We start from the raw sequence: 72,089 nt of genomic DNA on the forward strand, positions 1-72,089 counted from the left end.
ACCTCGCACAGCCATTGAAGTGGAGTGGACCAACATTCCACAGGCCACAATTGACAATCTGATAGGCTCCATGCGACGATGTGTTGCACTGCATGAGGCAAATGGTGGTCACACCAGATACTGATCTGGGTCCCCAGACCCCCAATAGCGCAAAAAACTGCACATTCCAGGGTGGCCTTTTGTTGTGGGCAGTCTGAGGTACACCTGTGCACTACTCATGATGTCAGATCAGCATCCTGATGTGGCACACCTGTGAGGTGGGATGGATTATCTCAATATAGCAGATGTGCCCACTACCACACATTTGGACTGATTTGTGACCACTGTTTGGGAGGGATGGTTATATTGTGTATCTGGAATGAATTTTAGGTCTCTACGTCCATCCCATGGGGAATGGGAGCAGTAACAAAGGTGTTGCGTTTATATTTTTGTTGAGTGTATTTAAAATTTGGAATTATTTTGATTGGAGTATCCAAATAACTTTCAAATACAAAATACAATGATCAGTGACATAAAACAAATTGATTATTATGAGGGGAGTAGATGAGCCAAGCAGGTAGTAATAAGACTAATAGTGCTAATGTAAAATATCACAGCATAATAGTAACAGGAGTTAGTGTATGAAACACTTGTACAGATGACATTAGGTAAAGTACATGATTACAAAAATTCACATGATTGTTTAAAAATAATAAATTGCATAAATATAAGAAACCTTCCTCTCAGTGAGTGAGTGGTCTCATTGTGATCTGCGTATATGTATATACAGTACGTACATGCGATCGCATTTCTTAAATTTCTGTATTCTTTTTAACAGGATGAGCTGGATGAAACTGCACAGGTTTGGAATACACACTCCATCAGGCCATCAACAAACATCAATATCCCCAGTGGTCAACCTAATGTAATGTATACATTACCTGAGCTCTACGGGACAAGAGACTTCCTTTGCCCCACTGAAGAAGAACATGTTGAAATGTGTAAAACTGAGTGTGTTTTTCGACTGACCAAACCATGTGACCCCGATGTATATGAACTGTGCAATATCATCATGACTGAGTCCCATCTGACTCCACCAACAGACCCATATCAGGCTGTGAACTTGTACATGCATTTAAGAGAGAACATCATGGCATTAGTGTAAATTGCATACACTGCAGCAGAGAACATTTCTCAAAATTGACCTGTGCTATATGTGAGAAAGCTAACTTCTGGATATTAAACAGACTGTAAACTGTATGCTTTCTAGTACACAGTCATTTATGAGAATATCTTATATAGAAATATTTATTGTTGTGTTCCAGGAGGGTCAGTGAACTAAAGTATAAAGGGGAGTCTCTGCCTGTTAATGATATTCTGAGTGTTCTTTAGCACAAAAACATTGTAATGTTCTGTCAAATGTTATCAAGTTCTATGTCTATGTGTATTACTTCGAATTACTTTAACTGTCTATTTGGCTTGATACATGGATCAAAACATAAGACAAGTCTTAATTTAATGTGTTAGGAGTTTTAATGTACAGTGTTTACTCAGATAGTGGTGATTTATGTTGAGTATTTTGTAATAATTTTTAAATGGTGAGTTGGTATTTATCTACACCATTTCTATTTGTTAATGATGGGAATGTTTAGTTGTTGATGTTGGCTAGAATACAGTTTAAAATCGAAGAGATATTCTATTATGCCTTGTTGCTTTATATATATTATAACTCCAACTGTCACACTGGCAGTTTACATGAAATGGTACTAAGGGGCATCATAATCTGAGGGGGGAGCACCTTGGCATTTTTCTAAACTCAAGTTTCTCTGTTTAAAAATATAATTATTTCATGTCATTTTTGCTTTTTTTTTTAACTATTTATTCTGATTCCAGACGAGCTTTAGTTTTCTAATGTTGGTTAAACATAACTGAAAAAATAAAGAACTAAATCGAGACCTTTTGAACTCTTAGAATTTCAAATAGATATAAACATTCCTTTTTGGTCACTGAATTTATCTGAAGCTTATTTTATCAGCTGAATAACAAATTCTTTGCACCCACCTGTCCTGTTGATGAACAGCAATTTCATTCGAATGCTATTTTTGCAAAACTCACCACTTCTGAAAGGATGATATGTGTTGTTGAACTACCAGACAAATAAACTGAAATCTAATCAATTTCTAATTTTTTTTTTGGACTATGTAGTAGGGGAGACCGGGGATAGTTGTAACGTGGGTCAGTTGTAACACTTCCAATTTCTCCAGTCAGGGCTAAGTTTCAAATGATGTGATTCATCCTGTGCATGCCCAATTCAGTTCTGCTATCACATGTGAAAAGTCAGCACATTTTGTCAAACACAGACAATTTAACACGAAAAAAAGTAATTTGTATACCAAAAAGTAAGTTTTTCTACTTTATTTCAATTTCTAATAGCATTATCTGCTTTGCAGTTAAACTCATCAAACTTAAATTGTGTTATTTGTATGTCTATGGGGATATATTCTGTGTAAGTCTTTAGTGCTAATGTTTTAGCCATTGGCTGTAATGTTAGCTAGTTCATGGCTATAGGAGTCTGGGTCAGTTGTAACAGCAACAGTCTGGGTTAGTTGTAACAATAATGTATGTTACAACTTACCACACTATTACTTTAACTTATATTAAACAAGTTGGGGCAATGACATCAGCAGAGAGAGGTTCACTGGTCGCTTTTGTATATGCGGTTAATGCCATTGGCAACACAATTCCTCCACTGTTTGTGTTCCCACACATATATTATGCAGACCACTGTGTCAGAGACGGACCAGTAGGAAGTACTGGTAGTGGAAATAAATCAGGATGGGTGCAAGAAACAGATTTCCTCATCTTTCTGAAGCACTTTGCAAACCACACCAAGGTAAGCCATGATAAAAAGTAATGGAATTGCGATGCTGGTGAACAACTACATTTTTTCAGCTTCATTGTTATGTTCAAAATTGGTGCAAGAGTTGTAGGTTATAATGCCCACTGAGCCAATGAGGCCAAACTCAAGGAAGACCAACCAAAATTAATGAAATATTCAGTTGCAGAAAATTCCATAATTTGTCTTTTTTGGGGGGTTGGAATATGTTCAAAAGCTGGATTTCTGCATTCTGTCACACACACACACATAGCTACATAAATGGCTCTAAGTGCATTCATGTGTTGAATAAACAAAGATTACATGTTAATGTTTTGTTAGTACCCTAATTTCATTGTGTTACATTTCACCCCAGGATATGTTACAACTAACCCAGACTATGGGGTTAATTGTAACATTTCACTCTTTGTGTTTGAGGCCATACCATGCAATGGGTAATTGTGCTGCAGAGAAAATAGCTGCACTATTTAATAGCCGAGACATGTAAATACTTTGCATTACATTTTGAATCCACTACCTTAAAAGAGCTCCAATTTACAGACAGAAATGTCAAAAATGTTACAACTGTCCCCGGTCTCCCCTACAGACAATTAAAAAATTGCAAATGACAAAAGCATATCGACAACATCTGTGTATTGACTGCCTGTGTTCCCAGGCACTTTAATTTCAGAGAAGGGTAGACAGAAGTGCATAATCTGTCAAAAATGTAGCAATATTTTATAATTAACTATATATACTATTTAATCTAATTAGAAATCCTGGCCTACAATCTTGTTTATCCAAGAAACTGTTAAATCTGATAATCATTGCTTGGTAATTTGTAATTATATAAGACAGTGTAAAGAATTGTGGATCATCTGTATGTCACATTATGCCAAAGTCCTTTCAAAAAAGATAACTTGTGATGGCAATATGCTTTTTAACAAAACAACTAGTAAACATTTTGGAAGCTAATCAAGGGGAATAGGACTTATTGTTACAAGATGATGTTTATAGGCCACATCAGCTTTAAGAATTTGTAAACAGGATCTTATCATTAACTTTCAATAACTTTTTTCACAACCATAGTGACATTCTTTACTAGTATTAATGGACCTTTCACCCTAAAATCAAATTTACACATTTTTTTGTTCGCTACTTGTGTTATTCGTTAATCCACATTGTTTTAGTGTGAGTTGCCCAATTTTAGAGATATTGACTGTACAAGCCTACCTTTCTCTTGTTTCACATGGTACTTAATGCTTAGTAGCAATGTCTTTATGTAGACTATATGTAGCTTCATGTAGTTTTTCAACAAGGACGAGATCTCTACAGCTAATATCTCCCAAAACTAGGCAACTCATGACAAAACATTCTAGATGGATAAACAGCAGGCCAATGTGTGTCACTGCGGGGTATGCAGGTTTGTTGAGAGAACGTACCCAAAAGCAGAGAGAGAGAGGACACTGAACTTAAAACAAAAGCGAGCCGTTATTCTGGCTGATGGCAGGAGTAAAAGAAAACAATGACAATGTGTACAGCGGATTTTGATGTGATCTGTCCCTCTAACGCTAAACACAAACCTTGTTTTCAACAGAAGTTAAAGATGCGGTCATTTTCAAATAATTTTAAACAATAAAGAGTCCTTGTGAAATCTGAGCTAACATACAACTAAACCATCAGAAAATTAAATTTGTGACTGCTTATTCAGCCGTATAATAAGCAGTCACAAATTTAATTTTCAATGCTTCAATGACAAATTAAAAAAGACAGAATTTATGAACTCAAGGATAATCATACATATAACAATTACAGCTGTAACCATTAGTACACTCATGAAGTTCAAATGATGTTCATTTCAAAGTAATTGCTGGAAAGGACATTGTCGAACGCGGTGCGAAATTCAGGATAAGAACTGTAAGTGCATGGCACTTCAAGGGTAGCTCCACAGGTGTGAGCAACAGGCCTTCTGTTGAGCCCAGTTTCAGCATTAAAGCGCACCAAAATTTTGTCAACACATATCACAGAAGATCCTGTGCAGAAGTGCAGGATTTTTTCAGCTTTGGTTTCATCAGCGTTTTTAACATAACGCTGAAGATGGTTAAAGATAAGATAAGATAAGATAACTCTTTATTGTCATTGCACAGTCATACATAGTACAGTAGTACAATGAAATTGGAAAAAAGGTTGTCTATTCTCCGTGAAACAGCGTTAATTTTGTTGTTTCAAAAAGCTGCACTAGTCTTTTGCCTGTGGCCTTCTTTGTCTCATACAGAGATAACACACTTTCCTTGTATTAACCCTGATTCTTTTGTCCCCGTGATAGAACAGAGAAAACCGACTCACAGTGTGTTAAAACATTTATATTTCTTTTTATTCTTATGAGCCATTGTTTCACTGGCAGGCTGCATGTTGTTCTTAGGTGGTAGAAAGTGGGAACCCATCCTTGTAAAAAGGTCAAGCAGGTCCTCTTCATCATTTTCATCTATTGTGCCTTGGAGAGCCTTCTCAACAGCTGATCTCTCAACAGGAGGGAGATTGTTGAGAAACGATGCAATCAGAATGTCTACATCAAATGAGTCCATTCCGTGGATGCAGGCTAAAATGAAAGCCTTTGACAGCCTCACTGGAAAGACACCATGGTCTAGTAAGCCTTTCACCCATATCTGCCCAACTGCTTGCCATTCAGCCTCACTAAAGTCTGGCCTCAGCCTTGGAACTTGTTCATTTTCACCTTCACACTGTTCCAAAAATTGCTCCCAAAATGCAGTGTAAACCTCCCTTGACACCCCAGCATCATCAACAGCCTTTTCATTTACAAAGTTCATCTTTAAAGTCTCATTCATAATGCTACTGTCCATAAATACAGCCAAAAGATCATCAACAACTTTTATCCTGTGAATTGATACATGTAGGGGGCTCTGTGGGTCTCCTGAATTTGATGGGGAAAGTTGGTTGCTTGAATCTAAAAGGCAAACCTTTTGCGATGAAATTCAGTCCATGGTCCTGAGTAAAAGACAAAACATGCACATTCCATAAGAAATGCAAATGAATTGTACAGATTACACAGTATCAATGTTCTGAAAAAGTTTGAAATTTGTCTAATTTTAGACAATTAGACAAATTGGGCTCTACATTCCCAAACCATGGTTGCACTGACAATTTATATATAACATTAACATTTTGGCCTGATGGATCTCCTTGTATGCCTCACAGAAAATTATACATATATATTCTTTACATGCTCATACATGTATGAGAAGACTCACTTCTGTGCAAAAAAGGTAGAGAACACAATAGTGACACCAAAACAACGTGTCACTGCTGTGTTATGTAAATAATTTGATTTCAAGACTAAATTTCCTGTTTAATCTTATCTTAATGTTAAACACTGGAATTGTCTCTCAACTGACAATATCCTTTTAATTCAAATGGACCCACAAACTGCCATATCCTCAGAAAATAGCATGCAATTTTGGCATCTCTACAGTATGTAAAGATAGGTGTTTATGGTTGCTTGAATTGATCCATCTTACCTGTGCAATCTGGGGTGCTTCCTCCTGTATTGACTGCATATGGGGTGTGGGCAAGCCATTAGCTGAAGACAATGGGAGCAGGAAACCATCCATAGGTAATCCATTTGTGTCGGCATTCTGAGAAGGAAGTATCGCATTAATTGACAACAGACACCTTGCGTTAGTGCGACGCCTCGGGGATCCAGCTCCTTCAACACCAAGCGCACATCCTCTTTCCTCACGTGTAGTCCATGTTCCCTGCATTTAGTGTACATCCATCGGTATCCGTGAAGCTGCCCAGAGTACTGCAATTGGTTGTCAATAAATTCAACCAAGACGGCCAGGTCAGAGTACGCTTTGTGACGAGTGTGTCCCCTTGCGCTAAGAACTCTCTTCAGATGTCTTTCGCTTATAACTTTTGCGAGATCTCGCAAAAGTCCGTCTTAATTTTTTTTTCCTCCCATGTCCCCTGCGGGGCTCCGTAGTTACATGATTAAAATACTTCAGTGTATTTCAAAGTATGTGTGTGTGTGTGTGTGTGTGTGTGTGTGAAACATTCCATTTCTCTTAGTCAATCAATTTAAGACAAATTGATTCCTCTTCATTTGCAAATCATACTACACAGTATCCTTAACAGAATACTCAAGAAACTTAAAACCAGCCTAATTACAGGAAAATGAAAGTAAGGCATAAAACACATCAGCAGAGACACATAATACATACACGGTTTACACAATACCATATGTGTCATTAAAAATAATACAATTAAACAATTAATTCCCAATTTTGGATTTCATCTTGGTCAGGTGCTGCTTCTTTTTCTGAACAACTTCTCATTGTGGGCTTTGAAATGTCCAAGAAAAGTCTCTCTTGGTACTTCTTGACTGCTGGATCTTGCATAACTTTTAAGAATACTCGAGATGTCTTGGCCCTACTCTTGATTAAAGTCAGGGTCGGCGATGGGTAGTAGTTGATCTTGCACATCCATCATTCGGAAGCTGGTTTGGGCACTGTACAGCTCCACTTGGGCTGTAGGCTCTGCAGCAGATTCAACGGCTACTGGATGGGTCATAGTTCAGCTGTCTGGAGCAGCCTGTTTCACTCCGTTGTCCCCTTGCACTTGTGATCAGATCGCCAGCACGTGCTCCAGGAACTCTGCATCTCCACCTGCAGAAAGATAGCTTTGCAGACTGCATTAGTTGTGTTCACAGTTACCTCTACAGGCCCTTTATAAGGACTTATCTATGGATCTTTGTGAGTATGCCATGCAATGTTAGTTGTTTTAGTCTTGTTAGTTCACAACTGCATGCACTTTAGTACTAAAGTTAATATTTGTACCCAGTTAACCTTTTCCTTAGCAAATTCCAATTCATTGCTTTATTTTGTGAAGCACTTTGGAATGTTTGTCCTAAATGCTGTTATAAAGAGAAAGCTTTATTTATCTTTATCTAGCTATCAATTCAGAAAGTGCATAGTAAAGCTGCCACAAGCGTACCTAGAGTTAGCTCATCTACCAGGTTGTTTCATTTAGCCATTAATAGGGATGGGTATTGATAAGATTTTCACGATTCCGATTCCATTTTCGATTCTGTTTAACGATTCGATTCTTTATCGATTCTCTTATCGATTCTTTTTTTTAAAAAGGAGAACACTAAGGTCGATTAGCTTAGAACTTTGTTTTATATCTTCTCTTTGAACACGATAGAAATTTAGGAGTAGCATGGCCTTACAAACCCAACAGTGAGATCTGAAGAGATCCTTAAGAGATCCAGCCTATGGCTCTTCCATGGGGTGTCACAAGGTCCCTGGGGAAAAAAGTTGTAAATGTAAAATAATAAAATAAATATTCTTCTGTAGCAATAAGAAAGTATAACAAATTATTCTGTAGCAATTACACAAGAATATCCAGTAATGTCCCTGCCTAAAATTAAACACATTCACTTACCGAAAATTGGGGGCATCTGCTGTGGCAAATGGGTGCAAACCTTTGACCACAAACTTAGTCACTGCTCGGTGACATTCGTCTATCCTGGCCTGAAAGGAGACGCTACCGGTAGACAGCAGCGAGAACTGCCAGCGAACGCCAGCCAGACTCTGTCTGTCTCTCTCATCATGGCCACCTAAATGCACAGTAATGGCAGTGTTAGGTATTTTAGTACCATGGTAGCATTTACTGGATATTGTTTTATAGTGACATTATGCAGGAAAACTCTGTCATTCAATAAGGCCCCCTTTGTTTTAGTTATTTTTCTCTTTGACCCAAGAATTGATGTGTGAGAATCACAGGCTGGTACAAGGTTGAAATACCACAGAGATCACTCCCTCAGCTACATTAGTTTCTTAATCTTTTAGACGCCTGTTGAAGGCCAAATGGTTTGTTTCAGATTTCACTAATGTAAGAACTCTTCGTTTTGTGCCTTGAAAATATGTCGCTGAGATAATCACAATTGTAGCTGAACTAATAAACTACACAAAGGATGCTTCTTCACCCAAGGGCAGGAAGACGCTGCCTTATCTTGGTCTGTACTGGTTTAAACTGATAATCTGCTGTCTCATGAATTTTACCCTCTATATAAACTGTTGTACTTGTGAATAAAGCTGAGTCACTTTGGGAAGACAATCTAAAGCAGTCTCTGTTTTCTTGTTCTCCCAAGCTGCTCCCGAGCTGCTCGTACTAACACGCTGAATGGCATGCTTGAATATTACTTGAGAATATATTTGACTGTGTTACAGACTAAGGGACATTCTCTGCTGATAGGTGAAGGTACATTCTCTGCTGATAGACGTCCACGCCTCGGAGGAAGCCGATCCACGGAGTAGGCCCTGGAAACAGTTTCCTTCAATTTTGGTGTCAGAAGTGGGATCCTGACGAAGGTAGGCACTTGTCTTTTTATTTTATAAGACTGTGTTATGCCTTTCTCAGTGATCCACATAGAAACGGGATACGCTGACGAGGCCTTCTTCAGTGGCCCACATAGTAACAAGTGGGATACACTGAGGAGCCTTATTTAGTGGCCCACATAGAAACACAGGAAGTTGCCTGTTGTTTTGTAAATAAAAGCAGAAAGGACACAGGAAGTTGCCTGCTGTCATAAACTAAGAAGTTGCTCACCAGCAGAAAGGACACAGGAAGTTGCCTGGGGTCATAAAACGAGAAGTTGCTCGTTAAAAAGTGAGAAGTTGCTCACTAAAAACATAAAATTGCTAGCAAAAAATCAAGTAACCTCAGGTGTGCCACAGCAAAAATAAAAACTAACTTAAATCCTTCAAAGCGTCTAAACCCCTCTGGAAATCACTGACCATGGGTCAGAATAATTCAAAGACCTTAGACGGGTCCGATAAAAAATCAAAATTAACTGTAAAACCGAAAAAAATAAAATATAAAATCACAAATAGCGGCTCAGTACGACTCCCACTTCCGGTTACGTTTAACCCACGCTCGCGAATCAATGAAGACTTCCATGATTACGTATCCAGAACATGCGGAAGTGCTTACGTGACTGATTTCGTCTCGAACTTAAGAACTATAACTTTAATGCATCCTAATGTATTTCCGGAGCCCTATCCCGAACGATTATCGCCAGAAAACAGGTCAGTAGAAATGTTAAATACTATTTGTGATAAGAAAAGTAGGCTGATTAAAAAGTCCTGTAAAAAATATATGATAGAATGTCGTGATGTGACCAATCGCATGCTACCACTATGGAAAAAAGGACCCGAGCCAGACGTAAATGCTTTAAATCAAGCCAGTGTAGGCTCTAGTAAATCCACTGCAGAAAAAACTAGCCTTATATGCCCATCCGTTCAACCTACGGCTCCGCCGCCTTATGATGAAAAAACAGAATTAATAGCTGCTGCGGCGGCTGCACGTCATCAGCGCGTATATCCTGATTTAACAGCAGAATCCCAAAGGAGTGAGGAAGGCACTGAAATGACACCTAAATTAGAAGAAGATGACTGGTTTAACCTAGATCAAAGACAGGAACGAGAATACACTGAACGAGAAAGAGAGTTACAGGAACATAAAAAGCAAACAAAACAGTTAATGACAGAGTGTGAGGAAATCATGAAAGATCCTTTAACTGAACGTACGGAAGCTGAACTGCAGGAAGCCGTTTCCGTCATAGATAATCATGTTCAGCGCCACACTAGAGTAGCGAATGGTTTAACTGTGCCAAAAGCAATAACTAACACCAGAAATTTAATAAGGAACTACTTAAAGCAGAAAAAAGAGGAAAAAACTCAAGAGGGCCCCCACAAAAACACCCGTTATAAAGAAAAGCAGGGATCACAATTTAATGACGTCAGCACCTCCCTCCCGTTCATGATAATAGGGGACATGTGTTGCATTCAACCCCCTAAAATTTCAGAGTTAGCAGCAACCATTAAAGAACTTCCCGATCCTCTAAAAAATCCTACAGCCTTTGTTTCTGCATTACAGAGAAGTACCAGATACCACCACTTGGGTGGGCCTGACTATAGATATATATTATGTCAACGAATCCCAGGTGTGACTGAATCTCAGCTTATTGAAGAAGTAGAGGAACTAGACCCTAAAAATGACCAAGCAGCCAACACCACCTCGTTTTTGTGGATAAATGATGACAAAATCACAGCCTTTTTTCAAAATCTAAAGAGATTTCTGCTCACAATGTCTAGAGATAAAATTGATTTAAATGCAGTAACCATGTGTAAGCAAAAGCCAGATGAATCCATTCTAGTTTTTATGAAACGTTTCACACACTGCTGGACTAATGAGGCATGCATGCCTGAAGGAGGAAATGATCAGATTTTCATAACAACATTCTTAAACAATATTCATCCAGAATGTTCACAACTATTGAAGCTGACTGCCACTGATAATCTCTATGACATGAAAATAAAGAACTTTATCACACTTGTCAAAACAAAAGCTGGTGCAGATCTTTTCCCCAACAGCACGAAGGCTAAAAGTGTTAAGATGATGTTGAACTTTGATGTTGAAGGCTCAGAGGAAAGTGAAAAAATGATGTATGCAGGGGCCCCGTCCCCTCAACAAGCGCAGCAGGGAGATTTCAGAAGGAGAGATAGGAGTGGAGACGTATGTTTTTATTGTGGAATAATAGGACACTGGAGGAGGGAATGCAAATCAGCGGCACATAGGTCTCAACCACAAAACACAGGACCAGCTCCTGCCACTAGGCGTAAGCAGAGCTCTTACAGACAAGGTAACTGGCAACGCAGACAGGAATCACATCAAAATAATGGCCCCTTTGCACTTAGGCAGCAACCTTATAATCCACATTTTAATCCCCACCCATATGATAACGAAAGACTGGACCAACCATAGGGAGGCCCAGGTGATGATGAGGGACAGTGTGAAGCACTACACACGATGCTGCATTTGCAATTGTCCCGTAACACAGAAAGCTTGCCCATGTTAGATATAGAAATAGGTGAAAAGATTTATTCTTTTTTAGTTGACAGTGGAGCCACTAAAAGTTCACTGTCTGGAAAATTCTATAGTGGGCCTGTTTCCTCTGTGTGCATCAACACCATGGGAATAAACGGAACTCTAGTGCAATGCCCCAAAACTCATTCTCTAAAAACACGCTGGGGCCCAAAACCAGATGAAATTACATATCATCCATTCATAATTATTCCAAACTCGCCTGTGAATCTATTAGGCAGAGATTTAATGGCAAAAATGAACTTGTGTATTTCATTTAACACAAAGGGTGAAATGTTTGCAGATACTGATAACAGCTATGTTTTCTCTGCCCTATGCACCGACACCATGGAGAAGGAACATCCTCTGTGTCAGCTGGACGCCTCAGCGGAGAATGAACTCAATATCCATCTGACTGGTATCCCACGTCACACTCTGTGTCAAAAACATGTGCAAACACCGTTACCAGGTAGCCCCATGCCTGGAAGCCACATATTTGTTTCTCTCACACTGTTCAACAACATGATAACTGCTCACACCAGTGAAGGCCAAACAGTGGTTTTGTCACATAACTCAGACATAGGCTATGACATCACTGCACCATGTCAACACATAGATCTAACCTACCCCATACACTGTACTATCTCTGCTGTCACATTGCCAGCTGAATATCAAAACATGACATTATGGTCAAGAGGTGAGAATGATGTAGGATTTATTGACTGTACACCTTATCATGCTCAGCTGAAAAACAACAAGCCGGTATATGTCAAGCAATATCCCATTTCCGCTGAAAAAGCCGCAGCCTTAGACATCATCATAGGAGATTTATTGACAGCTGGAGTAATAAAGCCCACAGTATCTCCATATAACACTCCTGTCAATCCTGTGCCAAAGCCTAACAAACCTGGCGTATGGCGTTTCACACAAGACTTAAGGCAAGTTAATGCAGTCATTATGCCTCTGCCACCTATTGTCCCAGATGTTCCCAGCATACTGACATCTATTCCAGCAACAGCTACACATTTTACTGTGGTGGATTTGTGCTCCGCCTTTTTCTCAGTACCTGTGCATGAAGACACACAGCCGATATTTGCTTTTACACATAGAGATAAGCAGTACACATGGACTCGCTTACCCCAAGGCATGGTAGACAGCCCTGCGGCTTTCTCAATGGTGGTACGTGCTACCCTGGACAGCTTTACTCCTCCAGGGCTGCACCCTGATCCACACGTGGATGACCTCCTCCTCTGTGCTCCGAGTGAAAAACTATGTCAAACTGCTACACACATGCTTCTCCAGCACCTCCAAAAGACTGGCCACAAAGCATCAGCAAAGAAAATGCAGTACTGTCAGACTTCTGTTCAATATTTGGGATTCACACTGTCTCACGGAAAACGTTCTATGACTACAGACAGGGTCAAAGCTGTGACCTCTGTCCCTAAGCCCACTACACAGAAAGAAATGCTGTCTTTCCTAGGCATGGTGAACTATTGCAGACAGTGGATACCAGACTGTTCTTTTCATGACCACATTCTGCGTGAATGCTGCAAAAAAGACAAGCCTCCTCGAATACTGTGGTCCACAGAAATGACTGCCTCTTTCAATGCATTACAGGGAGCGCTGACCTCCGCCCCTTGTTTGGGTCTGCCTGACTACCACTTACCGTTCCACCTGTACGTCACAGAGAACGGCACAACCTGTGCAGGTGTATTGGCCCAAGAGCATGGCTGTGGCTACCGTCCAGTAGCCTTCTACTCAAAGGTGCTGCCAGCAGTAGTTCAGGGGATGCCGGCCTGCCTGAGAGCAGTAGCAGCTTGCTCTATCATGATAAGGGACTGCGAGAAGCTCACACTCTCACATGACACTATTCTACACACCAATCACCAGGTCACGACCATTCTAGCAAACATAACTACACAACACATGACCGCACAACGTCGCTCAGGTTATGAAGCTACACTGACTTCAACAGCAAATCTCACTATAAAAGCAAGCAGCACACCCAATTCGCCAGCACACTTACTCATTCGTATGCTGTGTTCCTCTGACCGACAGGATGGTTCAGACGACCCTGACGTTCATGATTGTATGACACGTATACAGGAATCCACAGCACCACGCCCAGACTTAGAGCAGACACCAATCCCAGACTCAGTCATTGTTTATGTGGACGGGTCCTGTTCAAAACCAAATGACAACTTATTTCTTTGTGGCTATTCGGTGGTGACATTGCCTGACATCATACTAGAGGCTCACTCATTACCATTTCACTCAGCACAAAAAGCAGAGCTCATGGCTTTAATACGCGCCTGTGAGTTACATGTGGATAAGCGGGTAACAATTTACACTGATAGCCGTTATGCATTCGGTGTGGTGCATGACTTTGGCACATTGTGGAGACAAAGAGGATTTAGATCTGCTGATGGAAAATCGATCGCTAATTCTGACCTTGTTCAAAGACTTTTGCAGGCTATACAGCTGCCATCGGCAATTGCAGTTGTTAAAACGAAGGGGCACAGCACGGCTGACACAGACGAAGCAGTGGGAAATGCTCTTGCAGACGTAACCGCGAAAGCAGCTGCTGCCTCACAGCAACCACCCAGAAGGGAAGTATTATCTTTGCCTTTACAGCTGCCACTTGTCACGCTCCCAGACTATTTAGAAACAAATGTTGACCTAAAATTCATACAAGAGCAAGCCTCTGCCTTAGATTACACTTACTGGGAAAGTAATGATTGTACCTTAGATAACAGAGACGGCTTATACAAAAACCTTGAGGGTTTGATTGCCCTCCCATCTTCACTACTGCCAATCCTTGTCCGCCATTTTCACGGTGTGAGTCATGTCGGACAAAGAGGGGTAATAGGAGCAATAAAATCAAGATTTGTAATCAAGAAAACATCACACGCAGTAAAACGCATATTAGCAACCTGTCTAACATGTGCACGAACTAATGTAGGAAAACCAAAAGCAAAACATCAGCATTTACCACAACCAGATTTCCCATTTCATACATTACAAATTGATTTTACACACATGCCAGCACAAGGAAGCATCAAGTACTTACTGGTAATAGTGGACCAATTTAGTAAATGGGTAGAAGCTTATCCAACCTCAAAAGAAACTGCAGAAGTAGTCTGTCAAAAGTTGTGCAATGAAATAATACCCAGATTTGGAATACCTCACCAAATTAACAGTGATAGAGGACCTTCATTTACATCAGAAGTAATTCAAAAGTGTGCTAAAACTCTAGCAATAGACTGGAAATATCATGTGCCATACCATCCTCAGAGTTCAGGAGTTGTAGAAAGAATGAATAGGACCATAAAAAATCGCCTGACTAAAGCAATGATAGAAACAGGAATGACCTGGATCAAACTACTTCCTCAAATCCTCTGCGAGATTAGAATGACTCCATCCGCAGCAACCAAATTATCTCCATTTGAAATAATCATGGGAAGACCGTTTCCAACACCATGGTCAGCCTCCAGAGGGGCACCGCTATTGGAAGGGGACATAGACACTGCATTGTCTGACTATGTTCATAACCTGGTAGAAACACTGAATAATAACTATCAGAAAGTTTGTCTCTCTCAGCCTCTCCCTTCCATAGATCCAACCCATCCGTGGAAACCAGGAGATGCGGTATTGGTAAAGTCGCTAAAACCAAGGGCACTCGGGGAGGCCGCGTGTTCCAGCCCCCAGACTGTACTTGCAGTGACAAGAACCAGCATCCTAACAGACGGACAACCTCAGTGGATTCATGCCAGCAGGGTTAAGACCAGCCCCACCAAACCACCTAAGGCGTCGGATCAAGTAGATGACGTCTCCGGCGAGCCAGCGCCCGGATTCAATACACCTATAGATGACGACTCAGGCGAGCCAGCGCCCGGATCCAATCCACCTACACACACACAATCACTGATTAACACACAACGCCGGAAAGAGCCAAGACTCAGAAAGCCCTTTGATCCCCCACCTGAACAACAACAAGGTACTCGAACATCCAGCAGGAACAGAAAGCCTAGAGTACCACACAATGTCTAACCTGATAAAGATAGACTCGTTTCATCCTGATAATGGAGAAAATGAAATGCCCATTGTCATCACACGACGCTTATACGGTGTCTCTCGAACCTGGGACCAGGCCAGGAGACGACTAAAGAACTGTCTTTTTTATATATTTAGGTTATTAATCATATCTACTGCATTAATCTTAGGATTTTTATTTACTATTTCGTATTGTAAACTGCAACCCTGTTCACATTTCTGCAAGCCACATTTTGCTGACAATACCTCATGCTCCACTTGGCAAGACACCCACCTAGTACACTCATCACGTTCTCTAAAATCAGTAGAAAGCAACACAGACACCACCAATAAACCATGATACCCTGTGTACGCTCAATGATAACCCATATAGCTACTAGTACAGCTACTTCAATGTATTTGCAATTAGCACAAATTGATCCTGAGGATGTGCCAGATGTTACCAATGATGTTCCTGATGTGTATATTGAACATTAGGTTGTGAACCATTACATTTTATGATTTGCTTTTTATATTATGTTATTACATTTGTGATTTTTCCTTTCTATTTGAGTTATTATTTTAAAAAATAATAAAAGAGGGGAACTGTTAGGTATTTTAGTACCATGGTAGCATTTACTGGATATTGTTTTATAGTGACATTATGCAGGAAAACTCTGTCATTCAATAAGGCCCCCTTTGTTTTAGTTATTTTTCTCTTTGACCCAAGAATTGATGTGTGAGAATCACAGGCTGGTACAAGGTTGAAATACCACAGAGATCACTCCCTCAGCTACATTAGTTTCTTAATCTTTTAGACGCCTGTTGAAGGCCAAATGGTTTGTTTCAGATTTCACTAATGTAAGAACTCTTCGTTTTGTGCCTTGAAAATATGTCGCTGAGATAATCACAATTGTAGCTGAACTAATAAACTACACAAAGGATGCTTCTTCACCCAAGGGCAGGAAGACGCTGCCTTATCTTGGTCTGTACTGGTTTAAACTGATAATCTGCTGTCTCATGAATTTTACCCTCTATATAAACTGTTGTACTTGTGAATAAAGTTGAGTCACTTTGGGAAGACAATCTAAAGCAGTCTCTGTTTTCTTGTTCTCCCAAGCTGCTCCCGAGCTGCTCGTACTAACACGCTGAATGGCATGCTTGAATATTACTTGAGAATATATTTGACTGTGTTACAGACTAAGGGACATTCTCTGCTGATAGGTGAAGGTACATTCTCTGCTGATAGACGTCCACGCCTCGGAGGAAGCCGATCCACGGAGTAGGCCCTGGAAACAGTTTCCTTCAGGCAGGTTTTGTAATAAGGCAGATCGCACAAACATAATATGCGCTGTTAGTTGATTATTTACCTGCCACATTAACGGGAGAGGACGTGTAAACTATTGTCACCCGTTCTCGTAATGTATGACCAAACTTTTGAGCGTTTAAGCCACTTAGGCGCCATGTTCCCTGCCAGGTAAATGACGCTCCACAACGCGGTGATGTCATTCGGGGCGACTGGTATTGATAAGGGAATCGTTTGCAAAAATGGCAAACAATTCCAAGGAATTGATACAGTGGGAACCGGTTTTCAACAAGAACCGGTTTTCGATACCCATCCCTAGCCATTAATGTGTCTGTCTACTGGTGATCAAGACATCTAATCACAGCCACAGCACCAGAGCGCTTTAGGGCGACTACTAGGTGGGTTACTGCCTCTTCATACAGTTCACTATTGGGGCTCTGTTGGCTTCTCTTGAGATCCTCTTTGTTCTTAAACACTATTTGAGGCAGATTTCACATTTATATGCTGTGGATTGATCTCTATGTTCGATACTGTTGACCATAAATGTTATTCGAAGAATCCTCCCACACACACAAGACTAACCATTGAGTTTCACATGGTTTTATTTCTGTTTACATAACACATGCCTCCTTCAGGTAATACCACAAAAGACACAACATACCTCTGCCATGCTGATGAAATCCTCTCTCTCATCCATCCATGAAGCCACACAACACACACCTGTCAGTCAACCTAAAGGAATGCTTTGAATGGCATTACCTTGGTCTCCATTAACACTGAGGTTTCTTGGCCCAATATGCTCTAATATGCACTTTTTAAGGACTGCTTTCTTCGATTTCTGCAATATTTCTAAAGTCCTATCCCAGAGTGTTGCTGGAAGACAAGTTCATGCATTCATTACTTCTAGGCTGGCCCACTGTAATTTGTTATTATCAGGTAAGTTGTTATGTTGTTATGTTATTGACATTGTAACTCCTTAAAAAGCATCCAACTACATCAAAATGTTGCAACATGAATACTGAAAGGGACTAGAATGACAGAGTATATTTCTCCTATTGACTTCTCTTCATAGGCTCCTTGTTAAATCTGTTTTTTTAATTACCATCCTGCTCCTATAGTACTGTATCTCCCCACTTCACTCTCAAACTTTAAGCTTACTAGAATATGTAAAAGTAGAATGGGAAGCTGGCCCTCCATGTTTTTAGGTCTCTCTTTGGAGTTATTATTAGTTATTATCAATCTCTGGCTCTCCTCCACAGCATGTTTTTAGCCCTGTCTCTTTCTCCTCGTCCCAGCTGGCCACAGCAGATGACCACTCCCCCTGTGCCCAGTTTTACTGGGAATGTATTCCTGTTAAAAAGGGAGTTCCTCCTTTCCAAAATTCTTGCTAAAAGGGGGTCAGATAAATAATTGTTTTGTATTTATGTTTTTATTTTTGCAGTTGAATACTATACAGCATGACAGCCTTTGTTTGTACAGAAAAGTAGCCATTGAAAAGCTAAAACAGCTGTATTAGACTAATAAAAAAAACTTTTCTCAGTGGTGTTGGAGGAAAGGAGGACCCAAAATGCAGGCGGTGACTGATGATATGAGTGACGTTTATTTACAAGTCATGGAGTCTCAAAACAGGCAGTGAGGGAAGATAATTAACAGAACAAACCTAAACTGGGAAAACTAAAAAACAAACTGGAGATCATACGAAACGGGGAGAGAAGCAGAGAGATGCAGACGAGGAACAGGACACCGTAGGACACCGTAGGACACCGTGGGACACCGACAAACCAGCAACAAGCAGGGGAACACAAAGGGCTTAAATACACACACCAGTAATCAGGGGATGAGAGACAGGAGGGCAACACACCTGGGAGAAATCAGAGCTGACGGGACAGGGGAAACGTAAATTGAACACACTCACATGAGACGGGGACCTTCAGAATAAAACAGGAAACTCAGACGCAGAACCAGACAAGACACTGAACTAAACAGACAGATTCACAAGCAGACAGTGTGACACTATAGACAGACAGAAGACAGAAGTGGGACCAGGGGTCCGTTCTTCGTACCTCGCTAAGTAAGTTAGCTGGATTTGATTGTTGACGATTTCGCGTGATCCTGGATCGTTCGGTTCCCCGAAGCTCATCCGGGACTTGCTGTCATAGCAACAGAGCCGTAAGCGTAAACCTGCTCGGGAGCAGGTTTACTTTATGTAAACAGGATTAGATCGCGGCCACGCAGGTATGTCCGCTTCATTTATACGAAAGCAACAGCGATATTCCACCACTGTTTCACCATAAATAAATAACATCAATGTAACTAAAGATAATGCAGTACTTGATCCTTTTATTGATTTCACACAGATACATACAGGTCATTTCCTAAAAAAGGGAAATGTACTATTAACATTCTATTACATGTATGTGATTATTCCAGATGTAATTCATATTTCAGAGTAGTAATAGTAAATTACTTCATGTAAGCAAGATGAGAGACCACGGCTATAAAAGCGAAGGTGGATTTGGGAAGTCTGTCGCAGCCATGTCCTGTCCGTTTACGCGAGCCACCCATTGCGGAAGGTGCAAGATTGATAAGGAGAGTTTTCAGAATTCAGCGTATATTGCGGGATAGACAGGATCCTTTAGCTCAGCGCGACAGTGTGCTCATTGAGAGATATCGATATTCCCGTGAGGGTATTATTCACTTAACCAGCTTGTTGACAAGGGGGTGCAGGACCACCACCTGTCTTTTTTTGCTCTGCCGTTTTCTTGGTTGCTGTTATAAACAAACAGATTATTCCAGGGTCTCTTTCCAAGAGACGAAAAGCAATATAAGTGATAAATATTACCATTCTGTAGAATATTCTTATATTTCACTTTTACTTGTTCCCATGTTCTAGTGGGTCCTGTTGTAGCTCTAATGTGAAAGGGGATATAATATAACATATTATAATATAATATAATGTAATATAATATTGGATAATATAGTGTAATATAATAAATTTACCCTACCGCCTACTGGTGTTGGCCAGAGGGGCCGATGGCGCGATATGGCAGCCTGGCTTCTGTCAGTCTGCCCCAGGGCAGCTGTGGCTACAACCGTAGCTGCCTCCACCAGTGTGTGAATGTGAGAGTGAATGAATAGTGGCATTGTCATGCGCTTTGGGTGCCTTGAAAAGCGCTATATAAATCCACTCCATTATTATTGTTATTATTAAATTACTTACGAGTTTAATTTGTCAGCAACTTTCTGCCAGCCCTCTCTCCTTGCTTTTGCAGCCTTTGCAGTGTTCCCTTGCGTTCTGATTAAACTCTGAAACTCCTGAAATCCCTCACTCAAGAGTTCTTGCTCTGCTGCCGAAAAATACCGAGCGCGCTCCTTCGACATTTTCGCCGACCAATCAAAGGGTTGCCGATCAATGTTTCTACTATCGATGCATAGCCCCTGTTGGGCCACCCAGTGATCTCACATTACTTCATTCAGCTATACTAATCGTCAACAACAGGTGTGTTCGGGGAACCGGAATAGCGAGCTCAGAGTTAGCGCGATGATTTGGTCTTGGATGTGTCATTTGATCTTGGATGTAGTAAGCGAGGTACGAAGAACGGACCCCAGGGCAAGCACAGAACAGAAACCTAACAAATGACAATTCATAACAGAATACATACTCAAAATGAACAAAAGCATAAATAAACATAAAACACTGAGTCGGCAGACTCAGGCCCATGACACTCAGCCATGCATGGATTTTCAGTTCATAGACAGTAATCATAAAAAAAAATCCCTAATTGTACCCTGTTACATATCCGGGCAGTGGACTCTGAGGCAGACAATTACTTCACACCCCATTTTCCTTAACTTGAGTGATAGTAAATTTTGGACTGTAAGTAATACATGTAATTGGTATTATGTTTACAATACACCTGGATGGCCATGATGAACACTGAGACCTCCTGAAAAACAAACAGTTCTAACTGCAGGGTAAAAGGTCTACTTCAACAGTTTGTAAATTTGGTTTAGTTCTTCATATTTAGTTGCTCCCCTATAGAGGTTTAATCATGCTGCATTAACACTGCCTTACCTTAATCTTCCCAGTTTGTCCCATACCAATGAAATGTTCTTCTCTTTCCTTTTGGTTGCCAAGTACCTGGTCAGACTGTATGTCCCTCCTCAGTGCTTCAAACTCTACCTCTGCACTCTGTAACTAGAATAGAACTAGGATAGAGTCATTTAGTTCTGCAGTTTTTCCTAGAGTATGCATTTGAGTAATTTAAATATGTCAATCCACAGACAACTGGACCCTGTGTCCCGAATTCCAAATATTGAGGATGAGTACAAAGCAACAATGGTCCAAAAGAGTTTGGTCAAACAATGATTTTATTGAACACACGCGTGGGGAGAGTTACACTGCAACACACTCAGCATAGGTCTCCGCCCAAAAATACACTTCAGAATGCTTTTAATATATCAGGGTTCCGCCCCTTCAAGCGTCAGATAAGAATATGACATGCATCAGTTACAGTTAATGATTACTAGAAAGCTAAAAACAGACAGAGAAGTTCCTCTTTTCATCACATTCTTCCATACATGGCAGTTTGTTTCACCCTTCAGATGGTCCCTGGGGACTTACAATTTTCTTGACTCTTCTTCTGTCACTTGTTACTAGGCAAACTCAAATGCAGTTAAAAGCTAGGTGAACTCCAGGCCTTCGGCCTGGCCTATCTTTAAAATCATTTGTGTTTGTAAGCGTATATGCCTTTTAACCTTCTGCTGCTCCAAGTCACCTACACAATAGATCGTCGGGGCATCACGCCAAACGAAGCTTAAGACCTTCAATAGACTGAGCATCAACTCTTCATGAGCACAATCTGCAATGTGTGTATAAAATAATTATAGCCGCACCTTTAATAAAAGTTTTAGTCTAATACCAGTAGCTTTAATAAACATTTTGATGCAATGCTATTAATGAAAGCTATATGTAGCACTAAAATATTTTCTTTATTCCCACACCTGCCACACACAGGAAAGATAATTTATGCCCCATTTTTCTAATTTGAGGTTTGCTCATTTTTTTTTTTATAGGGGATCAGGCTTTAGCCTCTTTCCCTCCAAAATATCTGATAATTTAGATTTTCTCCTAAGTTGTTTTTTTCTTTTTTTTGGTTCATTCTTTGGGAGAGTTAACAATCTAGCTCTGCTAAGCTATTTGTTACCCCCCTTTGCCAATGCATTTAAGATTATGACAGAATTTTTCGCTGCTTTCTCCTCCACACTGCATTCATCTGTATTTTTCTTCCTTTTGAAAGGAACTACAATTGCTCACACACTGAATTATAGCACTGTGGATAGTTTAGTGCTGCACGTTTAGAGTTAGCATCTTACTATTAACTTCAATACAGGAACCGAGGTAGCTGCCACTGGTCTATATGTAGCCGCACTGAAAAAGATAAGACAGATTATTTATCATATCTGCATACAGATTCACACATATGTACAAATTTGCACCCACACAGGTACATACATGTCAGGAGGATACCCAAGAGCAGTGTACCAGGGTCAGAAACAGCAGATGTTTCAATTTCTCATTTCGTGCTACCAGGGATCCTGATTTTCATCAGTACCCCAGCTTTTAGTAAATCCCCATGTATAGGTCTCATTCCTTCAATAATGCAATTCTCATAAGGTGTCATTCCTGGATTAATAACTTCTCTAAGTTTACTTATCTGTCCCATGCCCTACTGGGGTTCTAATAATCTTTGTGTATCTGTTCTAGTGTCATTGAGAGTCATGTCTGCACCCTTTATGTATTAAACTTTCCTAACCTTCATTAATATTCTAATGTAAGAGTGTTAGTAATGAATATATTTTTATCTACTATCTAATGCCTTCATGTGGTCTTTTCCTACTGGGATAGTAACACAAGGAGTGGAGCCCAGGGCTTTAAACTTATTAGTTTGTTGGGAGAATTACTGATGCAGCTTCTTCATGTTGTTCACTGCAGATATCATGGATAGTTAGGTACTCTGGTATCAGTCACAGTCCATGTACTGAAGATTTCTCTTGGCAGTAAATTCTTTGTTGTTATGGTGCTGCCCACATTCCTCTTGGAGTTCTCCAGGAACATCCACACAGAGAACATCCCTGATGAATATGTCAGCTGACTAAAAGTGGGATTTAATACACTTTTCCAGCCCTCTGCAGATGCAGTCTTTCATTGGACTCGAGGACACTCAGTTTCATGAGTTGTGGATCTTCCCTTGGACGCTCCTCTCTGGAGTTCCTGGGTTTTTATGCATGTCAAGCAATATATGTCGTCATCTGGCTGACTCCTCCTCTCCACCTTTGTGCAGGCCTGATCAGTGACATAGGCCTTCGCAGTGCAAGTGTTGCTCTTCTCCACAGGCTCTTGGCCTGCTCCCCTTTCACTGGTGATCTTCCCTTCAGTTGGTGAGCTCCTTCATCTGTAAGGAGTTAGCTCTGTTTTTTTTTCATGGCAGGAGAGTTGTTGTTTCGAGTATGTGCATCCTCTTACTCACAGCTTTCTTTGTCTCACCTGTCTAATCACTCTTCAGCTTCTACATCTCAGACTTTCTCATGTTTACTTCTCCTCTTCTAAGTCTTTCTAAATACAAAGGATCAACTTTTGATTTTTACAGTAAGATGTTCTGGCTTTGCAGAGGACTTTTTTATAAAGCAGCAAACTATTTCTCCAGGCTAAATGATGATCCTATAAATTTGTGACACGCCATTTCCTCTCCAGCTTACGAGTCATCTGCTTTAGGCTACGTGTTTGAGAATTATACCATGGAGTCAGGTGCTTCTGATTTGAGGCCTTAATTTTCACAGGAGCTACAGTATCCAGAGTCGTACGCAGTGAGGAGGTAAAATTATTAACAAGATAATCGACCTCTGTTGGAGTAGCGTTCAGGTAGCTGCTCTGCTCTATGTTGGTACAGTGCATTGAAGATGATAACAGTTTGTGGATTATATTCTTAAACTTAGTTACAGCACTTTCAGAAAGACATCTACTGTGACAAAGTCTACTCCCCACTGCTGTGTAATCAATTATTGTAAATGTAAATGTCATCAGGAAATGATCAGACAGGAGAGGGTTTTCAGGAAACACTGTTAAATGTTCAGTTTCTATTCCATATGTTAAAACAAGATCTGAAGTGTGATTAAAGTGGTGGGTGGGTCCTTTTACATTTTGAGAGAAGCCAATTGAGTCTAATAACAGATTACAGTGGGGCAAAAAAAGTATTTAGTCAGCCACCGATTGTGCAAGTTCCCCCACTTAAAATGATGACAGAGGTCAGTAATTTGCACCGGAGGTACACATCAACTGTGAGAGACAGAATGTGAAAAAAAAAATCCATGAATTCACATGGTAGGATTTGTAAAGAATTTATTCGTAAATCAGGGTGGCAAATAAGTATTTGGTCAATAACAAAAATACAACTCAATACTTTGTAACATAACCTTTGTTGGCAATAACAGAGGTCAAACGTTTACTATAGGTCTTTACCAGGTTTGCACACACAGTAGCTGGTATTTTGGCCCATTCCTCCATGCAGATCTTCTCGAGAGCAGTGATGTTTTGGGGCTGTCGCCGAGCAACACGGACTTTCAACTCCCGCCACAGATTTTCTATGGGGTTGAGGTCTGGAGACTGGCTAGGCCACTTCAGGACTTTCAAATGCTTCTTACGGAGCCACTCCTTTGTTGCCCGGGCGGTGTGTTTTGGATCATTGTCATGTTGGAAGACCCAGCTGCGTTTCATCTTCAAAGTTCTCACTGATGGAAGGAGGTTTTGGCTGAAAATCTCACGATACATGGCCCCATTCATTCTGTCCTTAACACGGATCAGTCGTCCTGTCCCCTTGGCAGAAAAACAGCCCCATAGCATGATGTTTCCACCCCCATGCTTCACAGTAGGTATGGTGTTCTTGGGATGCAACTCAGTATTCTTCGTCCTCCAAACACGACGAGTTGAGTTTATACCAAAAAGTTCTACTTTGGTTTCATCTGACCACATGACATTCTCCCAATCCTCTGCTGTATCATCCATGTGCTCTCTGGCAAACTTCAGACGGGCCTGGACATGCACTGGCTTCAGCAGCGGAACACGTCTGGCACTGCGGGATTTGATTCCCTGCCGTTTTAGTGTGTTACTGATGGTGACCTTTGTTACTTTGGTCCCAGCTCTCTGCAGGTCATTCACCAGGTCCCCCCGTGTGGTTCTGGGATCTTTGCTCACCGTTCTCATGATCATTTTGACCCCACGGGATGAGATCTTGCGTGGAGCCCCAGATCGTGGGAGATTATCAGTGGTCTTGTATGTCTTCCATTTTCTGATGATTGCTCCCACAGTTGATTTCTTCACACCAAGCTGCTTGCCTATTGTAGATTCACTCTTCCCAGTCTGGTGCAGGTCTACAATACTTTTCCTGGTGTCCTTCGAGAGCTCGTTGGTCTTGGCCATGGCGGAGTTTGGAGTCTGACTGTTTGAGGCTGTGGACAGGTGTCTTTTATACAGATGATGAGTTCAAACAGGTGCCATTCATACAGGTAACGAGTGGGGGACAGAAAACCGTCTTACAGAAGACGTTACAGGTCTGTGAGAGCCAGAGATTTTCCATGTTTGAGGTGACCAAATACTTATTTGCCACCCTGATTTACGAATAAATTCTTTACAAATCCTACCATGTGGATTCATGGATTTTTTTTTCACATTCTGTCTCTCACAGTTGACGTGTACCTCTGGTGCAAATTACTGACCTCTGTCATCATTTTAAGTGGGGGAACTTGCACAATCGGTGGCTGACTAAATACTTTTTTGCCCCACTGTAAATGCCATGTTGAGGCTGTCATTTTTCGCATCTACATGAATGTTAAAATCACCCACAATAATTATTTTATCTGAGCTCAGAACTTAATCAGATAAAAAGTCTGAGAAATCAGACAGAAACTCTGTGTAAGGCCCAGGTGGACGATAGATGATAACATGTGTTGGGATTTAAATATATATTCTTAATGCTTATTTGCTCATTATATTGTTTTATGTATTTTTATGTACTCTTCGGCGATCGTGGCTCAAGACTCGGGAGTTCGTCTTGTAATCAGAAGGTTGCCGGTTCGAGCCCCAGCTCCGACAGTCTCGGTCGTTGTGTCCTTGGGCAAGAGACTTGACCCGTTGCCTACTGGTGGTGGTCAGAGGGCCCGGTGGCATCATGTCCGGCAGCCTCGCCTCTGTCAGTGCGCCCCAGGGCAGCTGTGGCTGCAATGTAGCTTGCCATCTCCAGTGTGTGAATGGGTGAATGAAGTGTAAATGGTAAATGGCCTGCATTTGTATAGCGCTTTACTCAGTCCCTAAGGACCCCAAAGCGCTTTACACTACATTCAGTCATTCACACACACATTCACACACTGGTGATGGCAAGCTACATTGCAGCCACAGCTGCCCTGACAGAGGCGAGGCTGCCGGACACTGGCGCCACCGGGCCCTCTGATACTTTTCTGATACTGTTTGCCCACCACCAGTAGGCAAACATGGGGTTAGTATCTTGCCCAAGGATATTTGGCATGCAGCCTCCTGGCTGGGATCGAACCACTGACCTTCTGATTAGTGGCTGACCTGCTCTGCCACCTGAGCTACAGCCACCCCAAAGTGTAGTGTAAAGCGCTTTGGGGTCCTTAGGGACCAGTAAAGCGATATACAAATATGAGCCATTTACCATTTTATGTATTTTAATAATAGAGGCCTTTATAAACCAGGCCCAGAGGTGACAAAGAACTAGGTCAGAGGGTGACAAGTTGCCCTGGCAACAGACTTTAGAAAGGAGAAGTAAAGAAAAGGGGAAGTTTAGTGCAGAGCTGCACAAGAAGTAAGACACAAAGAAAGAGGAACTGCTACCATATAAGGAGTTGTTTTGATCGAAACTTAGCGGGTGACGTAGCCGAACATATACACATTCACCTTGTGATTTTTTCAGAACTGTGGATGCGTGCTCGTGCTGCAGTTCTCCATTTCCGGATATGTAAAATAAAAAATAATTTTTTCAGTTTTGACCCACCTGGGTCGGCCGTAGCTTCAAACCATTAATTAACTTGACCGAGCTTCAACTCTTTAATGAGCACAAAAATGCAATGTGTATAAGATGATTACAGTTGCACCTGCAATGAAAGATTATCATGTAAATATGCTTTGTAATTATGCTCACACCTTAAATACAGACTTTAATGTAACATCAACAGTTTCAATAAATGCTCTAATGAAATGCTAATGATGATGCAACAGTAATAATAATGGTTATGAATAGTAACAGTAAAATAATATTCTCATCCCGACACTGCCAAAAGAATTGAAAGAATGGAATTTAATACAAATAAGACTGGTTTCTGAGTTTTACAGCTGGGTCGGACAAGGCTAAGCATCAGGCTTTCAAATGAATTAAAAGTCTGTCTTGGTCTTTCGTTAATTAATAGGCTGATGTGAAAAATTGCTGCCACACCGCCCCCTCAGCCTGTGCTTCGAGATTTCTGGTAGTTAGAATGACTCGGGGGTGTTGATTCATTTAATAAATTTGTCAATATTTCTAGAAATGAGCAATTTCTAGAAAAGAGCTGCTCCATCCACATTAGATGGAGCAGCTCTTTGCAGTTATTTATTTGTAAAAAATGTTTGGAATCATGTATGATTTTCGTTCCACTTCTCACGTGTACACCACTTTGTATTGGTCTTTCACGTGGAATTCCAGTAAAATTGATTCATGTTTGTGGCTGTAATGTGGCGAAATGTGGAAAAGTTAAAGGGGGCCGAATACTTTTGCAAGCCACTGTATATATAAACATATATATATATATATATATATATATATATATATATATATATATATATATATATATATATATATATATATATATATATAAACCACTTTTTTTTTTACATTAGTAGTTCCTTTTGTGCATAATTTTATATTATTGTTAATAATAAATTTATTAAAGCAACAAAACAACCTGAAGAGCCGGTTGGGAGCCAAAAGAGCCGGCTGTTTTTAGTGAGCCGAGCTGAAAGAGACGCTTCTCTAAAAAGAGCCAGAAATCCCATCACTAATTTGTATGTATATTCAAGTTTAAAAAATTACTCATAAAGTGGTCGTAAAGGTCAAGAGGGATTATAAAAGTTGTGCAATAAAAAAAACAATTCCATATTGCTGCTGTAGACTGCTCCAGCATTTTCTTTTTCCCCACAAATCAACTGAAATCAGCTAATTGTAGCACAAGTACACATGAAGAAAAAGGATGTTGGTCTGAGGTTTTTTCCTTTATATCCACTTGTCGTTCAGATACTTGTGTTAGTAAAGTTCCTCAGTTAACAACATAATTAAAATTAATGTAACTACTGAATTTAGTACAGTAAGGTGTTACTGCATTACTGAAAAATATAATGGATTACTTGCAACTTTGTAAAGTGTAAATTTTTTACTTTGACTTTAATTAATTTAACTATATGATATAGTTTAAAAATTGAGAATGAAGATATAATTCTGTGCTGGGGTTTTGCATTCTGGTTACCTTTTTCAGGCAGCAGCCCCCGAGGGATGGACAATGTGATACATGTTATGTTGAAAGAGCTGTAAGATCACGATGACACAAAACACAAGAGAAAAAGAGCTTTATTTTAAATTTACCAGAAATTAGAAGTAAACAAATTGGAACAAGAAAAAAATCTGGGGATTAATTTAGGGATGATATGATAAATAAAACATTTTCCCACAATGAGGAATTCACAACAGTATCCAAAACTGCCTGAACTGAAACCAGTATTGACCTATTTAGTTTGATTCTACTGAAAATGTGCATTCTGATAACATTTCATATCTAGACTAAATCATATTGTAAAGATTTAAATCAGAAATGGATAACATTTAACATTTAAACATTTAAAATACCCAAACTACATTAATTGATTCAAACCAACTACATTACAAATATAAAAATCCCTACAGTCCCTACAGTCACCCAAAAACATGATATCTGAATCTTTCACATGTTCAGATCGACAGTTCATTTCCTGGAGTTGCTTGACTAGTAGCACTGGTGTTGGTGTCATCGTCATCATCTCTCTTCTACAATCTGTATTTAATAAAAAATATAAATAAAGCTTATGAGTCCCACCAAGATGTCAGAGTTATGAAGTGTAATATTACGGTGGCCCCTAGAGACAAAGCACGTAAAAACTCCAAAACACTTGCAAACTCCAAAACACTTGCAAACTCCAAAACACTTGCAAAATCCAAAACACATGCAAACCCCAAAACACAACGGAAGTGCTCCAGGACGCTAGGGGCAGTGTTGAGCTTTTGTTACCTAGTAACTACACAAGCCAGGAAGTACCAATGACCGGATTTGGAGTGTATCCCAATTCAGGGTCTGCAGCCTTAAAGGCCGCATTTTAAGGCCGATTACGTCACAGTGACACGACGAAGGCTTTCCCAATTCAAAGGCTGCTCGAAATGCGGCCCTCAAATGCGTCCTTAATTTCCCTGAATTTTAAGGATGGGTCGGTGTAGCCTTCATGGCCCAACATATCCCAGATTTCATAGCGCGGTGGTGGTGTGGATAATTTTGCCGAAAAAAACGGCGGAAGCGGAGCGGAGGAAGAGTAAACTTTCAGAAGTAAGTACTGAATATTATGTCACTTATTTATGCGCGAATGTTTTTATAATGAAGAACATTAAAACATTACTGTTGGCCACATGTCGGCAAAGTTATGTGACATTAGCGATGTTTGTACTAACTTGGTTTTAAAGCCTTTACTTCAAAATATACGCCGTTCAATAGTTGACTTTAATCTTACAGAGAATGTGATGATTTTATGTATAATTAAAGTCAGTCATATATCCACAAACACAACAAGCTGAAAGTCAGTGATGCTGCTCGGTTTGTAGTCCTGAATATCACGGCACAAGCAGGATTCACTGCACTGTTAATGTTAGCTATGTTATATTGCTGCCTCTGTTCGGTGGTGTCGAGCCAAACGGACTTTAACATGTGTTTGAACGAGCTGACGGTTCACTCGTTAGGCTGAAGAAAGATGCTTTAATCACAGCAGTCACACATGTGTCCACTGTACCATCTGGGAACTCTTCTTGTTTCATAATAACACAATCCTCCTTCTTTTGTGCTGTTTTGTAGCAGTGTGTACACCTGAGACTGTCACCTGTCTGTCTGTCCTGCACTCTCTCTCTTTTTCTTTCTCTCTGATTGTGTAATATAAGTATGAACATGTATTTATAAGTTACACTTGTGTTTGAATCCTGCAGCTTATCACACATTTGATTTCCATGTGTGACAACTGCAAGTGTCCAGAGTGAGGACAGACTGAGGGACCCATTGCTGCACATCATCTGTGAGGCTTTGCACCCCTGATGATCCACCAGGACAAACTCAGCAGTGTGTGAGGAAGAGGAGGAGGAAGCGCCAGCAGCAGCTGACAGATGGAGAGAATAGACAGACTGTTCCCTGTTTGTGAAGGACTGCTAGGAAAGTTTAACATAACTAATTGTCTGTCCTGAATCAGTCTTATTAGGTAATGTTCAAATAATGTTATCATTCCAGTGTTTTCAGTGTGGGAGAAAATACTCAAGGCCTTCAAGTTACACACTATGAAAGGCAGCAACAAGTTTAATGTTCAGAAACCTAAAGTATGTATCAGCAGCAGAATGGACCTAAAAATAAATGTTTGTTTCAGTTTGTTAATAGGAAAATTGTACTTAGTAGTCAGTATAATCTTTTAATGATATAAGTTTGCATATGGTAGAATGCTGCATGTAATCATTTGTGTGTAGAAGTATATAGTTGGTGGCATATTGAAAGAATGTCTCATCCTAGGGGGCCTGTAACACTTCAAGGTGTTCTAACGTCCACCCCCACATCCTGGGAGCATAGGAAGAGGTCGTACCTTGTTTTATTGTTTTAACGTAGCTATGTCTGTTTTAGTCTAAGTGCCTTTTGTTTAGATGAACTGCTGGACTTCCTCACTGTGTTATCTAGGGTGAACCATCTAGGGTGAGGGGGAGACTACCCTCTTCCTGACCAAGGATGTTCCTTTTGTGCTGTCATGTTATATGACCCTTTGATCAGCAGGACCACACACACACACACACACACACACACACACACACACACACACACACACACACACACACACACACACGCACCCACTGAAGTATAAATAAAGACCGGGGCAGTTTCTCAGTGCGAGTCTCAGTCTGGAGGCTGCCCTTGCTAGCAAGAAGTTCTGTGTGTTTCTCTTCTCTGAGTCTTTACTGAAGAAGTGTTTTAGAGTATACTTCTTAACACAGTTCTATGAAGCTTCGAGTATTTTGGATTATTAGTACTGCTGTGTTTGTTGCATCATATTGCTGTAATTGTTTATATGCTTTATATATTCTGAGGTAAGTTGATCTATAGTGTTACATCATATTCTGTAAGGATGTTATGTGTTTGTAGACTTTCTGCCCAGTTTGACCCATTTAGCAGAAGTCAGCCTGTTTAAGGCTCTGATATCTATTCTGTATGACTTAAAGCAGTTATGACATGGTCTGATTTTCACACCCAATAAAGGAATATTTAATATATCAGTCTACTCTTCATTTTATCAGAAACAGTTATCACAGCTTGTACATTTTCTTCTTATAAATATAAGTAAGCAATAAGCCAAATTTAGTAATGCCAACATACTGAAGGAACAACATTTGTCTCTTATATATGATATATCTATATATGCACTGTCAAAGATACTTGTCTTTGAGTGAAGATTTAAGGTGATAAGACATATAAATAACTGCAACTTGAATCTGTACTGAAGCTCAGTATTTGACACAGAGTTCATGTTCACTGCTGTAATAGCTAATAATGATTAATATAATAACTATAATATTGGCCATATTATATTTACATTACCAAAGTGATATGACTTTAGTCTCATGAACAACATTAGCTAATTGTTATATACTAACTAATCTTAAATGACTGTTCAGTACAGAAATTAAGCCCAAAAATCATGTTTTACAGTCCTGTGGTCTCAGCCTCAGATACTTATCAAATCACACAAAGCTCTTGTAGAAACAAACAAACAAATGAACAAAATATGTTCTTCTTCATTTCTGTCAAACAAAGTTGTATGACACGTTTCCAGCGGTTAGTATCATGGTTGCTAGGCAACCTGGGAAGCGCGACGGAGACTAGACCGTCCCATACAGACAAATTTGCCGTTTATTTTGCAAATCGAGCTCAACACTGCCCCTAGCGTCCTGGAGCACTTCCGTTGTGTTTTGGAATTTGCATGTGTTTTGGGGTTTGCATGTGCTTTGGAGTTTGCATGTGTTTTGGAGTTTGCAAGTGTTTTGGAGTTTGTACGTGTTTTGGAGTTTGCAAGTGTTTTGGATTTTGCAAGTGTTTTGGAGTTTGTACGTGTTTTGGAGTTTGCAAGTGTTTTGGAGTTTGTACATGTTTTGGAGTTTGTACATGTTTTGGAGTTTGCAAGTGTTTTGGAGTTTGCAAGTGTTTTGGAGTTTGTACGTGTTTTGGAGTTTGCAAGTGTTTTGGATTTTGCAAGTGTTTTGGAGTTTGTACGTGTTTTGGAGTTTGCAAGTGTTTTGGAGTTTGTACATGTTTTGGAGTTTGTACATGTTTTGGAGTTTGCAAGTGTTTTGGAGTTTGTACGTGTTTTGGAGTTTGCATGTGTTTTGGAGTTTGCAAGTGTTTTGGAGTTTGTATGTGCTTTGTCTCTAGGGGCCACCGTATAATATGATCTCAGGTGTTTAACAAGATAGACAGTTTTTAACTGCAGCTTTCCTGCTTGCACACGCATCATTTAGCTTATTATATAGTAATGCCTGTTGTAACTACTGCAGTCTATTTGATTTGATAACAGCATGTTTTAGGTTATTTTTTTTAAGTGTTTTATTGCCAGCAACAGATTTATTGAGATTTAATTTAATTATGGATTTAATTTGCTGCCAATAAAGAGCACTTTATGCATATTATCATTAGAAGACAGAATTTCCCAGAATCCGTTGCAGTTGAGATGGTGCTCATGCTTAGCTAGAAACATTTTCTCATTTAAAGACTATCGTTTCTACAACTGATGTCCTGTCCATTTTTCTGGCTAAGTAGATTTGCTACAATAATGCCAATCAATGCAATAAAATAGAATAAAGTAGTACCTCAAGGCCATTGTCCTTGCACCACTTTTTGAAGGTTTCTTTGATTTCTTTTTCTTTCTCTTCTCTCTCTTCCCCTTGTAGGTTTTCATTGTTCTTCCAATAAACCCGGAACATCTCGTCAGAAAAACTATCTAAGAGAAGCCTGGACACCTGAAATCAGAAACAGCAACATAAAATCACATAATAAACAGCCAACGTTGTCTTATGGAGATACCAAGAAAAAGAACACACAGTTAATGGAAATAAAGGATGGAGTTCTCACCTTTGATTTGGGGATTGGTTCTCCTTTATCTGGGTTATACTTGCGATAGAAATATGCTTTTCTGAGGGGGTCCTTATTTTTCATCCCATAGTCAAAAGGGACATCCTAAAATCAAATGTTACAGAGAAACCTGTATTTATATTTACATGTAAATAATTGCCTAGGTTTGACATATATTTTAAATAAATTGAATATATTAAGAAAAGTTTGGTGGCTTAATAAAACTTACAATAACTTCAAAATTGTCTTCCCTGTCATCCCTGTCTTCCCTGTCATTAGGAAACTTTTGAACCAGTTTTGTTTTTAAACTTTCCTTCAATTCCTGAAGGATGGAGGAGAGAACATGTGTTATTATTATTATTATTATTATTATTGTGTTAATCTGTTCTCTTTCTTACCTTCCATGTTTCTTTGTTTTTCTTGAATTGAGAAAAAGTGGAAAGAAAAAATGATTTATTCAGTGCAGAAATTACACAGAAAGCACAATCACATGAAACCAAAATTTTTAAGATAATGTATTTTTACTCAATTTCTCTATTTCAAACAGAATTTTGCCATCATGCGATTTCCTGAGGTCAGATGGCCCAGGATGTAAGTGGGAGTAAAGGCGTCTGGGAAGGGAACTCAAAACTGGATTATAGATGGCAGACAGTTGGTGTCGTAAGCCACCACCTCTGTTCAAAGATGATCGCTCACAGTGGACCATTTATGTCCACTGTGATAGGGTGGAGCCAGGTTTCACAATGAGCTCACCCGAAACCCTGGCTGATTGTCACCCACACCCGTTTTCACACCTTGGCTCGTGTGATTAGGTAGAGGATCATCAGGGGGTCCTTTTATCCCTCTTTGGGGGGTTACTCCCACTGGGTTTAAATCTGGGACTTTCCGCCATTTGACCTTAGAACTGAAGAAGCTTCTCGGATGAGAGGTGAAACGTCTTCAAGCAACTTAAAAAAGTCCAGACGCTTTACAAGCTCCTTAGACCCAGTATTTATGTTTTGTTTAACTAATATTCTTTGATTTTATATTATTCTTCCCTGTGTCCATGTCTCATGTGTAGTCTGTCATGTGTCTCATGCATGTTTAGTTCTGCATCTGTGTTTGTTTCAGCTGTTTCCCAGTCATGTCTCTTGCGCCCTGTTACATATGTTCAGTCAGCCCGTGTCTTAGTGTGTGTCTTCGGTTTCCTGTTTTTTATTTTGACAGTCTCATCCGTGTTTAGTGTATTTAGTTTTTCTTCCTCCCCGTCGTTGTGTATGAGTAGTCCCAGCTGTGTTACCCTCCTGTGTCTCATTTCCTTGTTATCCTTTGTGTATTTAAGCCCTCTGATTCCCTCTGCCCATTGTCATTTCACTGTGTGTTTTTTCTGGCTCCTCAGTTCCCTCATCACTCCCTGTTCCAAGTTTAAGTTTGTAGTTTCCGAATTTTGTATTTAGCTTGTGCTCTGCATATCCAGCAATAAAGCGGCCTCTTTTCATTCATTATGTTGTGTTAGGAGTCCAACATTTGGATCCTCTTGCTGTTGGTGACCCAGCTCGCTTTAACAACTGATTTTGTGACTTTATTAGTTTTTCCTTTCAACTGGCTTGCATGCTTGCTCAGGTTCAACTAAGGAAAATAATATTGTAGGTTTTATTGATAAATCATTGAAAAATACAAGACTGCACGAAACAAACCCAGGCATGTCTGAGAGTAAGAGCCACTGCTTCATCATCTGATGATGATTTAGACTATGTCTACATGCACATCGCTTTTTTGGTATATGCAGCGATTTCTTTGTATTCTGGCCTTTGTCCAAATGTAAATGGTTCTGTAAACTTCTCTTTCTTTTCCTTGTATTCATGGATTTTCTAGTAAACCCTAAATATCCCATCAGAAAAATCAGGGACAGCAACATAAAAAGGACATATTACACAGCCAAATTTGTCTGATGGAGATGCATGAAAAAGAACACACAGCACATGGAAATAAAAACTGTAGTTCTCAACTTTGATATGGCGATTGGGATACATTTATCAGGGTTATTTTTGTGATAGAAATATGCACATACTTGACTTGTAGTAAAGGCACATAAAAATTGCATACCCTGGCTTGACCCACACAGCGGTACAGGTCCCGTGTCACTACCCTCTTTAGAATCTTTGTTGCCTTCATCAATTTCTTTTTTTTCTTCTTCTTTTCTTCCTCTTCGTCTTTGTCCGTGGAGGAAGATTTATTTGTTTCTTCCTTGGGGTGGAGTATTCTTTCAATCACATGATCTACAAAGTAAACAGATAAAATAAGTCAGTTTAAACACGAAACAGCTCAAGAATTTGTCAGAATTTGTTAGAAAATTTTACATAAATCTGACCACAAAATAACCTAACTGGATTATTATAAGAAAAATTACTAAATATAATGGACATAGTAAAGACTAGGGATGGGTACCGGTATCCGGTGCCATGATGCACAGTTTGGTGCTTTATTTTGGTGCTTTTTTTCCTGAGATTTTATACACTTTGGATTTTAGCCAATCATTTTACCTTAGCAAGGATAGTAGGCGGGCCCAGGTATGTACGTCTTTTAGAGCAGAGCTACAGATTAAAAATGCCCAAGGCGAAGCGGTCAAAAGTCTGGCTGTACTTCACAGCAAAATATGCAAACTCAGCAGCCTGCAATAAATGCTTTAAGGTGATACTGTGATACTGTCAAAGTAGGTAACACCTCGAATCTGACGACGAACCTGGCGATGTATAGCATTTTGTTAAAAGCCGAGAAATGCACTGTATTTGATAGCTTGCTGCGAGACCTCACACCGGCAAATCTACTGTGGGTGTGGTGCCTGTTATCGGACCTGGAATTAGCAACATCCCCCAGCCCTGTTCTTCGCCGTTCTTCTCTGGGCGAGTAGCTTAATGTTGTTCGTGTGTAATTTACGTTGAGTAGGCTAACCATGTTATTAAATTAATGCATGTAAGGAGAACTAGCAAACAGCGTCGTAGTTGCATGTGGCTGTCTTCTTGTTTGATGGCAGATACTCCCTTCACCCTGGCCAAAAAGGCTAAAAAGACCAAAGAAAAAGTGGAAAACAGCTAAACATCAGAGGTTTTTGGACAAAGTTTGTGTTTTTTCTATTGTTTAAGCACTGCTTCCACCCAAGAGTGATACCATATATGCCCTATAGCTGCAGAAAAGGCTAACATTGTTATCTTTTTTACAAAAAAACAGCTCAACATGAGAGGTTTTTGGACAAAGTTTGTTTTCTGCATTCTTTAAGCACCGGTTAAGCACAGACACCGTTTCATAAGTACTGCTTTGGCACCGGTATCGGATAAAACCTAAACGATACCCATCCCTAGTAAAGACCCCCTGCAGATAAGAGTAGTTTAAATAAACGTACAGATAAATGAATTCAATAGTGTCAGTCAAAAGGAACATAGTTCTATTTGAGTGTTATCTGTAATCTTTAACAATCTATATCTGTATTTGAAGATGGTTTATCTGAAATAAACTGAATGTATAATTTTTCCACAACACAGATTGAAACCACTACCTGTCAGTTTTATGTATGACTCCATGTCATCTTTGGCTTTGGAGAGAGAAACCATTGTCCCTTCTGAATTTTTCATTTTGAAGTCTGGGTGGTCATCAACAAGTAAGAGGGCATCTCTGATCCTGGATATATAATGACCAAACATATGACTTCAGGGGCACAACTGTAGATAAAGCAAAATTTTGTGTAGTATTAAAAATGGAACCGTAGGTACTCACATAATTTCTACAGCCATTTTTATCTTGTGCTGGCAGGCTCTTCTCTGGATAGAGAGCCTTGTATGGAATATCTCATACAGATTTTCCAATTCCTGTTGACAGCGAAGTTTAGTTATAGCCACTCAAAATACATTTTCCTGAAAAATTAATTTTAAAAAAAGCAGAGATCAGCACCTTGTCTCTAGAGCAAATGTGTTTCCGCCCATTCTCATCACAGCAGATCCCAGCAAACATCATGAAGCGCTGATGGTCAAAGCTGTTTGGAATGCCCAGTTGTTTGCAGTCCCTGAGATGAGAGAGAGAAAAAGAAATATATAAGTACTTTTTAATATCATATCGAAAAGGGAATTTGTCTTTTGTAAAGGAAGCTTTACCTGGCAGTGTAGTCAAACTTGTCAACATCAATCCCGGTTTCCTTGTTTGACACAATTTCATAGAGAAAGGATTTTTTCTCTTTTCGACCTTTATACGCCCACTGTGGAGACAAAGCCAGATGAGAAACATTAGACACTGATTTCTGTAGCAAAGATGATACTTAATTCACCCAACTGACCTTTTGAGGTCCTTCAATCAGTTCCTTAATGAAATCCACGTCATTTTCATTGTCGCCTTCCAAGTTTAGTCCAAACCTTTTCATCATGTCCTTCAGGCCATCTGTGTTCTCCAGTAGGTGATCAAACATTTTAATAGAGGCAGCCTCATGCTGCAAGAATACACAGGTGTGTGTTTATTGAGGGCAGGTTAAAGTGAAAAAACCAAGCATGCAAATATTGCTTTTTTTAAACATTTAAAATACTGTCCCACTTTGCTTTACAAAGCCAATGTACAATAGCTGAATTCAAAGTGATTCACCGCCAGTGGCTGATGTTTTCCTCCTCTGGTATTCCTGTCAATTCATTAATGATGTGTCGGTCGTGAACGAAACGAAAAGCCGCTACAGACAAAGCATCTACAAACCCCGAAGCATGTAAAAAACCCCAAGGCACGTAAAAAACACAACAGAAGTGCTTTAGGATGCTAGGCACAGTGTTGAGCTTTTGTTACCTAGTGGCTACACAAGCCAGGAAGCACCAACAACCAGATTTGGTGTGTGGTAGTAACAGGTAAATTACCTTTTTTTTTTTTTTTTTTTAAATTATTTGAATATATATGAGTGCTTGTGTATAAATACACAAACCATACACATATGCTTTCAATTGTGTAATTTAAGTGATCTAGGTAGCTCTGTTTTGGAAGTTCAGTTAAAGCTAGAAATGTGCTTTGGAATTTGTATGTGCTTTGTCTCTAGGGGCCACCGTATATATTTATATATAAACATATATAAATAAACCACGTTTTTTTACATTAGTAATTCCTTTTGTGTATAATTTTATATTGTTGTTAATAATAAATTAAAGCAACAAAACAACCTGAAGAGCCGGTTGGGAGCCAAAAGAGCCGGCTCTTTTTAGTGCTCTAAAAAGAGCCGGAAATCCCATCACTACAATTCATTGACCTTAAGAGCCTCAAGAGCATCCTTACACCTGAGGTGTCATATAAGACTGCTCTTAGCCTGAGAGCAGGGCTAGACTGGGACATAAAATCAGCGCAGGCATTTTGACTAGAGACTAGCCCACCAGATATTATAGAAAAAGCCATAAAGCCTTTGAATGAAAACAAACACTGCTGTGACAGTGATGTACACACATGATCTCTATACATTTTACATCAGACCAAAACTTTATTTGTAAGATTCAGATCATTATTTATTAAAAGCTAGAAATTTTAAATGAGAATAAGAAAGAAAAGTATTTCTTTGTGCCCCACTTTCCCTTGCCCCCTGGCAAAACTTTACTAGACCTGCCCCTGCACAGTTACCAGCTGTCAGCTCCCTAAAAAACGGATTCTGGTGTTAGTTGTCTCTCAGAAACAGTTCATAACTTCCCTTCAACTCATTCATGTCACCTAAAAGGTAAACCTGTTTTCATCACCTGTTCAGCTCTGATGATTCAGTAAGGACATCTCTTGCTTTCATCTTCATGTTTCCCTCTCACCAGATATCCAAACCGATATCATGACCAGCAGCTTTTACAGCTGTGGCTCCAGCAAACATCAGCTGATCCTAGAAATTAATATTAAATAAATTCTAACAAAAGCTGATCAAGCTCAAACGTGCTGCTGTTGTTTAGTGCGACATCGGCTGGTTTCCTCTTTCGGCACAATGTGGGAGATAAACAGGCAAGAGAGAAAAGACGATCAGCTGATCAGTGATCAGTTTCATGATTGAAGTAGCAACAGGAGAGGGAGGGGAGAGAATGAGAGAAGAAGAGGCAGCTGACAGCATAAAGATGCAGAATAACTCCAGCTTTGTGTCTTTTTCCATCCTAACTCAAGTATGGGACAAACTGTGTTCCTTCTCACCTCAATATAAAATGCGTAATATTTTCTCTGAATACAGGACGGTTGGCAACTCTACTAACGAACCTCATGAGTTAAAAAAGTTCCCTATCAGTACCATCATAACACCCGCCAGCTGTGAAGAAACTCTGTCATGTTAATAATAATAATACATTTTATTTATGAGCACCCAAGGACACTTTACAATAGGATAAAACACATGATAGAACAATGACAAAATAAGAACAATAAAACAAAAGCACAAGATAAAATTAACAAACAGTGGATTCACAGTGAACATGCAGATTTGAACAGATGGGTTTTGAGTTGGGATTTAAACTGGGGGAGAGAACCAATGTTTCTTATTTCTGGGGGGCAGAGAGTTCCACAGCCTGGGAGCAGAGCAGCTGCAGCAAAGCTCTGCTTCCCATGGTGGTGAGACGAAAGGAAGGTACAGTAAGCTGGATAGAAGAAGAAGATTGAAGTGAACGGGCAGAACAGGTAGTGCTTAACAAGTCAGAAAGGTAAGGAGGAGAGAGCTTATGAATGGCCTTGAAGGTGAGCAGAAGAAGTTTGAATATTATCAGGAATTTCACAGGGAGCCAATGAAGTTCCTGTAGAACAGGGGTGATGTGCTGCTAGGCGGGAGTTCTGGTGATAATGCAAGCAGCAGAGTTCTGAACCAGTTGAAGCCTTTGGTGGGATTTTTTGGGGAGACCATGCAGAAGAGAATTGCAGTAGTCAATACGGGAGGTAACAAGACTGTGGACAAGAATGGACGTAGACTGGGTGGAAAGAGAAGTAAGTAATCTGTTAATGTTGCGTAGAGGGAAGTAGGCAGAACGGGTGAGATTATTGATGTGACATTTATAGGAAAGTGAACTGTCTAGGATGACACCAAGGCTCTTAACCTGAGGAGAAGGGAAAACTGTGGAGTTATCGATGGTGAGTGAGAAATGGTTTGCCTTCAAAAGGTTGGATTTGGTGCCAATAAGGAGGATTTCAGTTTTATCCTCATTGAGCTTTAGAAAATTAGAGGTAAACCAGGATTTTAACTCAGATAGACATTCTGAAACGGAAGAACACCTTCTCCAGTTAAAGCTAGAAATGTGCTTTGGAATTTGTATGTGCTTTGTCTCTAGGGGCCACCGTATATATTTATATATAAACATATATAAATAAACCACGTTTTTTTTACATTAGTAATTCCTTTTGTGTATAATTTTATATTGTTGTTAATAATAAATTAAAGCAACAAAACAACCTGAAGAGCCGGTTGGGAGCCAAAAGAGCCGGCTCTTTTTAGTGCTCTAAAAAGAGCCGGAAATCCCATCACTACAATTCATTGACCTTAAGAGCCTCAAGAGCATCCTTACACCTGAGGTGTCATATAAGACTGCTCTTAGCCTGAGAGCAGGGCTAGACTGGGACATAAAATCAGCGCAGGCATTTTGACTAGAGACTAGCCCACCAGATATTATAGAAAAAGCCATAAAGCCTTTGAATGAAAACAAACACTGCTGTGACAGTGATGTACACACATGATCTCTATACATTTTACATCAGACCAAAACTTTATTTGTAAGATTCAGATCATTATTTATTAAAAGCTAGAAATTTTAAATGAGAATAAGAAAGAAAAGTATTTCTTTGTGCCCCAGGTGGGAGGGAGGAATCAGGTCTGCAAGAGAGATATAACTGGGTGTCATCAGCAAAACAGTGAAACTGAAGATCAAATTGAGGAAAATGGTACCTAGAGGGAGGATGTATATTATGAAGAGAAGAGGGCCTAAGACTGAGCCTTGGGGTACACCAGAGGTGACGGGGAATAGATGAGAGTGGAATGATCTTAGTTGAATAAACTGGGAATGGTCGAGGAGATATGATTGAAACCAGGCGAGGGGTGTGTCAGAGATGCCGAGAGAGGAAAGTCTGCTTAGAAGTACAGAGTGAGGAATGGTGTTGAAGGCTGAGTTCAGATCTAAAAGGATGAGAATGGTGAGAAGACCAGAGTCAGCTCCGATTAGAAGATCGTTAGTTTTTGTACTGTGACATGAGCGAGAACTAGATTAAAATCTCTTGTAGATATTATTATTAACCAGGTGTAAATGAAGTTGAGCTGCAACCACTTTTTCAAGTATTTTAGAAATGAAGGGTAGATTGGAAATCGGACGGAGGTTGTTAAAGTTGTTAGGGTCTAAAGAAGGTTTTTTCAGTATACAATTGACTAGAGCAGTCTTGAATAAGGAGGGAACGATACCGGTGGTGAGAGAAGAGTGAATGATAGCAGAGATGAGTGGGAGTAAAGAAGAGAGGCAGGATTTCACAAGCCCTGTGGGCATGGGGTCAAGATGACATGTGGCAGGCTTTGATTTACATATGAACTCGGAAATATCGGATAAGTCAGGAATATGAAAAGTGAAAAATGGCTCAAAAAGCAGAAAAGGTTCTGGAGAGGGGGTGGACACAACATTTGATCTGAGTTGCTGGTGGATGTTATTGATTTTCGTAGTCCAGAACAACATCAAGGAGTTGCAGGTTTCAGAGGAATAGAAGTATGGTGGTAAAGCGTTGGGGGGTTGAATTAGTTTGTTGAGAACTGAAAACAGAGTCCTTGCATTACCCTCATAAGAATTGATAATACCAGAGTAGAAGCTTTGTTTGGCCTTGCTAATGGAGTCTTTATACTGAAGTTCATGGTATTTATAGATTTCGGAATCAACAGTTAAACCAGATTTCTTATATTTACACTCTAGCTGCCGAGCTTTGGCCTTCAAAGCTCGGAGGTCAGAGGTAAACCAGGGAGCAGAGTGGGCGAAGGAAACAGAGTGGGTTTTTACAGGAGCCAGAGAATCAAGGACGGTGGGTAGACATTTATTATAATATAACAACAAATCATTAGGAGTAGAATAGAAGTCCGGAATCTGAACATTGCCCAATCTGGTAGTGAGAATGTACATATCAACGTTCTTGATGTTGTGGAACGAGATGAGACGGGTTGGCTTGGTAGAAGAGCAGCAGAGAGTGAGGTTAAATGAAAGGAGGAAGTGGTCAGTTATGGGGATTTCAGTAGCAGAAAGATTCGAGGGAGAAAGACCAGTACAGCAGACCAAGTCCAGGGTGTGTCCTTTAGAGTGAGTGGGAAAGTCGATAAATTGTTTAAATTCAAAGCCTTTGAGACCAGAGGAAAAGTCTCGGGTGAGCAGAAGGTCATTATTATCCATGTGAATGTTGAAATCTCCCACCAAGATCACATTTGGGGAGAGAGATGAAAGATGGGTTAGTAGATTAGCAAAGTCTCTGAGGAAGACAGGGTTAGGTTTGGGGGGGGGGGGGGTATACAGTAGCTATGATGGTGGGAATGGGTCCAATCAGCTCACATGCAAGGACCTCTAGAGAACTAAAGGTATCATGTTAGCTAGTACGCAGTACTAGTTATTGTAACTGACTGTAAAAAGTCAGCACAACAAAAATAAACTACACCTAAACTTGGTTTATATCTGACCCAGATAGACTGCAGGTCATAACTTCTCACGTGAAGTTCAGTTCACCTGACACTCGGACCAGCGGCCGCCTTGGGTCTCTCCTCCTCCTGCCTCCCATTTCCCTCATCCACCTGCTGGCCTCTGTGGAAGCTCTGCCACAGCCACCACCAAACAACTGAGTTATTTTTAATCATCGGCCAGCATCTGGCCAGTCCACCACCTTTCATTGTTTATAACATTACAAAGACAACAAAACAAAGAAAACCTGGACAAACATGGACAGCTTAAAAAAAAAACCCAAGTAGCTTTGAAGGTTATGTCCATCAAAAAGGCACCAAAAAGTGCAAAAAAACAAAACAAAATCTAAAAAATAAAACAGGGCAAGGAACACAGAACTCACAGGGGAGACATGACCTAATCATGTCTTCCATGTCTAGGTCAACACACGACTAGCTCATGTATTCCTTTAATCCAGTTCAATTCAGTTTTTTTAAAACACCAAATCATCATAGTCGACTCACACTGCTTTATATTGTAAAGTAAAGAAACCACAAATATTTAGAGAAAACCATAACAACCAGATGTCCTTCTCTGAGCAAGCACTTGGCGAAGGTAGGAAAAACTCTCTTATAACCCCTTAAGCCTAGTGTGTCATATTTGATAGAACCAGTTTTTTTTTTAAGTTTTTGAGCCTTCTACATCATCAGTGTGATGTTTTTAAAAGCCAGATGTAGCAAATACAATAGAAAATAAAAATTTATTTAATTATGGATTTTAATTTTAATTTAATTTTTCAATAAACTCTTCATTTTCAAAAAATTTGAATTTTCTTGGTAGTTATATCATATTTCAGGCTTTAAGGGATTAATACAAAGAAACCTCTGGCAGAATCATACTCATGGAGGGGCAGCCATCTGCCGCAACCGGTTTTGCGGTGAGGGAAGGAAGACAGGGTAAAAGATGTACTTTGGAAGAGAGCCAGGGATTAATAGCAATGATTAAATGTAGAGTGGGGGTAAAAACACATAGTAAAAAGTGAACAAGTGAACAAGAAAAATTCAGTGCATGATGGGAAACCCCCAGCAGCCTAGCTCTATTGCAGCAGATCAGGTGATTCTGCATCTTCTCTTAGTTTATAGATACAGGGTAATTAAGGAAGAAAGATAGATAGGAGACAAAATAAAGGCGAAGACAATCAATACAATCATAGGGGAAGTACAACTCAAGCAAGGCACAAGAGATATTATCACCCATCTATTTAATTATCATAGTAAAACAGGAAATAACACAGAGAAAAGATATACGCTAAAACAAGATACAAAAAGAACAACTGTGAGGCAGGAATAACAAAATCAAGACAAAACTGAAACTCACTGTAATACAAAAAAACCCCCAAAGATTATTAGCATACGGGAATAATAAAGCTAACAGGAATCCAAAAATGCAATTAAAATTAAAAATAAAATCTAAGCCATATACACTGAGTAGCAGGGAAAATCTAAACAGACATGATTAATTTAACTAAGACATGATTATTTTAACTAAGGGGTCAAAACTCCAAAATTATTATTACAGAACCATAACACTGAAGAACAGAGTTCTGCAAAGTTAAAAAACAGTTACCTCTGAAGCTCATAACCGTTTACTGTTGTTTAATTTATTTATTCTTTTAAATTTTATGTGTTGCAATTTTTATTTCAAACTCTTACCGTCCATTGATCATCGTCTGCTGTGCCATCTTTGCACTTTTTGTCTGTGATTGCTTCCATAAACATCCCGTCATAAAAATGAGAATAGGGCCCGTGTCCTTTATACGACAAAATAAGCATATTATATGAGCAATAGGGTTATTTTCTATAACTTCTTATTAGGCATTGCAGATTAATTAGTATAGACACACACTTCTATAGACATGAATACAGTGCAGGGAACAGCTTCATGTCAAATGAAAATATTGTATAACACTGAAACTTAGAGTTTATTTTTTGATTAACGTATATGTATATCTTAATTTATCCTGTTAAATGTTCTTTCTGTTAAACACTTGTGTTTTATTTTCTGCTTTTATTTAAAACTTTGATAGTTCTAGCCACATCAGTGGGCAAGGTGAACATAGTACTTGACAATGGGATATTTTCATTTCGTTTTCATGTTTAATCCCACCCTATGATTACCATTAGCAATACATTATTTGTAATACATCAAATTTATGTATTACCTACCTAGGTCATGACAAAGACCTGCAATCTGCACACAGAGGACATCTCGGTCACTGATGAGTGAATCATTCAACTTCTCCAAATCCCTAGGATTAAACACCTTCAACTTCTCAAATATCTCCACATCCTCAGGCTTCATCTTCATAAACATCTCCAAATTCCCAGTCTCCAAATTCTCCAACTTCTTAAACTTGATTAACATCTTCAAATAATCAGGCTCCGGCTTCTCCTGCAACTCCTCAGACTGTTTATGCTTCAACTTCTTCAACATCTCCAACACCATAGGGTTCAACTTCTCCAGCAACTCCTCTGAATCCTCAAGCTTCAGGTTCTGCGACTTCATCAACTTCTCTAACATCTCCAAATCCTTAGACTTCAACTTCTTCAACACCTCAACATCTTCATGCTTCAGGTTCGCCAACATCTTCAAATCATCATGCGTCAACTTCTTCAACACCTCAAAATGCTTCTTCTCCAAATTCTCCAACTCCTTCAACTTCTCCACTATCGTGAAATCCTCAGACTTTAATTTCTTAAAGTGCTTAAAATTCTTCCACTCCTCATCGGTCAAATTCTTCAAATCCTCAGGCTTCAACTTCTTCCACTCCTCAAACAGGTCAGGCCTCAAAGTCTTTAACTTTGTTAACTTCTCCAACTCCACCAACTCCTCGATCTGCTTCTCCTGCTTCATCTTCAGAGCTTTTGCAAGCTCACCTGCTAAATGCGCCACTCTTTATTGCAAAATGTAGGACACAAACCCGCACACACAGTCTTTAGTACATTGACTTAATTGTTTTCTTAATTGTTACTACATTACTACACTGCTAAAATAAATAAATAAATAAACAATTAAAGAACAATTTGAAAACACATCAGATCTCGATAGGGAAAAAATCACAGTGTATATACAGTGGCTTGCAAAAGTATTCGGCCCCCTTGAACTTTTCCACATTTTGTCACGTTACAGCCGCAAACATAAATCAATTTTATTGGAATTCCACGTGAAAGACCAACACAAAGTGGTGTACACGTGAGAAGTGGAACAAAAATCACACATGATTCTAAACATTTTTTACAAATAAATAACTGAACAGTGGGGTGTGCGTAATTATTCTGCCCCCGGAGTCAATACTTTGTAGAACCACGTTTTGCTGCAATTACAGCTGCCAGTCTTTTAGGGTATGTCTCTACCAGCTTTGCACATCTAGAGACTGACTTCATGTATGATTTTCGTTCCTCTTCTCACGTGTACACCACTTTGTATTGGTTTTTCACGTGGAATTCCAATACAATTGATTCATGTTTGTGGCTGTAATGTGACAAAATGTGGAGAAGTTCAAGAGGGCCGAATACTTTTGCAAGCTACTGTACAATATTAATAAATGTATTTTTTAAAAAACAATGATTTATTGACTTTTTGGAAGCAAGACAAACAACAACAAACCAGCACAGCTATACTTTTGCAAGCCACTGTATATATACTGATAAGGACTGAGATAACTGCTTATCTCCTGGGGTCCGTTCTTCGTACCTCGCTTACTACATCCAAGATCAAATCATCGCGCAAACTTTGAGCTCGCTATTCCGGTTCTCCGAACACACCTGTTGTTGATGATTAGTATAGCTGGATGAAGTAATGTGAGATCACTGGGTGGCTTAACAGGGGCTACGCATCGATAGTGGAAACATTGATCGGCAACCCTTTGATTGGTCGGTGAAAATGTCGAAGGAGCGCGCTCGGTATTTTTCGGCAGCAGAGCAAGAACTCTTGATTGAGGGATTTCAGGAGTTTCAGAGTTTAATCAGAACGCAAGGGAACACCGCAAAGGCTGCAAAAGCAAGGAGAGAGGGCTGGCAGAAAGTTGCTAACAAATTAAACTCGTAAGTAATTTAATAATAATAATAATAATGGATTGGATTTATATAGCGCTTTTCAAGGCACCCAAAGCGCTTTACAATGCCACTATTCATTCACTCTCACATTCACACACTGGTGGAGGCAAGCTACGGTTGTAGCCACAGCTGCCCTGGGGCAGACTGACAGAAGCGAGGCTGCCACATCGCGCCATCGGCCCCTCTGGCCAACACCAGTAGGCGGTAGGGTAAATTTATTATATTATATTATATTATATTATATTATATTATATTATATTATATTATATCCTCTTTCACATTAGAGACACGACAGGACCCACTAGAACATGGGAACAAGTAAAAGTGGAATATAAGAATATTCTACAGAATGGTAATATTTATCACTTATATTGCTTTTAGTCTCTTGAAAAGAGACCCTGAAATAATCTGTTTGTTTGTTTGTTTATAACAGCAACCAAGAAAAGGGCAGAGCAAAAAAAAGACAGGTGGTGGTCCTGCACCCCCTCATCAGGGGCGGAGCGTGGGGGTGGCTTACTGGGCTTAAGCCCGGGTTGTTTTGTCAGAAGCCCGGGGTATTTTGGAGTGCAATTTTTTCATAGTTAGATGCCTGGCTGACAACTGTATAAAACAAAAAGTACACACAATATTCGAAGCACATAGTGCACACTGTGGGAATTTACGACTGTGCGTGAATCCCCCCCTGATATTGGTATGATCCGAGCTCAGGCACTAAGCGACTGAGCGAGGGGGCGGGGCAGCTGCTGCCCGTCAGTGCGCTGTTGGAGAAACGGAGCCAGCCATACTAAGGAGAGCTTAAGTTTGACCAGGTACCAAAGCAAATCATTCGTACCGTACAAATAATGTAAATATGACGGTGCATCACGAAAGATTGATATCAAACTGATCACTTGACCCATATTACGTTACTTGCTCTTCAAGTGAATCAACAAATGGCGAAATGAAAAGCCGAACAAATGCTATTTTTTTTAGAGATTCTTAGCTTACGTGTGTTTATTTCATATTTTCAGTTCTTACCCTCCCCGACTAAATCGGTTTCAGTTATGTACTGAAATATAAGAATGGACATTAGAGGGTTCTTTCAAAGAAAAACTCAGGTAAATGTTATTTTATATATTATGCTTTGTATGTTGTTCAGTATATTTCTATGCAAAACAAGAGGGATTTCAGTACACAGCAGGATATTCACATTTGTAACCAGATATTTACACTTTAGGGAGAAAACATAAAACATTTTTACTGCACAACATCAATTTAGAGTAAACTTTTGTTTTAGATAAATATTGAAATATCTTTTGAATTAGTTAAATGTCACAATAAAGAGAGACAGAGCTTTATGTTTTTTATCACTTTCATCAAATTTAGGAGTACATGTACACTAAGTTTATTGTTAATAAGAAAACTCCAGACGATTCCATTCTGAGCTGAAGAAGCTTCTGATAGGTTAGTAGAGTCCATGTGAGTAAACAGGTGGCACAGCTGTGGATGCATATAAGGCAAAACACAGAGCCTGTTTCTGTGACATGGGAAAATCAAGAGATGTCAACCAAAACACCAGGAAAAGAACTGTGGAGCTCCATAAGTGTGGCTCAATTTTGAATACAATTTGGTGCCATTTGCAATTAAGAAATACAGACGATTTCTCTCTTTACTCTTAAAGTTAACAAATATGTTTTTTATATTTATCAATCTAAAAAAATAAACATTTAGTCTGATTTGATGTTACAATTAAAAAGTGTTTGTGTTTTTATCTGAAGAGTTTGTAAATATCTGTATATTTGATGATTGTCAGCACAAAGAGAGAGAGAGGAGCAGAGAGGGAGATGCAGAATGAGGACAGAACAGAGATGGAACGAGAGCAGGTGAGACACACATGTTAGTCAAATGGTTGTTTACCAAAAGTATCACCGTATCATAGGTACTCATGTATCTCATACCTAGTGTTTCTTTTTAGGTTTGTTATTTTTCAAATTCTATATTTATTAAGTTATGCAGGCTTGTTTGCACAACAAGGCTAAATAATTATATAAACCTTTCTCAATCTAAATATTGTACTTTGGTAAAATTAAAAAATAAATGTAGTGCAGGTCTATGATGATTTTTAGTGCTACTATCATCTAGTTCTGATTCTGGTTCTGTCTTGGTTAAGTCCCAAGTAGTCCTGATTTTGAACTCTTGTAGTCCTGTTTTAATTCTGGATCAGTTCTTGGTCTGGTTGAATCGGGGTTTAGTCCTCGTGTCTTGATACAGCCCTGATTTTGTTCTGCCTTGCTGCTTAATTAAAAAACTAGTTTAAGGTGTTCTGCACATGTGATATATATTTTTCCCTATATGAAGTCATTCTTTTTTGAACAAAACTCAAAACAGAGCCAATTAATCTTTCAGTCATTTCTACCCCCCCCCCCCCCCCCCCCAAGGGAAAAAAAAATCCCACATGCATACTATCCTTTTGGGCTAAGCCCCGGGTGTTTCAAATGTCTGGCTCCGCCTCTGCCCCTCATCAACAAGTTGGTTAAGTAAATAATACCCTCATGGGAAAACGATATCTCTCTATGAGCACACTGTCGCGCTGAGCTAAAGGATCCTGTCTATCCCGCAATATACGCTGAATTCTGAAAACTCTCCTTATCAATCTTGCACCTTCCGCAATGGGTGGCTCGCGTACAAACGGACAGGACATGGCTGCGACAGACTTCCCAAATCCACCTTCGCTTTTATGGCCGTGGTCTCTCATCTTGCTTACATGAAGTAATTTGCAATTACTACTCTGAAATATGAATTACATCTGGAATAATCAAATATATGAAATAGAATGATTAATGGTACATTTCCCTTTTTTTAGGAAATGACCTGTATGTATCTGTATGAAATCAATGAAAGGATCAAGTACTGCATTATCTTTAGTTACATTGATAATATTTATTTATGGAAAAACAGTGGTAAAATATCGCTGTTGCTTCCGTATAAATGAAGCGGACATACCTGAGTTCCTGCGATCTAATCCTGTTTACATAACGTAAGCCTGCTCCCGAGCAGGTTTACGCTTACGGATCTGTTGCTATGACAGCAAGTCCCGGATGAGCTTTGGAGAACCGAACGATCCAAGATCACGCGAAATCGTCAACAATCAAATCCAGCTAACTTACTTAGCGAGGTACGAAGAACGGACCCCTGGAGTCAAGACATGGCAAACATTATATCAGTGCTATTTGATGTGCGATACTGGAGGACCTGGACTACCTGTGCCACTGCCTGTGTATGGTCCAGGTATTGCCTTATGCTGCCAGTAGTGACACTAGCCAATGCCATTAGTGCAATAGAGATTGAAAATGTGACGGCACTCAGGGGTAAAACCGCAAAGAATTCTGGGAACTCGTGGCAAGAGGTACTAGCGCACGCAGGCTTTCAATTGAAATCAGTTATACAGCGATAAAAAGAAACACAAAAAATGGCAAGAAGCTGTTGTGTTATTAACTGCAATAACCGGTCGCATGACAGCCACGGGAAGCCGACGGGTAAAGAGATCGGTTGTTATCGGATTACGTCGTTGAAGAGAAATTGTTCGAGCCATGTTTCCGAAGTAACAAAGAGGCGACTGGATTGCAGCCATTCAAAGACAAAATATAACGTCCCAGAACACTCCAGTTCACAGGTTAGTCTGCTCCAAGCATTTCCACAAAGGTCAGTCTGCTGTTGTAGTTAATGCGTCATTTTTCTTAACATAATTGGTGATATAGGTTACAAGCAAGTCTGGCGCTGAACAGAAATTGTCGCGCTATGCTCCTTTGTTTAGTGTGCATAAATAGTAAATTGTCCTGACACAATATTGCGTTTCGCTTCTGTTATTACCATGGTACACTGACAAAAACATATACTTTTATTCACAGGATAAAACAGTTGTTTTGTATCACTAATTGCCCAGTACGATTACAGCATACAATATTGTTGTCACTGCTACATTTCTGTGATGCGTACCAGAAATTATTTCCACTACTAATTAATTACCGTTGAGCTCAAAGTTCCCATTAATAAACGGTTAACGAATGTGTATTTATGAAGATGATTTGTGAGACTGGTAAACTTATGATACGTACGATGGTCTTTCGTTCTACACGGTGCATTTCAAGGTCCTGTACCCATCCGTCGGTAAACTGTACCTGGACTTGTTGCAGTGACCGGAAGTTACTAAACTTCATGAGTGTGTGCACTCACTCCAAGAACCGTATAATTATAAATATGAGCGTGGTGAAGTTGGGCAGCACGCTAACGTATTTTGTCCCTCTGTGTGCTCGTAAGGGTCTGACCCTTTCACTGGTTTGATTTTTTTCCTCGTATCTTTTCTTTGACTTTTCATCATGTCTGTCTTTGTACGGACCGGCATTGTTCTCCTTCGTTTTGTACATACCTTTTTGGGGGGCAAAGAAAAAGCAAGAATTTATTGGAACCGAAGAATGAACGTTTTGCGGTGCTGCAAATGCTTGCATTTGATGCAGTACTTGGATTGTTTTGCCACGAGTTACCGGCATGCAATGCGCGAAAGTCACGTGGTCTGTCAATCTCTATAGGGTGCAAAACAAATCTCAGTTGCCTCCACCTCCAAATCCATTCCTGTTTTGGTGGTTGTCTCATTGTTGCCCCTCTATTGTACCTTTTGTTAATCTAATTAACATGGAAGCAGCTTCAACTCTCTGCTACTTAATTAACTAGATCAGTATCCTAGAAGTTTTAATGACTTATTCTGATTTAAAAAGTGTTTCTTTCATTTTCCTGTGAAGTATATGACCCAGTCTGTCCCTTGTTTTGAATTTTTATTACAAATAGGTGTATATTTGTGAAAACCAGTGGACATACCCAATCGAGTGTTCAAAGCGGTTGTGGGATGCGCCTGGATAAACAAAATAAATCCCCCCAAGTTGACTGATGTTTCGTAGTCTCTGGAACTCTGGGGTGTCTATAATTTTGACAAGAACTGGGTGTAATGCCATGTGGCCATGGATGGGATCATTAAACACCTTTGTGAAGAAAAAAGAACAAGACAACAAAAGAATTAGACAAACTATGTCCGACTAACACAATGTCAAGTAGCAGGTTTTGTTTTGTTTGTTTTTTTTACATTTAGGTTAAGTTTTTTTTAGTAACATGCCTTTGACTATGACAGTTATTGTTACTTTCCCGTAAGCATGCTGCCTTACTGCGTTACTATTTTGTTTGCGAGTGTGTCTCATGACAATGACTTAAGTGCGTGCAACATTCGTGGTAACAGACGTGTGCAGATCAACAATGGATAATACATTGAGGGTGGGCGAGAATATGACCAGCATAGAAGTTCTGACCTTACTTTGAGTTTGATTCCATAAAAAGTGACAAAAAGATTAGCGTCTGCTGTACACTGCGTGGGAAGACAACCTCTTTTTACAGTGAAAAAACCCTAAACTTCAGAGCAAGTACCTAGCACGCTGCCATGGGAATGTGAAATTCCCCCACTGACATGACCGCTACGGCAACGGGTAAACTTCCACCCGCCCCATTCCTGCTAAATAGGTGAAAGTAGATTTGAGACAGGACATAGTGCTGCTGAGACTTTGATTGTATTTATTTTCTGCTGTGTTTTATTTAGATCTATTTGAAAGAGTGAGTGTAAGCACAAAAAATATTTTATTTTATATGCTGGAATATGCAGCAAATATGTTTAAATGTTAAACACTTTTCTTCAAGTCAAAGACTATTACATATAATTTAATGTAATTTTGCTTGATGCATAAAGTTAAAAGATTAACACTAATAAAACAATTTTTAGAAAGGGACTTTCATTTGATTACATTTTATATGATGGATTATGCAGAAAAAATAGAATTGGGCTGAAAGGTCTATTGTTTTATTACCTATTCAGTAACTAAGTAACTGATTACATTTGAAAATAATTAATCAAGTAACTTGACAAGCCTCAAAGAAGTCAACATATTGTAGTTCTGGCAGGTCACAAAACCACAGCTAATAAGAAACCTCCCATCCTATTGGCAAGTCTTGTCTCTGATTTGGAAAACAAAAGATTTGAAAATACACAGTGTCTCACCTTGTGTTCTTCAATGTAGAAGCGTGGGTTCTTAGTAATGTTGTTTTCAACCTTTTTATCAGGACATTTTCTAAAGAGTAAAAACCAAGAAGAATGCATAACAAAAAAATACTTGACAAACTGGTGGAAAATGCAACTTGGTTTATTAATAGATACTTACTTCGCCGAAGAACCATTATCAACAGTGGTGTTGTGTTCTGGGTAACAAAGGGGAAACAAATCAGTACTGATTATCTGTTATGATAATAGTAGTTTATAAAGATATTTTTTCTTGCCTAACAACAAACCCTAACCCTAATTGTAACAGTGTGTGATGTTCAATAATGCAGCATTGTCTGGTAACACCTGTGTTCATCCCACAAGTACAAAACTACTTGCAGGCAACATCAGACCTAAGCTGAACTCTTAGCACCATAACCATCGTGAAAAAAGCCCCCCAAAGGCTGTATTTCATTAGCCTGGTCAGGAAAGCCAGCCTGAACCATTGCCCTCTCACCCAGGACTACAGAGGACTGATAGAGAGCATCCACACTGCAGGGATCACTGTTTGGTATAGCAACATCACGCCACCAGAAGGGAAGGCTCTGCAAAAGACTGCGGAGAGCATCAAAGGGACAAAACTTCCATGCATGATCTCTATGCACACTGAGTGTTGCTGAAAAAGAGCAGAGGGAATTATAATGGTCTCATTCCATACAGCTCATATGTTCTGGTCAACATAATTAAATCATGGAGGATTTGTATAAAATTCAACAACTTAATTTGTTCTTGTATCTAGTAACAGTGGTTAGTTGCCTGGACTCTTGAAATTCACAAGATCACACAATATTTTAAACCACAGGACAATCACTGGTGATATAAGGCAGACAACTATACACACACCACGTGTATGCTATTGCTATTTATTGTGGTTTAAAATTCAGCTTCAAGCCTTGTAATCATAGCTTTCCTACTTTTGTTAGGCCTGAATTGACAGCTTGGTTGCATGGTGGTTAGAACTATTGCCTCACAGCAAGAAAGTCCTGGGTTCAAATCCATTATACGGGATGTTCTCTCTGGGTACTCTGGTTTCAACCCACATTTAAAAGTCATGCAGTTAACTGGAGATACCCATAAGTGTGAATGTGAGTGCAAATGGCAAATTGTCTCACTGTGTTATAATATGAAGACAACATGTAGTATTTAAGTGACCAAGTAGTGGGGTAAAAGTTATTGAATAGTGTTGGAATAAAGTGACAAAATTATGAAGGGTTAAAATATTCCAAGAGCTCAGCTTACTTCATCTAAACATGTTTAAATCACATTTTATCAACACAAAATGCACATGTAACACTCTCAAGGTTATCTACTGCTGTTCAAGCCAGTGTTTTAATGTTTAATGTATGCAGTACTAACTCTACCCAACAGAGGGCAGTGATGGCGCTATAGTTGTCCTGCACTGCATTATGCGGCAGGAAGAAGAGCTGCAGCAGAGCAGATAGCCAGCATGCTAGAAGAAGAACGCACCGAGCGCATGGAGTACCAAAGGGACCATTTTTCTAAGTGTTAAGGTTTTTATAGTTACTGACTATTAGGATTTGCTTACCACGCATACCCTTTTCCAGTTGTTTTTTACTTTGTTGGGACATAGTGCGAGAGACAGTTACTGGATACTCGATCGGCGATTGGAAGGTGAATCCAGTGGGGTTTTTTCCAGATATTGCTCCACCCAGAAGGACGGCGAACGAGGATTTTACTCATCTTTGCAGATAAGCACTGGGCTTATCCACACACACACACACACACACACACACACACACACACACACACTACCCGGGTAGATTGAAGTTTTTCTCAGAGCTCTGAATTTATTTATTTATTTATTTTTTTACTTCAACACCATATTTTACTTTTTTTCCTTTCCTCACCAAACCAGAGTGGTTAGTGGAGGTAGAACTGTGATAAGAGACATAAATAATACTAATACTAATATGGAAACTGAACTGACTGACTGAAGGGGGGATTATATTGGGTTTTGTCCCAGAAGTGTTGTTAACATTCGGGATATCATTGAAGTTACTGATGAGACTGTTATGTGTTGTGATGTAATAACTGCCATAGAGTGTTCTCTATAAGACAGCATAAGGAGGTGTTCTAGTTTTCTTGTTCCTCTTCTCCTCATTGAAAGTACCTAGAATATCCACCTAGAATATCCATGTCCCTAAATTAATCAATCAAGGGGTTAATTACACACAGTCTTAATGAATATGAATAAGTTGTGTTGATTTAACTCAGTGGCTTAAGTTTATGCCAAAGCAAAACAATTGTGTGCAACTAATGTAAAATATTGAATAAATCCAACATGTTCTTTTCTTCAGTGTACCTCTCTTCACTTGTCATGTAAATGACGAATTAGAAATTCGACTGTGCATCATCTGCAATATAATTGGACTCTTGTGTATATACCACCACCCCTCATGTAAAGGGGGTATAATTTATATTAGTATTGTATAGTCTTGTTTATTTTTGTCCGTTTTTTGCTTTCAACACTCTGTAATCGTAGGTAGGCTTTCTGTTCATAACCATATTAAAGACTCACGTTTTGAAGTTGAAGTTGTCTCCATGTGTATTGCGTTTGGGTCCTCACCCTTGCACTCTGCACCCACTGACAGCACCTTAACAAGCCATTTGTAACGACCCATCATAAAGGGAAGCTGCAGGATTGAAGAGATTTAATAAACAGCTTCAACAGAAATTGGGTGTTGCCCAGGATATTTAGCAAAGTCCAGTATACATTTGAAAATGTCTACCTAGTGTATTTGACTCTCTGGGCACAGAAGGAAATTTACACTAATCTGATAGAAGTCAAGAAAACTTACTCTACCAGAGAAATACGTACATTGCGGGCAGTGTTGGGTGTAATGCGTTACTAAGTAATGTGTTACTGTAATTAAATTACTTTTCCACTGAAAAAGTAGAGTAACTGATTACTATTCATTTTTAAGTATTTTAATTACAGTTACTTACACTGGACTTGCGTTACATTGTAAAATAATTAAACTCGCTGAATATCATGATTTAATTTCAATAATTTATCTTCTAAAGGTAAAAGTAAACTCTGCTGCTTTAACATCGCTGTAGTGCAGGTGCGTGTCATTTCGCGCCAGTTTGCTGCATAGTCGTATTCTAAAGAGGAAGATGTCGGACTCGGCTGAAGCGAGTGGCTGTTTTATGAAATGGACATATTCCCATCTCTTCACTTTTCTGAAACAAGCAGACAAGAACATTACAGTAATGTGTAAGCTATGTCCTGGGGAGAAAAAACTATCAGCCGCTGTTAATAGCACGAGTAATCTACTGAAGCGCCTGACACGAGAGCATAGACAAACACTTCTGAGTGATCCTTGTTCATCATCCATGGATAACATTGCGGCAACTCCTGCTAAGCAGGCAAAACTTGATTTTACTTCAGCAGCACAGAAAGTGTCTGCAGGTGAGCTTAAAAAAATGATTGCAGGCTACATTATGGAAGAGATGCTACCGCTGCGTACTGTAGAGTCTCTGTCTTTTCTTTTTTTTTTTTTTTTTGCAAGGATACCCAATGGATTTACTTTGCCAAATGGATCATCACGGCCTTGCCGTATTGGTCCATTTGATCTACCTTTGTTGTTATTATTTATTTTATTTTCAGTTGTTACAGATGGGACAGACATGACTGAGGGATAGAAAAGGGAGAAAGAAAGATGAAGGAAAAGAAAAACAGAAGGGAAGAGGGACAGTGAGAAAGGACACTTAAAAAGAGAGAGAAGAGAAAAAAAATCTCCTGGATCACCTGTTGAGAGTAAAAGAAGAGAAAACAAGCAAAAAAAAAACCCCCCCCCCAAAACAGAGCAACATACTAAACACAACACCATCACATTAATCTAGCGAAGTGTAAACAGCAGTAAATACTAAATATTGAATGTTGTTGTGCAGTGCGTGGGACCGACAGCACACAATGTGCTTGGAAATAGCAGCCAATAAAGGTGTAGTTTATGTCTATGAACAGTGAACACCCGTGTGCACACCTGTGTGGATCAGCGCTCTTGTATTCAAAAGGTTTCCCCATGTAATGGTCTGCTAGAGGATGTAGAGAGCCATAGCCCTGTCCCCCAGGGCATGAAGCAGGCATGGAGGAGATCCAGGCTCCAGACATCCAGAGGCCTCAGAGTGCGAGAGCCCAAGGAGGACCACCGGAGGGGCATCATGCCACCCTCCTGGGAGCTGAGGAGAGCCCCAGATGAGGGGTCACCCAGTAGCCACGGACAAGAAGCCAGAAGGGGCTGCAGTGGCATGCCCGCCGGCTCTGCCGGCAGCCAGCTGTGCCAAACAGCTGAGTGAACCGAGCCGGAGGCCCGAGGGCCCCCCGCACCCCGGAAGAGGCCTGACCGGGCAACAGGCACCAGGCCCCGCCAAGTAGTCACCGGGAGTGAGCTGGTACCTACCTGAGCGCCCAGCCCCGGACACCAAGAACCACCAACGACCCCTGAGGGCATCAGTTACCAGCAGGGAGTGTGGTGAGGGGAGATAGGCCTTTGGAGGGCCTTGGAGTTCCAAGAGAGGTGGAGTGTAAGACCCGACCTGACATATAGACACAAACAAACAGGCACACACAGACACAAACATGCATTCCCACCCTCATGCACACATATACAAATACTCAGCACTCACCCAACGTAGGGATAGATATACATGGACACTGTACACACAATCACACTCCCCAAACAAACTCTATACCCCAGGTCCAGGTACCCTCACCCCTGGAGGGGGAAACAGCACCTACACCCAGGAGATGTTACCCTTTCCCCCGGGGTGGAGGTAAGTAGACTGCCCCAGGCTCCTCAGCAGCAGGGAGGCCCCGCACCCCAGATTGCAATCGGACGGCCATCACCTCCTCCCAGCCCCCCCCGCCCCGATGGCCAGCAGAGAACAGGGGTGTGTGAAGACCCCAAACCTCCCTCCTCTCGCTCATGTGTAGTGTTGCTGCGTGTTGTTCTAAGGTGCATTTAAAACATGGGAGAGCATGGTGCTGCTGCCAGAGAGCAGCAGGTGTTAGCATGGCCCCTCCCGAGAACCCTCAATGTCTACATGGATTTAAAATTGAGAGGTGGGCACCGGCGCCAGAGGTGGGGTTGAATACACAGACCGTCCACTGGACGCCGTTAACGTGCCCACCCTCAAGGCCCTATATGTATGTGTTATGAGAGTGTGAGTAATGTGGATGTCTAAGTTGTGGAATAAAATTGAGGCACAGGTGGCCAGAAGGGAACAGAGGGGGGGAATGCCTCCCCTGCACCCTGGTGACACACCCGCACCCCAAGGCCCTACTTGTGTGGGTGAGTGTGTTGGAGCGGGACGAGGGAGGTAGCCGGGGATGGGGAGGAAAAGAAGGGAGGAGCAAGATGCCCCTCCCTGGGGCCAGCTCCCCCACTGACCCCAGTAGACACCCCCGTCCTTCGACACCCACCAAGGCAAGGGAGCCCAGGCCCATCTAGACCGGGGCCTACGGCAGCAGGACCGCCCAGCCCCACAGGACCCGGGGCAGCCCACCCGACCCCACCGCAGAGGAAACTGTACCCACCCCAACATTCAATCATCTACCAGACTACAAAAGACAATAGACACCCAGGTTGAGTGTATACTCCACCACTCCTATGTCTCCATCTTTAAAAAAATGTTTATTATTTAAAGAGTTTAATTTCTATTGTTTGTCCACTTAAGGTTTATAGGGATTTTAAGAATTTTTTAGTTAAATTACTTCTTGAGTAATAAGTTTCAGACACATTAATTAGATAAGTATTTTAAATACAATATTGATATAATTAGTAATTAATTACTTCTTTAAAGTAACTTACCCAACACTGATTGCGGGCCCCAGATGTTCAACATTTGCACTTTGGAATGGGTGATGTTTTTGGATGTCATGTAAGCGTCTATGATAGGTGGAGGCAATTTACAATTTACAATTTACAGTGGCTTGCAAAAGTATTCACGTGGAATTCCAATCAAATTGATTCATGTTTGTGGCTGTAATGTGTAAGTTCAAGGGGGCCGAATACTTTTGCAAGCCACTGTACATTATTAATAAATGTATTTTTTTTTAAACAATGATTTATTGACTTTTTGGAAGCAAGACAAACAACAACAAATCAGCACAGCCAATTACAAACAGAAAAACACAGGTACATGAGTTACATATGTACACATCTGGACCAAATGGATTTGCAGTTTTAGATTCTTAGTCAGATATCGGCCTGTAATAAACAATGATGATGAAGCACAATCATAGAGATCACTTTCATGAAGTGACATAGTTACTGCATAACTTTAATATCCAGATAGGTCATGATCTGAGGGTAAATGTTTTGTGCTCTTCTGCACAGTGTGCAGGTCAGGTGCAACACAGATTTCAGGTTTACACAGTGGAATAGTCTGTAATAAAACTGTTTTCCTCTGGATAAATCCGGTCTCCACTTGAGCTATTGGATGCAACTCTGAGATTAACTCTGTCAAATGCTGTAGAATTCAAAAGTATAATATAGGAGGAAGTGAGAAGGCATCCAAAAGGAAATTTAATTGAGAATTTACAGCATCAGAGAATCACATGACCCCTCTTGCTTACTGGGAGTCAGGACTATTTTTCTCCCCCTTGTTCTGCAGTTTGAGCAAAACTGGCCATTGCACATGATTTTTAATTCAGAACTAAGTTTGAGTGAAAGCTTATCTTTGTAAAGGAAAGGACATTTCTATGAACATATCTGTCAATCGTGCCTATTGAGATTCCACCTCTGGCTCTGAAGCAGAAGTGTTAAACAGGAAATAACCATAATAAGGTGGGCAATAATGGCCTTTCAGTTTGACAGGGCGTGCTCTTCCCTAAATCAAATCAAGAAACAACAGCCATAGAGATGACAGCGTCATACAACTGTCTTCTGTTTACTGAGAGATTTCTGGTGTTATTGCCATGAAACAAGATCAAGTGATGATGACTTAGTCATGATGTTTTTTGAATTAGAAAAGGAAGAAACTGAGAGCATGGTTTGATCCAGGAGTTGAAGTTGTATCAGGACAGTTTTTGTACATATATCAGAGTGTAAGTTGGGCACTTTGAGCTCTTGTTGCCAAAACAGGGACAACATTTAATGAGCCAAATGACCTGAAGCAGCATCTAGCTGTGACTCCTTGGTAAAATATTGTTATTTTACTATTTACATATCTTTGAATATTCAGTCTCCTCCTTGAATCGCTACCTTATCGTGGTGGAGGGGTTTGTGTGTCCCAGGGATCCCAGGGGCTATGTTGTCTGGGGGCTTTTGCCCCCTGGTAGGGTCTCCCATGGCAAATTGGTCCTGGGTGAGGGACCAGACAAAGAGCGATTCAGAAGACCCTTATGAAAAGGATATCGAGGGAACAGTTTACCCTGCCCGGGATAGGGTTACCGGGGCTCTGCCCTGGAGCCAGGCCCGGGGAGGGTGCCCGAGGGCGAGCGTCTGGTGGCCGGGCCTTAGTCCATGGGGCCCGGCCGGGCACAGCCCGAAGAGGAGACATGGGCCCATCCTCCCGCAGGCCCACCACCCGCAGGAGGCGCCATAGGGGTCGGGTGCATTGTGTGCCGGGTGGCGGCCAGGAGCGGAGGCCCTGGCGGACTGACCCCCGGCTGCCAAGACTGGCAATAGGGACATGGAATGTCACCTCTCTGGTGGGGAAGGAGCCTGAGTCAGTGCGTGAGGTTGAGAGGTACCGGCTAGATATAGTCGGGCTCACCTCTACGCATGGCTTGGGCTCTGGAACCAGTCTCCTGGAGAGGGGCTGGACTCTGTCTCAGTCTGGAGTTGCCCCTGGTGAGAGGCGGCGGGCTGGGGTGGGTATTCTAATATCCCCTCGGCTTGCTGCCGGTACGTTGGGGTTTTTCCCGGTGGACGAGAGGGTTTGTTCCCTGCGCCTTAGGGTCGGGGAACGGGTCCTGACTGTCATCTGCGCTTATGCGCCGAGTGGCAGTTCAGAGTACCCAGCCTTCTTAGAGTCCCGGGGGGGGGGGGGGGGGGGGGGTGCTGGAAGGTGCTCCACCTGGAGACTCTGTTGTCCTGCTGGGAGACTTCAATACTCACGTGGGTAATGACAACGAGACATGGAGGGGCGTGATTGGGAGGAACGGCCTCCCTGATCTGAACCCGAGCGGTGCTTTGTTATTGGACTTCTGTGCTAATCACAGTTTGGCCATAACGAACACCCTGTTCGAACATAAGAGTGTCCATAAGTGCACGTGGCACCAGGACGCTCTAGGCCATAGGTCGATGATCAAATTTGTAATCGTATCACCAGACCTGCGACCATATGTTCTGGACACTCGGGTAAAGAGAGGGGCTGAGCTGTCAACTGATCACCACCTGGTGGTGAGTTGGATCAGGTGGCGGGGGAGGACGCTGGACAGACCTGGTGCACCTAAACGCGTAGTGAGGGTGTGCTGGGAACGTCTAGCAGAGGCCCCAGTCCGCGAGATCTTCAACGCACACCTCCGGCAGAGCTTCAACAGCATTCCAAGGGAGACTGGGGACATTGAGTCCGAATGGACCATGTTCAGCGTCTCCATTGCCGAAGCTGCTGCATTGAGCTGCGGCCGCAAGGTGGTTGGTGCCTGCCGTGGTGGTAATCCCTGAACCAAATGGTGGACACCAGAGGTGAAGGGAGCCACCAGGCTGAAGAAGGAGTCCTATCGGGCTTGGTTAGCCTGTGGGACTCCGGAGGCAGCCGACAGGTATCGACAGGCCAAGCGGAATGCGGCTCGGGCAGTGGCTGAAGCAAAAACTCGGGTGTGGGAGGAGTTCGGAGAGGCCATGGAAAAAGACTTTCGGACTGCCTCGAAGAGATTCTGGCAAACTGTCAGGCGTCTCAGGAGGGGAAAGCGGTGCTCTACCTGCACTGTGTATAGTGCTGGCGGAGCGCTGCTGACGTCGACTGAGAAAATTGTCAGGCGGTGGAAGGAATACTTCGAGGACCTCCTTAATCCCACTGACACGTCTTCCGAGGAGGAAGAAGAGTCTGGGGATGAGGGGAATGACCCGCCAATTTCCGGGGGCGAGGTCACTGAGGCAGTTAAACAACTCCTTGGTGGCAGAGCCCCTGGTGTTGATGAGGTCCGCCCCGAGTTCCTGAAGGCTCTGGACGTTGTAGGGCTGTCCTGGTTGACACGCCTCTGCAATGTTGCGTGGAGATCAGGGGCAGTACCTGTGGACTGGCAGACCGGGGTGGTGGTCCCCATCTTTAAGAAGGGGGACCGGAGGGTGTGTTCCAACTATAGGGGGATCACACTCCTCAGCCTCCCTGGGAAAGTCTATGCCAGGGTGCTGGAAAGGAGAGTTCGTCCGCTAGTCGAACCTCGGATACAGGAGGAACAATGCGGTTTTCGTCCTGGTCGCGGAACACTGGACCAGCTCTTTATCCTCTCGAGGATACTTGAGGGTGCATGGGAGTTTGCCCAACCAGTCTACATGTGTTTTGTGGACTTGGAGAAGGCATTCGACCGTGTCCCTCGGGGTGTCCTGTGGGAGGTGTTGCGGGAGTATGGGGTGTCTGGCCCATTGCTACGGGCCATTCGATCCCTATACAACCGTTGCAAGAGCTTGGTTCGCATTGCCGGCAATAAGTCGGACTCGTTCCCGGTGGGTGATGGGCTCCACCAGGGCTGCCCTTTGTCTCCGGTTCTGTTCATAATTTTTATGGACAGGATTTCTAGGCGCAGCCAAGTGGTGGAGGGCTTTCGCTTTGGTGGCCTCAGAATCTCATCTCTGTTTTTTGCGGATGATGTGGTTCTGTTGGCTTCATCGGGTGAGGGCCTCCAGATCGCACTGGAATGGTTCGCAGCCGAGTGTGAAGCAGCGGGAATGAGGATCAGCACCTCCAAATCTGAGGCCATGGTTCTCAGCCGGAAACGGGTGGAGTGCTCACTCCGGGTCGGGGATGAGTTCCTGCCCCAAGTGGAGGAGTTCAAGTATCTCGGGGTCTTGTTCGCGAGTGATGGGAGAAGGGAGCCGGAGATCGACAGACGGATTGGGGCTGCAGCTGCAGTAATGCGGACGCTGCACCGGTCTGTCGTGGTGAAGAGGGAGCTGAGTGTAAAAGCGAAGCTCTCAATTTACCGGTCGATCTACGTCCCTACCCTCACCTATGAGGGTAGGGACATCAAGATGGCGCCGGTGTGCATGGCAGGCCGTCTTCGATTTCGACTGCGCCTCGGCGTAGCACTCCTTGTTGTTTTATCTTTGGTTTTATGTTCACTAGGCGACTGTACGCTAATTACTTATGATAGAGACACGCTCCTGAATCTTCGGTTTTCCTATCCCCAACGACTGGACCCCTGCGGGACCTTGGGTGATGCTATCCCCTTGATGCCTGTTTCCCCCACCAGTGCGACCTACTTACCTTTTTACACTCTGCGTAGGAAACGCTTCAGGAAACGGGGTAGAAGGACTGGTGCTCGCGTCCGCTTCAAGGCTTATCTTAGAGCCATGGCTACGGATTACCCTTCTACAAGCCGTGAGCTTTCACGTCTCGTCCACTATTCCAGGAGCCGCTCTGCGGCTAAACTGCTGAGTCATCGTTGGATTTGCCTTGCTGGCCTTCAAACTTACCCTGCCGGCCCAGTGGCTTGCCTCCCTGCTCGATCCTGGATAACGTCGCTCGGTCGCGGTGTCCAACATAACAACCTCAGCACTCTGCGACGTGCTACCGCTAATGACCTAGCTCCTCGGACTCGGATGGCTTTATTTAACGTCAGGTCTCTCTCGAATAAGGCTTTTCTCTTAAATGACTTTTTCCTCACCACGGGACTGGACGTTCTATTTCTGACGGAGACGTGGACTTCTCCGGGTGAGTTCATCCCCTTCTCCGAGCTTCTCCCTCCTGACTGTGCTTTTTTTAGCTCACCAAGGCTCACTGGCAGAGGTGGCGGCTTAGCCTCGGTTTTTAAAAACAAACATGAAGCTCGGCTGCTATCCTCCCCCATCTACTCTAGCTTTGAAGCTCAGTTATTGGAGTTGACTGGCTCTCGGACTACTCTGTGTGTTGTGGTCTATCATCCGCCTAAATACCACAAGATGTTTATTTCTGAATTTGCTGACTTTTTGGGATCCATTCTTTTTAAATATGGCTTTGTTATTATTTCTGGTGATTTTAATATACATGTCTGCTGTATGGATGACCAATTGGTCAAAGATTTTCTTGCATTGACTGACTCTTTCAATCTTACTCAGTGGGTGAATGAACCAACCCATGTTAAAGGCCATACTCTTGATTTGGTCTTTACATATGGCGTGGATATATGCATTAAGGATATTAGAAATACTGGTCTTTCTGACCATTCCCCGGTTATCTTCGATGTTGACCTAGGTAATACCGGATTACACCTTGAGGCTCCTCTTTGCCCTATGCGTACTGTTAATGCTGATACTGTGGTGAAATTCTCTGCTTCTTTTGTGTATTCTGCATCTATTACGTCAGATTGTCTTACCCCTCATATGGTTGAGAATTTTGCCAATACCCTGTTAACTACATGTTCCTCCATCCTCGACACTGTGGCACCTATTAAAATGAAGCGCCCCAGAACTTACAATGTTGGTTAAGTGACTCTGTTCGCGCTCTACGACGTGCGTGTCGGCGGGATGAGAGGAGGTGGAGGAAAGATAAACTCCAGGCATCTTACGACATCCTACGTACTAGTCGCTTGAAGTTTCAAACTGCTGCCAAAATGGCTAAAGCAGCTTTTCTTTCAAAAATGATCTCTACCAATGGTAACAATCCTCGAATTTTATTTAAAATTTTTAACTCTGTGGTCAACCCCTGCCCCACTATGCCGCTGCCGTGCTCCACGGTTCTTTGCGAACAATTTTTAAATTATTTTTTAGATAAAGTATCATCTCTTAAATCTGCTCTTCCTTTAATGACAGGCCCTGCGTTTACCCCTGACTGTCCCTCTTCCTTCTATCAGTTTGAACCCGTTTCACTCCCTACTCTTAAGCGTCTAGTTGAACAACTGAACAATACTAATCTCGTATATGATGTTCTTCCATCTCGTATAGTTAAGGACTGTTTTAGTGCAATTGGACCTAGTATATTGTCCCTTTTGAACTCTTCTTTGCTCTCTGGTTGCGTACCATCAGCCTTTAAACATGCTATAATTCAGCCTGTTCTTAAAAAAAGGAACCTCGATTATAATGATTATGCGAACTATAGGCCGATTTCCAAGCTTCCGTTCTTGGCCGAAATTCTTGAGAAGATAGTGTTGCTTCAACTCCAGGCCTACCTGGATGAGAATAGCATTAATGATAAATTCCAATCGGCCTTCAAACCACATCATAGCACTGAGTCAGCGCTGCTCCGAGTTCTCAATGACCTTCTACTAATGGCTGACAATGGACGCTCCTCGGTCCTAGTGCTATTGGATTTATCGTCGGCTTTCGATATGGTTGATCATAAAATCCTATTGGCGAGACTTGAGCACACTGTAGGCATCAAGGGTGTTGCCTTGGATTGGTTTAAATCATACTTCTCCAATCGGCTCTCCTCTGTTCACTTGGCCACTTCCTCTTCCTCCGCTGTACCTGTCTGTTGTGGTGTCCCTCAGGGATCTGTGTTAGGCCCTACTCTGTTCTCATTGTACATGCTTCCATTAAGCGCTATCTTTGAGAAATATCACATCGCTTTTCATTATTATGCTGATGACATTCAGATCTACTTTGAGTTAAATGATGACCTAGCTTTGTCCTTGAATAGTTTTCGAGAGTGCATGTGTGAGGTCAGGCAATGGCTCCTGGCAAATACTCTTATCCTTAATGATAAGAAAACTGAAATTGTGGTCTTTGGCAGTGACGTCCTTCGTGCCAAACTTCGTGATGCTTTTGGTTTTCTCACTAGCTCCTTTTCCGACACTGTTAGGAATTTGGGCGTGTTACTTGACAGCTCATTTAAACTTGATAGACAAGTGTCTGCTGTTGTTAGATCCAGTTTTTACCAACTCCGCCTTATTTCTAAGGCCAGGCAGTATATCCCGCATAAAGACCTGGAAAAACTCATCCATGCCTTTGTAACTTCGAGGCTGGATTACTGCAATTCACTCTATTTTGGACTCCACTCTGCCCTCCTCCATAGATTACAGACAGTCCAAAATGCTGCTGCACGCATTCTAACCAAAACTAAGAAGTTTGCCCACATTACTCCCGTCCTAGCTGATTTGCACTGGTTGCCTGTGAAATACCGTATCCAATTTAAAATTCTGCTGTTTACTTTTAAAATCACTAATAACACAGCACCGAGCTATCTTAAGGAACTCTTAAGCTTATATGTTCCTGCTAGGGCTTTAAGATCATCCTCACAGTTACTGTTGGTGCGGCCTAGATCTCGGCTGAAGTCTTAGAGGTGATCGAGCGTTTGCCCTGGCCGCACCAGAGTTGTGGAACAACCTTCCGATTGGCATTCGGGCGTCTGACTCTATTCAATCTTTTAAATCACGGCTTAAAACGTATTTGTTTAATCTTGCGTTTTCTACCGGTTAAATGCTGGCCTTGTCTGCAGTGCTTTATTTTACTAATTTTCCTATCATGCTTTTTATTTGCGCTGTGTATGTCTTATCCCCATTGTGTGTTGATGGCATAGTTATATTGTGCTATAGCTATGTGCTATAGTTATATTTTTTCTATTGGTGGCTTTTTCCTGTGAACATAATTCTACACTTTTATTTTTATGACTCTGATTATACTTGTGTTAATTTGTTCTATGTTAAGCACTTTGGCATGCCGTTGGTTTTTAAATGTGCTCTATAAATAAAGATTGTTGTTGTTGTTGTATGGCCACGAGCTGTGGGTAGTGACCGAAAGAACGAGATCGCGGATACAAGCGGCAGAAATGAGCTTCCTCCGAAGGGTGGCTGGCCTCTCCCTTAGAGATAGGGTGAGAAGTTCGGCCATCCGGGAGGGGCTCAGAGTAGAGCAGCTGCTGCTCCACATCGAAAGGAGCCAGCTGAGGTGGTTCAGGCATCTGACAAGGATGCCCCCTGGGCGCCTCCTGGGTGAGGTGTTCCAGGCATGTCCCACCGGGAGGAGGCCCCGGGGCAGACCCAGGACACGCTGGAGAGATTATATCTCTCGGCTGGCCTGGGAACGCCTTGGTATTCCCCCGGATAAGCTGGAGGAGGTGGCTGGGGAGAGGGAGGTCTGGGCCTCTTTGCTTAGGCTGCTGCCCCCGCGACCCGGCCTCGGATAAAGCGGATGAAGATGGATGGAAGGATGGATGAATATTCAGTACCACTGCATGTTTTGAGCTACGAACAAACTTGTTGCCAAATACAGTGGTCTGATTGGTCAGATCTGAAAATGACTAAACTTATCTACCTAAGCGTATTTGGTGTCCAAAAAAATATCCATTCACACAAATATTTTGAGTCCTTTGTACAGAGGTCCAAAGGGGTTTTAACATTAGAAAGAATATTCCTGGACCCTTTTTCTTGGAAAATGGAGCAAATACAGAATGTACTTAGACAGAAAACTAAAATACAAATACACATTTCAATATATCGAGTTTTGTTGGGAAAAAGTAACTGTCACTAATCTGATTGAAGTATAGTTAAAATGTTTTAGCAAACTCATCTTGAACAAAAAACTATATATAATGTAGAAATATGAAAGCAACTAGAATACAAATTTAAAAAAATATATATTATATGAGTCCCCCAACCCACCCCCCACTTCATAATATCATAAACTATGTTACTGTGTAAGTGTGTGTTAATTACCTTGGCCATGGCAATGAACTTCAGTCTGCACAAAAAGGATGTCTCTGTTGCTGATGTCAAATTCTGACTGCTATGTACATCAAGCTCTCCTCCTCATATTAAAATGTATTTGGTGTTTATGCTCCTCCCATCTGCCTCCTGTCTTTCTATTTGTGTACGTGTATCTATGGGTGTGGTGCTCACTGACTCCTTACCTGTGCATAGAATTCAGTGAGATCTATTTTCAGAAACAGAATATCCGGTTGTTCAGTGATGACGCGACCAGAGATGGGCAGTAACGCACTGTAATCTGATTACTTTTTTCATGTAACGAGTAAAGTAAGGGATTACTATTGCAAAATCGGTAATTAGATTACCGTTACTTTCCTGTAGGAACGCTGCGTTACTGCGTTACTAAAACTGTGATTTTTTTTGCGAGAATGTCTCACGACAGTGACATAAGCGAGTGCGCCGTTGGTGACAACAGCTGTGTGCAGATCAACAGTGGATCATATATCGATTGTGGGAGAGAGTATGAGCATGCAGCGTTTAAAGCATAGAAGTACTGACCTTATTTTGAGTTTGATTCCATAAAAAGTGACAAAAACATTAGTGTCTGTTGTGCGTGGGAGGAAAACTTTTTACAGCGAAAAAAACCCCTAAACTTCCAAGCAAGCACAGAGTGCGCACCGACGTAATAGGAAACTCACAGAGAAACTTGCGGATTCTTCAACTGACCGCGGCACACCTGCACCAGGGTAAACCTCCGCCTACCCCCAGTCCTGCTTTACAGGTGAAAATAGAGCAACAGGACCGCTGAGTCTTTGACTTTATTTATTTTCTGCTGTGTTTTACTTGCATCTATTTGAAAGAGTGAGTGTAAACACAAAAAATATTTTATTTTATGTGCTGGAATGTGCAGAAAATAGGTTTAAATGTTAAACTAATTTATTCAAGTCAGAGAATGTTGCATATAATTAAATTCTTGCTTGATGCATAAAGTTAAAAGCTTAAAACTGATAAAACAAGTTAAAAAAACGAGACTTTTCCATTTGATTACATTTTTTATGATGGATTATGCAGAAAAAGTAGAATTGGGCTATCACCTCTTCAGGTTGTAAATCATGTTTTTAAAAAGTAACTAAGTAATTAATTACTTTTGAAAATAAGTAATCAGTAAAGTAACGGGATTACTTTTTTGGGGAAGTAATCAGTAATTAGTTACTGATTACTTTTTTCAAGTAACTTGACCAACACTGGACGCGACGATTCCTACTTCCGGGTCTAAAGTAGTCTGCGTTTAATATAGCTTTTGTGTTGTTAACATGTTTAATGTTATGTATTTTCTTCTATTTGATCTCAAAAAGCTCCTAAAACAGTCAGTGATCACTGTTGACCTCCCTCGGCTTTTATTACCGCTAATCATTTATTTAAGCTCAGTTTTTAAAACCTTAGGATGTAACTACAGCCCAGCCCATGCAGCAACCTCGTATTGTGGATGGATTATCTCAGTTGTTCTCCTGGCTGAAGTTTGGTCCTTTTACAGCATCCTGCCATGTGATTACATTTGTTCCTGACCACCGAGAACACTCACGTTAACTTTTATCGAGTGGAAAAAAAGTTAGCTTGTTTATATTATGCTAACATAGCTGTGTCGCTAGTGGTCACGTAGCACATCATTATATACCAGCTAGCCCAACTTCAGTAACCCTACAAACGTCACTGCTGTTTAGTTTTCTGTCTTCATTTATGCTGGAAGTGATAGCAGAGCTGTACGTTTTAATTTGTTTCCAAAACCCCGCAGTCAGGACATGCTATATTGTATTTAGATAGAAGCTAGCGAGCTAACTCCCTGCTAACTTCTAACTCCGTTAAGGGGCCACTGGAAGCCTTACATCACACATATTTCCTTCTGTGGAGGAAGCAGGAGCTGAGGACTGTTCAGCAACTCAAGTTGGTGCAGTTAGCTCATTTAACTCAAGCATGGATGAAAAATCTGATGTTGTTTATTCCAACAGATTCAGAAGATTTCTTACCACCCTGAACATGAAGTACTATCCAGTTGCCGTCATTTAAGGTGATGATCTTTTGAAGCCTTTCTTCTGTGGAAAATAGTGACAACCAATGTTAATAAACCATGTAAACTAGTGTTACAAAGCAAACTAACCATGGTTTCTGTCATCTAGTTAGGCTAGCAATGGACTTTCCACAAGAAATAAACATAAAGACACAAACTGGAGAAGAATGACACAGGTAGATCAGATACTACAGAAAATGGTCTTTAGTCAGATGTCTAAGGAACTTGGAAAGAAAAGCATCTGGACTTCTTTAAGTTCCGTGAAGACGTTTCACCTCTCATCCGAGACAAGAAACACAAGGAATGGACATTGAAGAAAATATAATCTGATCAAACATTATTCAGCTTTAAATATTGTTCAGCTTTAAAGTTACTGTGCAACTGTGTAATAAAAATGTGCTCACGACTTTGGCCTTGAGAGCGATAAGAAGCGATCGCCTCATCCTGCAGGTGCAAGATATCTGCAAGCGAAGAGACTAGAACACCCAAGGCCGATTTCCTTTTATGGAGTTGTTTTTCTGCTAATGTAGCACTTTCCTCACAACCCCCTCCTGTAAGTTTTAGAGAATATATACCCATCCTCACAGCAAATATTAGGAATCTCCTGATGTGAGCTGTGTTGAGAGGTTGTCTCTGTCTCAATAAAAGTTCACTGATTCCCCATCTGCCGCAGGTGTCCGGTTGTCTTCATTCTCCGCCAGCCTGGTTAAGTCAATTCCTCCTTAACATCTAAAAGAACCTATTTAATGAAGGATGACGGGTTCACTTTGTGTTTAATATTATTCTATTGCTGTTGTTGTTTTTTTATATCCTTCAATTGGCGTCACGGAACAGGATCCGCTCCAGGTCAACTGGAACGGATGGGAGGACATCGGCCGTGGTCTGAGTGAACGGAGTTTGGACAAAAGCTGTGTGCACACAAAAACAAGGTAAGCAGACCTTTTATTTCTGCTATATTGAACATTATAAAAATACTTAGTGTCCAAACTCCTAGTAATTCATAACCAAAATTGTCTGGCTTACTTAAGGCTTGTTGAGAATCAGACAAGTGAATAAGAGATAAGTGAATAAGAAATAAGTGAATAAGTGAATAAAGATAAGAGTGAACTGAGGTCTGACCACGGTTGCAGCCGACGGGTTGCTCTCCGGTGTCGGATACATACCTCAGTGCAGGTCTGGGACCTTGAAAGGGTTTATTAGTAACGCCTTTCTAAACAAATTAAAAGGTTAAAGGCCTTGAGAATATTTTTTAGTAATATTCTCTAAACTACAGAAGGGTTAGGAAGGCCCAGAGGACTTTATTAGAAAAGATCCTCTAAAACTTAAAAAGGAGAAGTACTGGTTGGAGTCCAAAGGAGGGGTCCCTTTGATCAATAGGAGAAAACGGATCTCTTCTTAAAACCCCGATGATTTTAGTGTTTTAAATGTTTTGATGTTCTGTTTGATATTGGACACACATAAATACACGCTGAATGCTTGCTGTGGAACACTGGGCAGGACAGTTTGGTTCTCCGTTGTTCACAGATTACACAATTAAAGGAACTAGGTTCCTCTTTTGGTTAAAATAATACACCACACATAGAATTTTTTTTTTTACACATTTATTACATACATAAGGAGGGTAATGAGTGACTGCAGGTAATGTATGAAGTGTGAATGAGACGTGTGAACAAGGTGACAACCAACTAGCACCCCTATCAGGAAGCTCTAGGCAAGGTTACCCGCCAGACTCCGGTTTGGTAGAAGCTTGGTAACACCTGAAGGGATATTTCAGTGCTGACTCACCTTTAAAGCAGCGCCCCAGCTGTTAGTGC

The 72,089-nt window shown here is 41.0% G+C and overlaps 1 protein-coding gene and 2 pseudogenes across 1 annotated transcript in view; 1 reads left to right on the plus strand and 2 right to left on the minus strand.

The window, feature by feature from the left end:
* LOC146611128 (uncharacterized) overlaps window positions 1-1,144 on the plus strand; it is a 2,836-nt gene extending 1,692 nt beyond the window's left edge. Inside the window, exon 2 of the mRNA XM_085345242.1 lies at window positions 818-1,144. Coding sequence (XP_085201368.1) covers window positions 818-1,144 — 327 coding nt within the window. The remainder of the gene's footprint in view (window positions 1-817) is intronic.
* Window positions 1,145-4,696: 3,552 nt separating this feature from the next.
* LOC146611129 (uncharacterized) lies at window positions 4,697-6,644 on the minus strand (annotated as a pseudogene).
* A 15,907-nt stretch (window positions 6,645-22,551) lies between these two features.
* On the minus strand, window positions 22,552-56,100 carry LOC146611130 (deoxynucleoside triphosphate triphosphohydrolase SAMHD1-like; annotated as a pseudogene).
* Between the last annotated feature and the right edge of the window lie 15,989 nt (window positions 56,101-72,089).

The sequence above is a fragment of the Diplotaxodon limnothrissa genome, linkage group LG20, assembly GCF_057381915.1.
Source record: "Diplotaxodon limnothrissa isolate DT_005_m linkage group LG20, D_limnothrissa_male_GT1.1, whole genome shotgun sequence".
Lineage (NCBI taxonomy): Eukaryota > Metazoa > Chordata > Actinopteri > Cichliformes > Cichlidae > Diplotaxodon > Diplotaxodon limnothrissa.